This window comes from Aristolochia californica, unplaced genomic scaffold (assembly GCF_029961685.1).
Source record: "Aristolochia californica isolate CCGP_79_NKW_82.1479 unplaced genomic scaffold, dmAriCali1.0.hap1 SCAF_5, whole genome shotgun sequence".
In the NCBI taxonomy this organism is placed as follows: Eukaryota; Viridiplantae; Streptophyta; class Magnoliopsida; order Piperales; family Aristolochiaceae; genus Aristolochia; species Aristolochia californica.
Window position 1 is genome coordinate 9,623,492 of NW_027182214.1, and position 72,089 is coordinate 9,695,580.

At 39.6% G+C, this 72,089-nt stretch overlaps 3 protein-coding genes across 3 annotated transcripts; all 3 read left to right on the top strand.

Annotated features, from left to right (window-relative positions):
• The first annotated feature begins 17,776 nt into the window (after window positions 1-17,776).
• LOC137966076 (fasciclin-like arabinogalactan protein 4) lies at window positions 17,777-20,123 on the top strand. Its single transcript, XM_068812548.1, has one exon. It carries the CDS (start codon window positions 17,794-17,796, stop codon window positions 19,024-19,026), a length of 1,233 nt encoding a protein of 410 aa, XP_068668649.1. The 5' UTR covers window positions 17,777-17,793; the 3' UTR covers window positions 19,027-20,123.
• A 4,157-nt stretch (window positions 20,124-24,280) lies between these two features.
• Window positions 24,281-27,798, top strand: LOC137965839 (probable protein phosphatase 2C 23). Its single transcript, XM_068812203.1, has 4 exons — window positions 24,281-26,027; window positions 26,138-26,251; window positions 27,007-27,271; window positions 27,387-27,798. The coding sequence occupies exons 1-4, from the start codon at window positions 24,345-24,347 to the stop codon at window positions 27,506-27,508; spliced, it is 2,184 nt and encodes a 727-aa protein (XP_068668304.1). The 5' UTR covers window positions 24,281-24,344; the 3' UTR covers window positions 27,509-27,798.
• A 15,697-nt stretch (window positions 27,799-43,495) lies between these two features.
• LOC137965226 (uncharacterized mitochondrial protein AtMg00820-like) lies at window positions 43,496-43,827 on the top strand. The gene is made up of 2 exons (XM_068811584.1): window positions 43,496-43,717; window positions 43,759-43,827. Exons 1-2 carry the CDS (start codon window positions 43,496-43,498, stop codon window positions 43,825-43,827), a joined length of 291 nt encoding a protein of 96 aa, XP_068667685.1.
• Window positions 43,828-72,089: the final 28,262 nt, after the last annotated feature.

Below are 72,089 nucleotides of genomic sequence, written 5' to 3' on the forward strand. Positions count from 1 at the left end.
TCAAGTGATCTTGACTCTTTGTGTCAAGAGAATGGTATTATCCATCAAACGCCTTGGGTCTATACCCCCAACTGAATGGTGTAGCAAAACGGAAGAACTGTCATCTTCTTGAAGTAGCTCACGGTTTATTGTATACCATGAAAGTACCATACTTTTATTGGCCACATGACATCCTTATAACATGCTTTCTTATAAAGAGGTTATCCTCTTCCATTCTCGGTCATAAATCCCCATATTCATTATTGTTTCAACATGGTGATCCTTTTTTTATTCCCTTGAAAGTATTCGGGTGTACATGCTTTGTTCATATTACATCCCCACAACATAGTAAACTTGATCCAAAATCTATCAAGTGTATCTTCTTAGGATGTTCTCGCATGTAGAAGGGTTATGTTTGCTACAATCCTACTCCCCAAAGGTTACTCCCCATATTTTATCAATTCATAACTGTTAGGTTTTGTTGGCGTGAGCTGTTTGAGCTTCCTTTCAGAAGAGGAAATCTTCCGTAGAATCAAAACGAAAAATTCTATGAGATTGATTGTAGGAAACGGATTGTTTCTTTTATTCCTTGATTTTAGGATCTAAATTGATCCTAAAATCAGTATGTAATGTATTATAAATAGCCTCCTAAACGGAGAAATATCATCGAAAAATTCTTTGAAATCTTTTGTTTTCTTACATGGTATCAGAGCGGGAGTCTGTTATGGGACACCCTGGTTATGGGCCTGGGTTAAGTACCTATGTCTTCCGCTCCTTACAGGCCAGTCTTTTGGGTAGTATTAGCTAGGTGCTTAACATTTTGTATCAGAGCAGGCGCTACATCCCGACTTCGAGTCCCCGCCTGCGCAGGTGGACCGAACACCCTGGTGGGGCGCCGTATGGGAGTATGGGCTCCTGACCCGGTCCTCGTTGTTGTGTTAAGGCCGTCATGGTCATATACTCGAGAGGGCGGGGTGTATTGTTATTGTCCTGAGGTCAAGTACATATGTTTTCCGCTCTAAACAGGTCGGTCTTTTGGATAGTACTCTTTCTCGTCGCCGAAGAATAGACCAGAAACTCTGTTCCGTAGCTATCCGTCGTCCGAAGAACAGAGCAGAAGCTCTGTCTCGTAGCTTCCTGTCGTCGCCGATTATCTCCGTCGTCATCCCACTCCGGCGCAACCACCGACGATCGCACCACTGGCCCGGTTGTCGCTGCTAACCACCGCGTCGAAGGAAACCAATGTTGTCGTTGTTGAAGAAGAAAGAATTTTTTTTCTGCGAATCAGTGGACCAACGGTTTTCGCAACCAAAAAACGCCGCCATCTAAGCTGCTAACCACTGCCTCTGAAGTACGTTGTCGCACAATCACCGTCGCCGAAGATGACCTGTCATCACCGAAGAAGTTTTTGTTTTTGTGTTCATCGCCGTAACACCTAGCCACAGCCACCCAAAATCCGGCGGGACTCCCAAAAGACGACGAACTGCCGGCGAATCATCCCGCTGAATCTGTCGCCGAACCACCAACGTTGACGGAGAAGATGAAGGTACTCCTTTAATTTTTTGTTAACTTAGGAACATTGTTCCTTTATTTATCTGCGGGTCAATCCAGCTGATAACGAGCCCAGCGGATCCGAACCGGACCCGACCATAACCGGACCAGAACCGAACCGTACCCGTACCCATACCGAACCGGACCAGAACCTACCCAGACCGGCGGGTCAACTCAATGGATCCAAACCGGACCCAATTCGGTCTAGAATCGGACCAAAACCAAATCGCGAATACTAGCTGTAGGAATGTTTCTAGGAACCTGAAAATGACCTTGTTTTTTTCCCGGTAACGATGATCTTGTCTTCCTGGAGATAGACGTTCACTTTGATGGCTATAAAGGGACAAACGAAGAGAAGACCACGAAGGAGATTGTGTCGGTTGGGGCGTTGAAGTGGCAAAAGCTCCGAGTCATGAGTGAAACGCCAAAATACTTCGAGAATGTGTGGATGCAAGCTGACGAACGCCTGCTCGCGGTGCAGTGCCGAACCTACCTGAGCGTGGTAGACACAATCGGCCAGATGGCGAAATCAAAGAGGTTGTGAAGCTTCTGGCGAGGTCTAGGTTTTGTCGTTCACTGTTTGGCCGAGGGGGAAGACGACCCACCATTGCCAAAGAAGAAGAAGAAGAAGAATATTGTCGTTAAGCCGAGGTCTGTTTTACCGAATATGACGTCGTTGTTGCCGGAGACGATGACACTGCTAAATTTTGTCGTTCCTCCTGTTGTCAGAAACAGGGATCGTCACCATGGGGAAGAAGGAGACTTACCTTTTTCTTGGTGATGATTCCGTTTTGGTTTTGGTTTAAGGAATCTTTGTCTGGAAAGTTGTTGTCACCGAAGTTGCCTTTGCCGAAGAAGTCGGGAAGAAGCACTGTTTCCCGATTAAAGATTGTCTTGATTTAAGAAATTTTATTATTTCAGCGCCGGATTCAGTGCACCAAACTCTACGCGCCTAAGTCAACTTGGACCAGCGAGCTAGTGTACTAGCAACTGCGATACTATTTCTGCACCAGCGAGCTAGTGTACTAGCAACCCGAGGTACTGTTTCTGCACGAGCCAGACCAAGTCAACCTAGATAAACTCGATTTGGACCAACCCGGTCCGATCAACTCGGGTCCGAGTCAACCTGACTCGGGCCACCCATTTTCTCTCTGCGTCGTCACCCTAACCGAAGACGCTATGTCGTCACCACATTATCGAAGACGCTCTGTCGTCACCAAAGACGCTCTGTCATCACCTACCAAAGACGCTCTGTCGTCACCACATTACTGAAGACACTCTATCGTCACCGAAGACTCTCTGTCGTCACCATATTACCGAACACGCTCTGTCGTGACCACAAAATCGAAGACGCTTTATCGTCACCTGTCATCGAAGACTGTCTCGAATTAATCTTTGGTTCGCCTTGAGAGCACGGTTCAGAAGTGCTCTCGACGAAGAAAACGACGAGACCAGATTTGACTCATACCAGACTTAACTGAACCGAACGTCCGAATCGGATCGCACAAATAGACTTCTGCTGATCGCACCCGATGGAGCCATCAAGAAGAACGAATATATGACATATTTTGTGTCAAACCAAACGTATTATGCAACAAGAACTTATACAACTCACTTGGCAAGTTGGCATCAGATATTTGTACGCACGAACTTGAGGGGGAGTGTTGGTGTGAGTTGTCTGAGCTTCCTTTCAGAAGAGGAAATCTTCCGTAGTATCAAAACGAAAAAGTCTATTAGCGTGATTTTAGGAAACGGATTGTTTCTTTTATCCCTTTATTTTAGGATCTAAATTGATCCTAAATCAGTATGTAATGTATTATAAATAGCCTCCTAAACGGATAAATATCATCAAAAAATTCTTTGAAATCCTTCATTTTCTTACAGGTTTCTAGTAATGCTCTTTAAAATTGAGTTAAAAGGGGCATAAAGAATCATGATCACATTTCTAGGAATTGTTTTAACATTTCAAACGGCTAATAAGGAATTGTCATGTGGAAGCCTCACATTTGTTACATGTTAAGCCCCTTATGTCATTTTTTTCTATCTTTTAACATAAGCAGTACTTTCTTAAAAAATAGCATACTTCCTAAAAATAGTACGTTTATTAATTGGACATTCACGATAGCCAATAGAGCCATCACATCAAATAGTTATTTTTTAAAATTATGTATTCCAAAAATGGTATTTTTAAAAAATTATGACTTTATTAATTGAAGAGTCCGAACAGTCAATAAGGAACCATCACATCATAGCCTCACCTCCGGTACATATAACAACCCCTTAAGCCTTTTCTCTCTATGTTTTTTAATAGAAGCAATATTTTACTTTAAAAATTAGCGCTTCTCCTAAAAATGGTTACTATTTTAATAAAATAATGTTTTATTAAAAATAGTGATTTCCTAAAAAAGTAGTGTTTCTCCTAAAAAGCAATACTGCTCCAAATAGAGGAACTGCTTATCTAGAAGTACGCAAATAACATAAATTGTTGTCGCATGCACTTAACACAAAACCTAGACATAACAACCGCTTATTGGTTGTCCCGAAGGTCCGAATAATGCTTGTTTAAATATGATCCAACTCAAGTATAAGTACCCTTTATCTCCTAGAAAGGCATATTCCGTAGAAATTTATCCCTAGAACTTCGGGTCATTTTATATGGACATTTTTTTAGGCAATAGACACCTTACAAACTCTCCGTAAAAAAATATTATTGGGAAAGTTATCTTGTATTTGGGCCCAGGTGGCTTGGGAGGAGGGGGGTTGGGGGATGATAAAATTCACACACAATAAAAATGAATACCAAATGTTTTGTTATTGATGTTCCATTATTGCTATTTACCACCCAAGAACCCTTGCTTGGGAATTCTACTAATAATAACTCTATTAGCTTGGAATTACAAGAAAGAGATTTTGACTCTCCTTCAAGCCACATCTATACCCAAATACAAGATTACATATCAATTTCTCCAAGAGATTAACTAGATTCTTTCAAGCAGGCCATTCTATCTAAATTGGGCAAGGTTCTAAATGAACCTATAAAGAAATAAAAAATTTTAAAAGAAAGGTAAAAATTACAACCTTTGAGTTGTGGAGATATATCATTCTCCTTAAAGATTCAAGCTTCAAGCTTTTGATGCATAATGAGATAGATGGGAGTTTGATTAGAATGCATGCAATGAGTTGGAATTGAGAAAGGAATGGAAGATATTTGCCAAATATGGTTTTTCTTTCTCAAAAGGGACTTAGAAATGAAGAGGATAATAATGAATTACAGTAGGTGTGCCAATAAAAGTTCATTTACCTATCAAAATGACGTTTTGGTGGTGTATTTATGAGTTCCCCAAGCCAAACTAGTTATTTTTTCCCATTTAAAAAAAAAGTGATTTTAATAAAGTGATTGATGGCTCAATTGTGAATAACGGGAACATTTTTTTGTCAAAATGTGACTTATTGTTTGATGATACGATCGATCAATATCTTCACATTGGGTCTGACATTTTAAATTGATCGATCGTTGTCCATGGTATTATCTATCAATCAGAATTCCTATCGGTAGGGCATCACAGGAATGATCCATCAATGGTTTTCCTGTGATCGATCATATTTTATAGCCCTAGTTGAAAATTTTTTGTATGATTAATCAATCTCAGGAGGTTGATTGATCAACCAACATGATTTTATATTTCCTGGACAATATTGATCGATCAGTCCACTTCGATTGATCATTCATGCTTTATAGCACAAATTGTCCAAGTTCTAGATGATCGATCAATCGATCCTAATTAATGGAACATGCTTTATATTATTGGCATGTTCACTTCATATTGATTTATCATTGGCAAATTTTGATCGATTAATTCAATGCCAATTCACTATGTGAATTTTAAAGCATGAATATTTGTGATCCTAAGGGATTCTAACATGTATGAAATGTTAGTATGCTTTGATAAAAACATGTTGGGATGCAAATAATGCCCTAAAGCTCCAAAATTGTGGAAGGATTGGGGATGCTTTCTAACATTGACTAAGTTATGAGATTTTTTCAAAACTTCCAAATCTCTAGTCTTCAAGTCTCTACTTCTTCTTTATAAGGGTGCTTCTTCAATAACACTTTGACATGCTATGGAGCTCGAGGTCTTTGAGAATCTTGTACCAGTTCATTGCATAGACCTTCGAGTTTTGTCTCTTGAAGCAAATGCATATGAAATACTTGAATTTTAATTGTTAGATAAATAAGTTTTTTTTATCATCAAAATCAAGAAAGGAGTCAACATTCAATCAACAATCTCTTCCTTTTTTTATGTTGACAAAACCTAATTTTGAAAAAATTAAAAATTCATCATCCGTAAGAGTTGGAGTTAAGTGAATATGACAATTTGAGGGAAATAGCTGCCCCTTAATCTATGCTCATCAAACTTCAAGTTTTAATTTTTTATTTTACTATTTTAGTACTTGTTTGGATATTTTCTACCTTTTTTTTGTCATACTCAAAAAGATATTGCAATTTTAAATTTGAGATAAATGGTTGGCTCAAAGGCCTTTCATATATATATATATGAAAATGTGTTTTCAAAAAGGAATGTAAATACAAGTGCTAATACTAAATACAATGAAAAAAACGTAAATGTAGATACGAGGGAGGCTAGGTGAAAAAAATAGGAAGGAGGGGCAACTATTGAGGTGGCAGTGGCGGAGTAGAGCGGTTGCAAGGAGTTCCAACATGGACGGAATCCTCCGCTAACTCTCTCTGAGCTCATCTTGACCCATCTTGAGCTATTCTTGAGTGGCAAGGATAGTAGCTTGGGTCGCCCTTACGTCGTTTATAGCCTCTTCAAGTTCCTTGAACCGATTCAAGGATGAGGATGCATCATCAATCCTTTTCTTCTTAGCCAATTCAAATTGCTTGGCTTGTGGTTTTGGGCTCACCTCATCACCGGAACCAACTTTATGTGGTGCCTCCTTACTAATAGTATCCTTGTGAACCCATTGGCCTCTCCACTTGGTGAAGCCAAACTTACTCACTTTCATCTCACCGATAATAATTTTCCTTGTCATATTTACCCATTAATCATCAGTGAGGTTAACCCCAGATTATCGAAGGATGGTTGTGATTTTTTGAATGAATGGGAGTCCATAGGCCCAGGTGCTCCGGCTGGCCATAAAATATCAAAAATTAAGATGAAGTCTCTATGTGATGGTCCATAAGCAAAAGATGCCAATCATGGCAAGTCTAGATAATGTCCCTTTCCTCGTATTGATGACTCTGATGACAATCTCCATAATGATCAGTTGCTCCATGCTAATGTCCTTAATCTTTACTTCATAGGAGCTTCCCGCTACAAGCCCAAAAATCTATTGACTGTAAGTTGACTCCCACATTGCTTTTGAAGATAACAAAACTTAATTGAATTAATAACTTGGAAATCTAAGTATTTTAGATACTTCACCTCCAAGAGCACCTCAAGGTCTAAATCGTCAAAACCAAAATCAAGACCTCAAGCATAATGGAAGAGTATCTCTTGAAGAAGTACCCACAAGGAAGAAGGCAACGAGAAAACTCGAGTTCAAGCTTTATATAAAAACATCTAAACTCAATTTATTTTTGTAAGAGATCATTCCAAACTTCTTATTCCTTAAGTACATATAAGAAATCAAATATTTAGGTCATAAATTACTTATAAACATGTTTAAGATCATCATAAACATCAGTAAGAAACATGTTAGAGGACTTAGAGAAAAATTCTCATCATTTTAAAATTCTGCATTTTTAAACAGAAATTAGAATGATCAATCAACCACTAGTAATGATCGATCATCCAGAACTATGTAGGAAAAAATATAAAGCATGATCGATCAACTATAGTCGATTGATCAATCATCCAGGCCATGACCATTTCTTTCTATAACACATGTTCAATCATCCCACTTAGATTGATTGAACTTTACTATCCAGGAAAGCAAATTTCACTCGGAATGATCGATCGTCCCACTTGATTGGTCGATTAGTCAAAACCTTCGCAATAAGGGACATAAAGCATAATCGATAATAGTAAAATACACTGATAGATCGTACTTGTATTGTACAACAAGTGGGAATCTCAATTAATCAATCATCTATTATAATGATCAATCAACTTAACTTTTCTGGACCAACAGTAACATATTGATTGATCAACCCATCGATCAATAAGTCACTATCTAACAAAAAAGTAGTCATTATGATTGATTGATCAATCAATTACTTTACAGTGATTAATCGATCAAAGTACTAATTGTCACAAACGGGAAAATAACAACTAGTTTGAGTTGGGTAAGATAAAAATACCCCAACAAACCATGAGTAAAGTAGATAATGAGCATTTATTGGCATATTTTAAAGCTACAAACCTTTAACCTTGCAAATTCCCACCATAAGTGCTTTAGAGAGAAAGAGAGAGAGACACACACTTGGAAAACCTTCATTCTCTTTCAATCATCCTTGCATTCATACAAGCTCCTTGATCATTTCACAATGTGCTACAAAAGAGGAGGCAGCTTGAATCTCTCAAGGAGAACAATCTCCCCAAGGGTGTAATTTTTCCCTTTATTTTTCTATATATGTGAAATATTCATCTAGAACCTATTAATCTAGATAGAAAGGCCTACCTAGAGCTAGAATCTAGCAACAATCTCTTAGGGAGATTGGGTTTGTGTAAAATTGTGTATTGAGCTACACGTGCTCAAAGAAAGCCGAAATATCTTTTGTAATTTTCCAACTATTAGAGCTTAATAGTGGAATTTTCCCAAGGAAGGGTTATTGAGCGGTGATTACCACTAGGAGAACATCGTTTAAAAAAATATCTATTTGTCCATGTGGTGTGTGAATATCGTTCTTTACTTTGAATTGCTTTTATGCATGACTTTGTAATCATACGTACAAGTAAAATTTAATTTGAATATCTCAAGTCTCCCCCCTTTTGAGAAGGAACTTGGGCCAACAATTGGTATCAGAGCAGGCCAAAAACTTAATTGAACTCAACATCTCCTAGATTTTGGAAAAAGATAAATGGCATCTAAAGATAAATTGCTCTTTCCCAAAGGACAATCTGCCAATCGTCCACCTTTATTCAATGGAATAAATTATGAATATTATAAGGTAGGAATAGAATTCTTCATTCAATCCATGGATTGGGACATTTGGAATCTAACAAAGAATGGCCATATTGAGCTTCAAAAGCTTGAAAATGGCATTCCAATTACAAAAGAATTTAGGGAGCTAACTAGGGAAGACAAGGAGAAGCTAAAAAAAAACTACAAGGCCATAAACCTCTTGTTATATGACTTAGGACCAAACAAGTTCGATAGGGTCTCCACATGTAAGACCACTAAATAAATTTGCGAAAAATTTGTGGTGACAATGAAGGAACCACGAGAGTTAAAGACTCTATAATCAGTTTATTGATAGCCCAATATGATGACTTCAAAATGAAACTGGGTGATTCAATTACTGAAATGAACTCAAGGTTAACTCATATAATAAATGAGTTGAATATCTTAGGAGAAGAAATTTCTTTGTATAGGAAAAACGATAAGTTTCTCAATGCACTTTCAAGGTCATGGGACATGAGGAAGACAATCATTCATGAAAAAAGCTAATTTTAAAACCATAAGCTCGGAAGAGCTACTAGGAATCCTTCTCACATATAGATGGAACCAAAAGATGTAGAGGAAGAACAACCTAAGAAGAAGAACATTGCTCTTATGGCCAAAATATGTGTTAAAATTAACACTAGTGAAGAGACCTCAGAAGAAGTAAGTTTCATCACTAAACACCTTCAAAAAAAAAAAAATTAGAAACAAGAAGAACTTTAGAAAAAGGCCAATTTAGAACTCAAGATGACAAACTTCAAAAGAAAACTGATATTTGTTTTGAGTGTTGTAAATTAGGAACTTTAGAAAAAGGCCAATTTAGAACTCAAAATGACAAACTTCAAAAGAAAACTGATATTTGTTTTGAGTGTGGTAAATTAGGACATAGAAGGAATAAATATTCATAAGTTAGAAGAAGAACGCCATCCTCAAGCAAAGATCCCAAGACCAAGAAGAAGAATTTTTTTATCTCGGCTTGGGATGCAATGGAAGAAGAATCTACGCACTCGAAAGATGAAGAAAGTGATGTTGGACACAAGGCTTTTGAGGAAATTCATAATGACTACAAATTCCAAATAGGTGAGTGACTCGGACTATGAACATGAACTTGAATTCCTTTTGGAAAAATCCATTCATAGTCTAAATAAGTATAAAAGGTGCAATGCTTAATTATACGAGATTGCAAAGCTCAAAGAAGAGCTAATTGTCTTGAAGGAGGCACATGAAAGCCACATAACAAATGCCTCAAGACAAAGTGGATTGATAGGCAACCTATCATGTGATAGACTTGCTTTTGAGATGAAGAGCTTAGACTTAAAACAACAAGTCAAACTTCTTTCTATCAAATCCACACCTAAGAGGAAAGTTGGGAAGAACAAAAAATAAAAATAAAAGTTCTCTCCCATTCCTCATATTAGATACCACTATCGCAATGAATTAGGTCATTATGCCCATATTTACAAAGTAAAGAATGAAAATCACGTCAAACAAACTTGGGTACCCAAATCAACCAAAAATGTTGTGGTAACCCAAAAGAACTTGGACAAAAAAATTTGGAACCCAAATCACCTAACACATCAAATGTCATTTCAAATGGAACCAACCTTTAATGGGTCTCTAAGGGTTAAATCCCTTAAAGTGTAGGTATGTCTGCGAGCCAAGGCACCAAAAAATGTTTGGATTTTGGATAACGGTTACTCAAGGCACGTGAGCGGTGACAAGAAGAAGTTTGTTGAACTCAATCCCAAAGATGGAGGTCATGTAACTTTTGGAGACAATAGCAAAGGTATTTACGTAGAAGGGTTAACGCATGATTTACTTAGCATTAGTCAATTCTGTGACAAAGGAAATAAGGTTTTATTTTAAAATAATAAATTCTTAGTAAGGAATGAGAATGATGAACTAGTTCTAGAGGGACATAGAAATAAGAATCTCTATGTAGCTAACATAGTCAATTTACCCTCAACTAGTATCATCTATTTGGGAGAAAAAATTGATGAATCTTGGTTATGGCATAAGAGATTAGGAAATATAGGAATAGATTCTGTTGGATTTAGGATCCCATGACAAGGTCCTCGACCAAGATGGCGAAATAGGAGAGTAAGAAAAAGAGGAGAAGAAAAGAGAGGAAGAAAGGAGAAAAGATAAAGAAGAGAGAGACGACTAAAGAGAGATGGAACGAGAGAGAGCTTGGGAGAAGAGAAAAGTCTAGGGACGAATTTGAGAGAGAAGAGGGGAGACTTAATGCTCTACCCCATGCCTTGAGTTCTATTTATAGTTGTGGAAGGAAGTTATAATGACTAAAATGCCCTTAGAGCTACAAACTTTGTAAAAGAAAAGACATAAGTAGACATACATCATATCACTTAATTACACCCTTGTGCCATCTTTATGAGAAGACCTCTTAATTACCTTCTTTACCATCTCTTGATGTGGGAGAGTATTTACATTTGTGCCACTTTGAGTTGTGTCATTGGTGAGAGAAAACGTCATCATAGATGCCCAACTTGTTGCATATAGTGACCAATATTTTGGATGTGACCGGCTTGGTGAGAATATTAGTCATCTGTCCTTGAGATGAAACATGTTTGAGTGATAGAATACCAGCTTGTATGACATGGCAATCTACCTCAATGTGTTTCATCCTTACATGAAAGACCGGATTTCAAGCAATATGAATGGTTTGTCTGGTTGTCACAATACAATTTCATAGGGTCATAGCTCTATAATCTACTTTTTCATTAGATCTCACAACAATATTTTGCTTTTTACTTCTCCATGGAACCAGGTTACCAGCTAATAAGATACAATACCCAAAAGCGAACTTCATGTTATCAAGTGGTCATGTCCAATTTGCATCCATAAAACCTTCAATTTTGAAGTGCCATGATTCTTATAGATAAGCCCTTTCCCTGAAACTCCTTTTAAATATCTCAATATCCTCTCCAAAACTTGTCAATGGATAAGTTGTGGTTTGTGCATATACTGACTCACAATATTTACTGCATATGATATATTCGGTCTAGTCACTCTGAGATAAATAAGTTTTCCCACAAACCTTTAATATTTACTGATATCAACATCTTATCTAGAGCTTTGCATTGGCATCCATAGGAGTGTCCATTGGTTGACACCCCATCATCCATGTGTCCTCAAGTAGATCTAAAGCATGCTTCCTCTGAGATAATACAATCATGTGCTTTGATTGGAATACCTTAATACCCAGAAAATATTTTAGAAGTCCAAGATCCTTCGTTTTAAATTTTTTGCATATCTTTTTTTTTACTTCATTTATGTTGTCTGGATCGCTGCCAGTTAAGATGATATCATCCACATAAAATACCAGTAATACTCTTCCCTTTAAGTTATTTTTGACAAAGGCAAAATGATCTACTGAGCACCGGCTGAATCCAAAACATAACATTGTTTGGCTAAATTTATCAAACCAAGCCCGATAAGACTATTTAAGCCTATATAAAGACTTCCTCAATTTTCATTCCTAATCCCCCTCAACCAAAAACTAGGTGGTCGATGCATATATATTTCTTCTTTAATGTCCCCATTCGATAAGATATTCTTCACATCCAATTGATATACGGGTTAAGAGGAATTAGCTGCAAGGGATAATAGGATGTGTAACAAGTTTAATTTAGCCATTGGGGAGAATGTTTCCACATATTCTACTCAATAACACTGAGTATACCCCTTTGCAATGAGTCAGACCTTGATTCAAGCAACAAAACCATCTGAATTGTGCTTGATGGTGAAAACCTATTTACAACACACGAGTTTCTTTCCAAGAGGAATAAGAACTAGAGCCAAAGTTTGATTCTCATATAATGCATGCATTTCTTCATCCATTGCCACCTTCTATCCTAGATGTCTCAGAGCCTCCTGATATGATTATGGAACATAGGTGGAAGAAATAGATGCAAGAAATTGACAAAAAGGCAAGAAGACTATAACCGATGATGATTATGAATTATTGCAGAAGTTGAAAACTCTGATGGTATCCTCTTCTACATCTTCTACTATTGCTGCTACCACCACTGCTTCAGGTATTATTTCTGTGACATCCACCTCTTCATCCTGGATCATTGACTCATACTGGTAATAAGAAGTTGTTACATTCATTGTCAACATGTTTACCAAACAAATTAGTTACCATAGTCGATGGATCCCAAACCAAAGTTCTTGGGAAGGGATCCTCCTCTATTAAACTCTCACTTCCGCTTAATGATATCTTATTTGTCCCTCAAGTTTCCTTAAATTTGTTGTCTATTAGCCAGTTGACAAAACGGTTTAATTGCTCCATCACCTTCTCACATTCTTCTTGTGTTTTCCAGGATCTAACAACGAAGCAGGTGATTAGTGAAGGCCATTAACAGGGGGGCTTTATTATTTGTGTTTGTCTTCGGTGACTGTGGTTTCCACTTCTCAAACAAAGGCAAGATTATGGCACAATCGATTGGGAAGCACTTCACGTTAATAGTGGTAGACGACTATTCAAGGTTGACATGGGTAGATTTCTTAGCCCAAAAGGATGATGTTTTTCCAGCGTTCGTTAAATTATGTGAAAAAGTTCAAGAGGAGCAAGGCTATAGCATTATAAAAATTAGGAGTGACTATGGAGAGAATTTGAAATGTCATATTTCAAGGAATATTGCACAAAGCATGGTATAGACCATACATTCTCAGTTCCTCAAACTCCTCAACAAAATGGTGTTTGAGAGCTATGATTTATGCATACAACATGTCACATAGTTTTGAGTTGAAGCTGTAAACACTGCATGTTATATCATTAATCGAGTAAGCATAAGGCCACCTCTCAACAAAAATCCATATGAGTTGTATATGGGCACCCTTCCCAATATTACTCATTTTAGAACATTTGGATGCAACATTTGACTGTAGAGTTGATATAGGAATTTTCTTGGGTTATTCTACTCATAGAAAAGCTTATAGAGTTTATAACAAGACATCTATGAGAGTAGAGGAGTCGGTTCATGTTGAGTTTGACGAATCTGATTCACCAAATCCAATTCCAACACCGATTTCTGATGACGAAGAGGAAAACCCCTTCGATTCATCTCTGTGATCTCAACCTCAAGACCAAAATGTTGAAGAGAACCCAATTGACCCAAATAACCAAGAAGAGACACCTATGGATCCAAATAACTATAAGGTCATGGCTGATCATCCTCTAGAACAAATTATTGGTAACCCTCAAGGTAAGATTGCAACTAGAAGAGCAATTCATGAGACTATGGCAAATAGTGTCTTCGTTTCACATATAGATCCCACAAGCTTTCTCAAGGTAAAAAAAAATGACTTTTGGATTATGGCAATGCAAGAAGAAATGAACCAATTTGAAAGAAACAAAGTTTGGACTCTAGTATCAAGACCCCAAAATCAACAATTTATTGGTACGAAATGGATCTTTAGGAACAAAGCAAGAAAATCAAGTAGTGAGAAACAAAGACAGGTCAGTTGCTAAAGGAAATAACCTAGAAGAAGGTATAGATTTGGAAGAAACCTATGCACCCGTGGCAAGACTAAAGGCAATTTAAATCCTCCTAGCCTTTGGTCAAATAGATGTAAAGAGTTCTTTTTTAAATGGGTACATCCAAGAAGAGGTGTATGTTGAACAACTTGAAGGATTTGAAGATGTGAGTAAGCTTAACCATGTATACAAATTATATAAAGTATTGTATGAGTGAAAGCAAGCTCCATGAGCATGGTGTGAAAGATTAAGCGAATTCTTAGAAAATAATGACTATAATAGAGGAAGCGTAGATAAGATTCTATTGACTAAGAACCATGATCAAGACTTGATTACCGGTCAAATGTATATGGTTGATATCATATTTAGTTCTACAAACCCTTCTCAATGTCAAGAATTTGTTAGTTTAATGAAGAATGAGTTTGAAATGAGTTTAATGGGTGAACTCACATTCTTTCATGGACTTCCAGTAACTCAAACCGAAAAATGGCACATTCATAAATCAGTCCATATACACTAAAGGATTGCTTAAGAAATTTAACATAAAAAATCTTAAGTCAATTAACACACCTATGAGTTCGTCCTTAAAACTTGACTCGGACAACAATAGTAGAGCCATAAATCAAAAACTTTATAGAAACATGATATGATCCATACTATACGTTTCAGTCACTAGAACAGATATAATGTTCTCAGTTAGTAATATACCCAACCTGCTCCTACCCCGTTTTATATCCTCTCGCAAACTACATGGCATGCATTTGAATGTTAGCCACATCACGACCTTGGTAATCATCCTTGAATTATGGTTCCCCCCATGTAGCTAGTGGTGGGCATGGGACGAATCGGGTTCTGCTTATCCCAAACCTAAAAAATCAAAAATATCAAACCCGACCCCAACCCAATCACCACCCTTGCAACCCCTTCCGTGCCTCTCGTACCTATAAACCTGATTTAAACCCAACCCATCCTCGGCCCAACCCGTCCTCAATCTGAAACTCAAACCCAGAAGTCGAGTAGGGTTCCCTGTGAAACCCAACCCAATGCCTACTCCTACATGTAGCCATTAGAATCAGCCAAAATCACATCTGAATAGACACAACAGGCTCTTGACTGTTCTATGGGTTTTAGACTGTAAAGTTTCAGTTTCAGAATGGACAATCCTCACACTCGTTGTTTCTACTTTACGTTAAACTCATCCATGATGAACCAACAAAAGAATGGAGACCGTTTTGAAGATTGTCCAAGACATCTGGTCCAGTAAAGGATTCAGTTGGGTTAGTAATCATGACAACCGAGGCATTAACTGTTCTTTCAATGCATGAATTGCTTTACCATCCTTGTCTGGTCCAACAACAAATGTTCCCACTCAATTAAAGAGACTCTCTAAATGTTTTTCAGGTCCAAATGCGAGTTAATGAGATATTCATTGTCACTCAGACCTCCTCTCTGTAATGACAAAGTCATTACTTCCCAAGAAGTTTCATAAATGGGAAGATAAGAGAAGAATAAACTGGTGAACAGTTTTCTCCCCCTCTCCCTGCGCTTCGTTGATCCAACGGAATGTGTCTCATTTTTTCTCTGGTTGGAAACATTCCAAGCGGAAGAAGCCACATTTATCTGGATAATGGAAGAAGCTACAAAGACATGGAAGAAGCTGGTGAGGCTGGTGAACAGTTCTTCCTGTTCGGAAAGAAGAAAAAGAAAAGAACAATAAATGGAGTAAAAGTCTGAAGAAAACTTTTGCAGGGCATCTACAACGTACTGGCGAGCCAATATATCCAAGTGGACAACTTGTCTACCTTTGTCCCTGCCATCATTATAAAAGCTAGAGAGTCTCTAATAAAGATTAAGGGTGGGAATATCAAAGATGGTCCCGTACTAATAAAGTGTTTAATTAGCCAGAAACAGTGAGAAAACAGATGAAAGAGGGAGAATGTGCAGCAGTAAGGCAAAGGACAAATTCTGGTGGGGTAGTGAGAGAGTTCAGTGTGGGAAGGAGAATAAAAGCAAAGAGGGAGAAGGTGCCAGGTTTGGTGCATGAGACAAAATGATTAGTGACAGAAAGCAGAAGTCGAGAAGAAGAGTGGGTATAACATGGCTTCATGGGCAGCTTAATTAATTCAGGTTTCTAATGTATTATACTCTTCAACTGGTTGGGCAATGGCCAGATTAATCTAATCACTCGATTTAAGCACCTTTTCAGAGGCTTCAGACATTTGAACATCGGCCTCGATCAGACATCTTTTTTCTATTATTCTTCAGCCAGACGCCAGAGGGATGTTTGTTTGCTGATCCAACCTAAAAAAAAAAAAAAATCATTTGGTGTAAAACATACAAAAAGGGTATCTCAGATAATCGCCGTTGATGATAATTAAATGGCTGATATAGTTGTTGATCAGGCTGAGGAGATATCTTCATTTCAAAATGTAGCAATAAATGCTCTCTTTTGGGCACTGTGGCAGTGGTATCCATTCGCATTAGCTCCAGCGAGTTTATTTGACTGAAACTGAAAATAAAATAAATAAAAACCGTAAGCCACTTGTATGATGGGGAAAGTGTAAAGAAAGGTAAGGTGTCGTGGTGGTGCAGAAATTGAATCAAACGCGATTTCGGAGAAAAAAAAATCATCAAAAGGTCTACGTCCAGACAGCTTGATGACGTGAAAGGCAGCTGTCGCCCTTAACAGGTCCCCCTCCCCTTCGTTTCGCCACGTTAACGTCAGCAAATGTTCTCTCCCGAAAACTTTGCCGCTTCTTTATTACCCAAAAGGCCCTTATCCATTTCTCCAAATTTCCGCTCCCTTTAAACTCCTATGACTTCTGTCTTCCTTCGTCCTTCCGTTCCCACGGTAACGGGCGATGCGATTAAGTCTTGTCAAAACATAAATAATTTGTTTTATCAATTCCAAAAATAATAATCTTTTTTGTCCTTCGCATCTTTCATATCAAATAGCGCAAATATATATATATATATATATATATATTAATATTTGTATATCCAACTCTTAAGGAAGATATATCAACGTTTGTTAGTTGATCACCTCATGAGGATGTGGGCCCCATTAGAGACCCTAGCATGTCCATGGCCGGGTCCGACCGACCGGCCAGGTCGGCTCACTTTCTCTTTTTTTCTTTTTTAAATATAATGTAAATACACTAGAAACGATAAAAATGACGACGGACAGGACGATTCAATCTAGCAGTTCAATTTTGGATGGATGGAACCAGGAGTATGGAGCTCCAGCTGTATACGTGTCATTCTCTTATTCGCTGAGTACCACAGACTCCCATCTCTGACGGTGCTCTTTGTCTTCTTTTCCCGTCCAAAGTTTAAACCCCCACGAGATACCCCGGACACAACAAACGAGTACCACAGCGGTAGCTCAAAGGTACTCGCGCGGACGCTTCTTATGTGATATTCAGATTAGACGATCGATTGGAAAATCTAATCCATGAGCATGAATAGCGTCCCTTTTACTTGTGCTTCTCACTTGTTTCTCATAATAGTGAATGCACAGAATAGGATCTAATATTAAAATATTGATATGTTTTTTTTTAAAAGTAAATAATATTCTCATCATCTCTTCTTGCACTCTTCCCTTAGTTGCCTCCCCCAACTCTGCACCAGAAATGGCGTTCTTTCGTCATTCCCATTTTACCCTCGTGATTCTCACCGGGCTCCTCTTCCCGTCGCTGGCTTTCTGCATCGATGTCACTACTCTCTTGTCCAGCTTTCCCGACCTCTCCGACTTCTCGCGCCTCCTTTCCGACTGCGCCGTTCCCGATGATCTGACGCACCGTTCCTCCATTACTCTCCTTGCCGTCCCTAACTCTCTCCTCCAGTCCGCCCTTGCATCCGATGATCTGACACACCGGCCTTCTATCCTTTCCGACGTCCTCCGCTACCATGTTCTCCTTCAGTATCTCTCCTGGCCCAACCTCCGCGAGATCCCTCCTTCTGGCAAGCTCGTCACCACCCTTTTTCAGACGACCGGCAGGGCGCATTCTGACCTGGGCGCCGTCAATGTCACCCTCAATGCCCGTGGTAACATCACCGTGTGTTCTCTCTCTCCCTTCCCTTCTTCCAATGCCACCTTTCTTTCCCTTGTCAAGACCCTGCCGTACAACATCTCCATCTTCACAGTCGACTCCTTGCTTCTCCCTTACGGCTTCGACCTCGCCGCCTCCGAGGACGCGCCGCAGACGCGTCTCAACATTACCCGAATTCTCTCCGACGGCAAGAACTTCAATGTTGCGGCCGCGATGTTACTTGCTTCCGGTTTGATAGAGGAATTCGAGGACGATGAGCACGGCGCTGGAATTACCATCTTCGCCCCCACCGACACCGCCTTCTCGGACCTCCCGCCTGCGGAGAATCTGCAATCCCTGTCGGCCAACACCAAATCAGTGGTACTGAAATTTCACGTGCTGAATTCCTACTATCCCCTTGGCTCCTTGGAGTCGATCGTGAATCCGGTGCAGCCCACGCTGGCCACCGAAGACATGGGCGCGGGCAGATACACACTAAATATTACAAGAGTGAATGGGTCAGTCGCCATTGACACGGGAATTGTGCAGGCGGAAATTACACAGACGGTGTTCGATCAGAATCCGGTGGCGGTTTTTGCTGTTTCAAGGGTTTTATTGCCGAGGGAAGTTTTCGGGAGGGAAAATGGAAGGATGGGGATGGCGGCACCACCGGAAATTGGGCTACCACCGGAAAATTCTATTCAGAATCCGCCTGGGCATATGGAGACTCCACCAGGTTCCGGCGGGGATGTAAGATCCAACGGCGGCAATGGAGATATGGGTTCGTTGCTTCCTCTTTTTTGTATAGCATTTTATGTAAATGTATTGGTATGAGTTTATTCTTTTCGTTTTTCTTTGATTCCAGGGAATTGAATTTGGCTGCTAAGCGGCAATTTTTTGGGGTTTTGAGGGGAGAAATTGATTGGGTTTTTTTGGGAAAATAACTTTGGGCAGTTTCTAAGAGCAGAAAAATACATTCTTTTACGAATATATTGCTGTAAAAAGCTTAAACTTTTTCTCCTTTTTTTTTTTTTCTTTCTTTCTTCTGCCTGTGCTCATCATCTACCATGTTGTGGTTTGAAAATCGTTTCCTTTCTGTGAAAATGGATTTTTTTTTCCTCTCAAAACTATCTTGTCTCTGCATCCTTAAACAATCCCAGCTGCGTATCGCCTGAATTTCGCTCTTCTCCTCCGCGAACGAATCCACATTATGCAGAAATCTTCTTCATCCTTCTAGCCGTTTGTTTTGAGTATTGATCCCCGGTAATCGGGTTGATATCATGAGTTAATGGCTACCTGAAGAATTTGGCAAAAGTTAATCGGGATTTCAAGTGCTGTAAAGCGCCGGACGGTAAAAGTTTTAGGAAGGAGCGCCGGACAGCGCAGGTAAGGTAAATAAATGTTGGGGTATGGCGATTATTCTCCTCAGCGGGAGCAGTGAACGAGTATTAGTTGCTGTTTCATGGGCCCTTTTTTTCTTCTGGGCTCAGCAAAGTGACGAAGAAGGCAGGATAAGGCTACACATTTTTCTTCCTCTGCAAGTTGGGAGAGGCGAAGCAATGTAGAGGATGAAGATGGATTCCAGGAAGATGACTGCATGGCCTCTCTCTGAACAAAAGCTCTTTGCCTTTCTTCCTGGATCAGTTATTAATTATTATTCTCCTCAGACCAGAGACTTAGAGACCTCCCGAGAATTCCAGAACCTTTATATATTTCTTTGGCAGGAAAAAACTAAAAAATTAGCCTCCTTGTCACCACCGGCCGCTTCATTTGAAGAGAGCAAGCAAGTAATTAGCACCAGAGACGATTTGATGGAGTGGGGAAAAATTGAAAATTATTTGGTTATTTGGTAAAACTCATCTGAGAAGGAAAGCTGAAGGAACAATCGGGGATTCACGGGTGCCGAAACTATTGTGAAGCCAACAGAGCAAGAGGGGGCTGGGTCGGCACCCATTAAATCAGGATTCACGAGTGGACGTGGATGTGGTCAGTGGTCGGTGGTCAGCGGTGGGTGGAGGCCGTGGTCCAGCCCTCTGATACTTGTTGCCTCAGCGGCTGCCATGTCTTATATTCTCATCTTGGTTTGGGAAATGGTTGGTGTAGCACCACTGCGCTTGCGGCGACGGCTTTCATTCCAAATTCCAAAAAGACTCCCGATGAGAATATAACGCACCTCTAGTCTCTACTAGGACCGGATTCTGAAGACAAGGCTTCTTCACTACATTAGATTCATCTGAAAGCTTAACGCAGCACATTAGGTGTATGGGTTTGATCCGAATCCCATGAAAAGTAAAATAAAATAAAACTTTGATCATTATTATTTTTAAAAATAGTTAATGAAAAAAAAGAATTTGATCATTATCTTATTTTTACTAACAATTTTTAAGAATAATAATGACCAAATCTTTATTTTTTTTTTATTTTTTTTTTTTGTATTTCTTTTTGATGGGTTCCCTACATGCAGCCGGATTCTTTTAATGACCATTAAAAATTCATTGAAGCTGTTGTAGGTTCTTTACTTACATAGAAAAGCATGGATTATTTGTTCATATAGGTGAATCTCCCTCTAAACTCTCGCAAAAAATGCGATGATATGGCCCAACTAAGGGTGGCAAAGTTGATGGAGGTAATTAGGGTGCATGGTGCCAAGCTATTATATATGAGAAGGCCAAAGAAGGATTTGATGAAATTACTGTTAGATATTAAACTGAACCATTTTCACAATTGATTAAGGGTGGTATTTATACAATTTAGAATAGAAAAGATAAGTTTTATATGAGAAGATAATTATATCATGAGATAAATACAATGAGATCGAAGAAATTATATTAATCCCTTATCGATTACAATAGCCTCTTGACTCATTTTGTAGGTCATATGTTATAGAACTATTTGCACTCCCTCGATAAAGAAGATCAAGGGCATACACTGCTTAGGCAATGAAGTACAATAATTTTAGTTATAATAAAGATTTTTAAACTACAATTTTTTTTTCTAATAATCATAATTTTGAGATTAGTATAAGAATTTTACACATATAAAGTGATACCAATGTTGTGTACTACTACTATCAAGAGGTTGGGGGTTTAGGGTCAACTACCTCTTCCCATGGCACATCAAGCATTTTCTTTTCTGCATTAGAGCTTGAGGAGGATGTGAGGATTGGACTATTCTTATGATCATGAGTTACATATTCTACAAGCTTTTGCAGGATAAGATGCATGAGATCCTTCTATAGATGTATGCCTAGCAAAAAAGGAGGCTCCTCCCTGAGCCTCCACTTCTATAGTGTTACTGGTGTATCCTGTGCAGTAGGAGATAAAAAAGACCAGGCTGCCCAATTGGGTCAACAGGGTTTATGGGTCTTATAGATTCACTACCCGCATAATTGGCCAAGTCCGATTGAACACAGTTCAACCAAGCGGTCTAATCTAGGTTTTATAGTAAATATTTTAAAGTATTTCTTGTTATTATTCTATTTAAAGTTAATTCTATTTATATGGCATTAGCACCTCTACCGGGGTCTAATTTTGGTTGAACGGATTTTACGTTTATTATTTATTAAGTGGAATAAAAATAATATAATAATTTATACTTGATTAGAATTATAGCATTGGAGATGTGTCACCATGCAGTATGCAGACATCGTTGGTGGCACTGTCTACTGCCTTTGATTGCTTCAAAAGAGGAGGGCAAATGGAGGTCCAAAGGGATCTCATCCCACTCACTTTCTCGTCTTTACGTTTTGGGTATTTGAAGGCGACGGAAGAAATATTGATGGAAGATGAAAGAGGGCACATAGAAGGAAATTTGAAGTCAAATGCGTACTCATGCATGAGCTAGGGAGTGATCTCATTTCTCAGGGAGGGACAAATCAGATGTTTTACTTGTACCATCCCTTGGCTGAGAGTGATGCGAGTCATTATTCAACGGGGGTTTGAGTCAGAGACCTCTTCTACATTTTCTTTTTTCTTCATTCTTTCTTTTCTTTATTAACACCCGCTAACTTTATAAAGTCAAAGAGTTAATCTCTTTCTCCCTATGCCAACCCTCACGCGGAAGTGAGTATAAAAATTTTAAATTTATTAATTAAAAAAAAACCGTTTTATAAGTTTAGTCATTTCGGGATAGACCTTAGACCTAACTTAACGTGTAATAGGACATTGCAAGCACAAGTATCACAAAAATTCACTGTGTCATAGTTTTGTTAGGACAACCGTAATTTGTCAATAGTTGTAGTCTTTAGTCATGGAATGGGGTAAAACTGTCTTGGTGAATATTTAGTTCAAAGTAAAGGAGAGTTATTCAATGGAGTAATGATGAACCCTCCTTGCTTGGTCTTTGTTAATGTGAGCATTTGATAATTTTTTCATCCCATAATGTCAAACACAAAGCTAGGAGACAAAGTCACAAGGGTGATAATGAGAAATATTTATGAGAACCTCAAAACCTTTTAGTTGTCACACGAGTCATGAATATGAGGATCCAACCATTTTCCAATTTTTAAGTCAATCTTGATAATAATAAAATTTGTAACAAAAATGCATTTAAAAACCTGTCAAATCCGTCTCTGGATCCATATCTCGGGATTTGACAGAATCTTAGTATTATACACCTTCATAAGGTTTTTTTTAAAAACATTAAAAAAAAAAAAAAAAACTCTTATAGGAGAGAGTTGTTTTGGTGGGTTTGGCGTGTGCGGAGGTAATGAGCTGTTTGGGATGTGGGAGCGTTCTCCACTTGCGGGGACGCCAATGATGGCCCCTCTTGAATTCTTATTTCCCCGGTCTGGTGGTGCATTTAACATTTAACATTTAACATTTAACCCCTTTTCATTGGTTTATTAAAAGAAGTGGCTTTCCCTAACGAATATATCAACGTGGCCCCTCTCCACTATCGCCGGATGTTGGTTGCAATCATGCAGTCGCCCACCAATCTCATCTTCTCCCACCTGGCTCCTCTTACTGCTGCCACGTCTTCTTTTTATATGCTGACTTGGCCTTTTATATTTGTTCGTGTTAGTGTTACTCTACCCACTAAGATCCAATTGCGCTCTTATCTACTTATTTATTTATTGTTAGTGATGAATGATAACTACTCTTTAACATAATTAAGCAACACTAATCAAGGGGGTGTTTGTAAATTTCTGCCTTAATTTTATTTTCCTGAGGTTTATGAGAAGCCAAAGGAAATCGGTCAGGTCATGAGAATGATGCACGTGAGAAGGCATTGATACGTGTGTAGAGTAGCACATTTTTTGACCCATTTAGTAATTGCTCTTTAATCGCTTTGACTTTCTCCTACCATTCATACTTTGAATTATAGATTTACTCTTTAACAAAAATTTTTTTTTTAAAAAAAATTAGAATTTGGAGACGGCCGATTCATTACGAGTAAGTGGACCCAGGCTGCGTGAAAGGATCAACGGTCGTGAATATTAAAATTGTCAACGAAACTCTTTGCTTGGCTGCCCATGGGCACCTTCCCAATCTAGAAAGTCAACTAAATATCAATTCGATTAACGAAGTCGCAACCAATCCCAACCGGAAGGCCCCACTCTATTCAACTCAACCCACCATCCAAATGCTTCTTCACCAACGCAACCTCTTCTTTTCATTTTTCTATTTTATTTATTTATTTTATTTTTTAATTTAAAAAACAAAGCGAAGCATCGAACGCGTTGGAAATTGAGCGCTTTCTCGCGGCTGCTGCAGCGTAATCAACACGTGGTGGTCTTGCACTTTCGAGATGAAACCGATCGGACGGATCAGACTGCGCGATGGGACTCTGGGTGCTTTGACTTATTAAAACAGTAATTAACTTAAATCAAATCATTCTTTAAGGGGAGCGGATCCTGAAAAGAAGAAATTCCTTAACCCTGGTTACCTTTAAACCCTACCTGGGTCAACGCTCGCCGAATTAAAAATACGAATATGACTTTTATAAGTTCACTTCAACACCCCACAATACCCAAAAGTCAACGCCTCTCCCTCTCTCTCTCTCTCGTTCTTTCTTCTCCCTCGACGGGGGTCTCTCCTCTCGCTTTCTTTCTTTTATGTTTTTTTCGGTTTTCTGGTGAGTTCATGAACTGAGGATTTTGAGGGGTTCCGCTTTTTGAATTCTTGTGTGTGGGGGTTTGCGTTCGTGTTCCGATGGGGAACGGCATCGGGAAGCTCTGTTTCTGCTTCAACGGCGATTTCTCCCACCGCCGCCGGCGACATGATATCGCTCTGGTTATGTCTGACCCATTGGATGAAGGTTTGGGCCATTCCTTCTGCTATGTTCGACCTGATCCTGCCAAGATTTCGTCTTCCAAGGTTCACTCGGAGGAAACCACGACGACCTTCCGGACTATCTCTGGCGCATCGGTGAGTGCTAATACTTCTACCCCGCTATCTACTGCTTTGTCTGACCTCTACTCGTACGGGTGCTTCGACCGGGCGTCCGCCGCCTTTGAGAGCTCCACCTCCTTTGCTTCCATCCCTCTACAGCCCGTGCCGAGGATGAATTCCGGGCCTATTGGACCGGCTTACACCGGGATTCCTATGTCCGGACCTATCGAGCGAGGTTTCTTATCGGGTCCCATCGAGCGCGGATTCATGTCCGGTCCCCTCGATCGCAGCCTCATGTCCGGTCCCCTCGATCGCGGCCTCTTCTCCGGTCCCATCATGTCCGACAACGATCAGTTCCAGAGGAGCTTCTCTCACGGGGGATATCATTTTAGGCATAAATCCAGAAAAGAATCTCTGATACGCGTCCTTCGACAGGCGATTTCCAAGGCCAGGGTCCGGGGTGGCCATAGCTCGATCGTCGCGCCAGTTAAAGGTCCCGTTTTTGTTAAAGATTTGGATTGGGTTGGTGGGCCTGAAAGGATCGGTGCAGAGAATCTTACCATCAGCAGTACGACGAATTTGAGCTCGGATTTGAGCTTGGAGGATGACGATTCTTCGGAGAGCCAGAGTCTTCAGTGGGCCCAAGGTAAAGCAGGGGAGGATCGGGTTCATGTCGTTGTCTCTGAAGAACACGGATGGGTTTTTGTTGGAATTTACGACGGATTTAATGGTCCAGATGCGCCTGATTATCTTCTCTCTAATCTGTATCCGGCTGTTCATAAGGAGTTGAAAGGATTGTTGTGGGATGATAAGTTTGAGACTCTAGCAGATTCCAATTCAGTGGAGGTACCAGTACGGACCAGCGAGGCTGATCAGTCCACTGCCGATAAATCTGTGATTATTAATACTTCTCGGAGTGTTGAGACGGAGAGCTATCCATTGGAAAGCAATTCTTGTTCAACTTCAAATTCTGAGCCCAAGAGGAGCAAAGGCAAGAGATCAAAGAACAGGTTTAAGAATGCAGGAAAGAGATGGGAAGAAAATCAGAGGAGATGGAAGGGTGAGTGGGAGCGGGAAAGATTAGAGCTTGAGCGGAAATTAAAAGAACAGTTGAGCCGGTCCACTTCGAATCAAGGGGTTAACCATTCCGATGTCTTGAATGCTCTGTCACAGGCCTTAAGAAAGACAGAGGAGGCTTATTTGGATACCGCAGATAAGATGGTTACAGAAAATCCTGAATTGGCTCTAATGGGCTCGTGCGTTCTGGCGATGTTGATGAAGGGAGAGGACGTGTACTTGATGAATGTAGGGGATAGTAGGGCAGTTCTAGCTCGAAAGGCAGAGCCTGATGTGTGGGGATCCCTGGGAAAGGATCATCAGGACTTAGAACGGATCAAGGAAGAGACTTTGCATGATCTAGAATCTGATGTGGAGGTTTATGAGAGCTTGCCGAGTTTATGTGCCCTTCAGCTCTCCATGGATCACAGTACTAGTGTTGAGGAGGTGAGTCCTTGCTCCATTTCGTCTGTTTCAAGCTTCAGCCAAAGTTCAAAGTTGTTAGACTGTCTTTCTTAAGTATGATAAATGTTCTCAACTTGATTTACGCATTTCAGGAAGTTGAGAGAATTAGGAATGAACATCCAGATGATTCTTCTGCTTTGCTGAATGATCGAGTGAAGGGTACATTGAAGGTTACACGAGCATTTGGAGCAGGATTTCTTAAACAGGTAGTCCCTTGTTTTTTAAGCATTTTACGAGTATGGATGCTTGCCATAAACACTCTATCATGTTCTCGTCTGATTCTGAACAGCATACCTAATGTGAAAAGATCTGCCCTGAGGAAATTAATGCCTTTTATATGTTGGCGTTTGATCAATAATTTAATTGGAGATTGAACAGGAGGGCAGCTCATTAGCTTCTCCTGAAATTGAAAAATTCTACTTCAGGAGTCTGTTCACTGGAGCTGCATTTTGAGGCTCCCTCTTTTCTTTACTAAAATTCTTCTCTTTTAAATTGTCAAACACTCTGTGATAAGATCCACCACTGATAAATATCAACAGAAAGGGTAACAAAATTCTGGTGTGCTTTGATCTGTTGAAATCTTCAAACATAGACTTAAAAATCTCCATGACTAAATGAATAAGATTCAAACTTCTGGTATTGAAAATTAACTCTGTTGATTGCTTTTGAGAAAAATCTCTGGTTGTAGTTAAGGAAATGATCAAGCTGGCTTGGGAATTGATGAGTCACTCTTACATGACAGAGGGTCCTTTTGTGAACTTTGAATTTTTTTTTTTTTGGTTAGTGTGGAAGTACCTGTAGAAGCCTTTGAACAAAAAACTCTTTTAAGTATTTTCATTTTGGACACAAATTTCAGACCATCTACCTTCATTTGAATACAAGTATTGAAGTTGCACATAACAATAGCTTACCATGTTTTAACTCAACATTGTTGCCTAAACTTTGGTTTCATTTCTTACAGCCCAAATGGAATGATGCACTTCTAGAGATGTTCCAGATTGATTACATTGGATCTTCCCCTTACATCAACTGTTGTCCATCCCTTCGCCACCAAAAGCTTGATCCAAAAGATAGATTTTTAATTTTATCTTCTGATGGGCTATACCAATACTTCACCAATGAAGAGGCTGTTGCCCAAGTTGAGCTCTTCATTGACTCATCGCCTGATGGAGATCCAGCTCAACACCTTGTTGAAGAAGTCCTTTTCCGAGCAGCGAAGAAAGCTGGTAAATTTTGCCAAAAAGTTAAACTTCTTATAAGTATGAAGAGCTTTTGATAATGACAAAAGATCTGCAGCATTAATGTTCCTGATGATGATTATTTTTTTCTGATTTTTGTTAGGGATGGGTTTTCATGAGTTGCTAGAGATACCACATGGTGACAGGCGGCAATATCATGATGATGTTTCTATCATTGTAATCTCTTTGGAAGGAAGGATATGGAGATCATGTGTGGAAATATAAAAGCTCAAAGTGTTAGAAGATAATGTTGAGCCTTTTTTGTTGTCCTCCAGTGGCTTCTGTACCATAATCAGGTCAAGCTCTGGGAGAACGAGTTGGTTGCAAATGGATCACCATCCTAGTCATGGGGACATCAAAGCTGCGAACTCTGTGTTGACATTAAGGCTTGTCTTCGAGGGAGGAAGATGTAATTTTGTAATAAATCTCTTCTCTTGAGAGTTCAAAGGTAAAAAGTAACTACTTTAGTGACCCATTGGTCCCCATATTTTGTAAGTCCCTTTAAGGACCATAACATAAAATGCCTTCATTCTTGCTGTTAGAAGTTCTTTCTGCCACTCCTAGTTGCATTCTCAAATTTTATTACAGTTTGGGTCACAGTTGGGAAGGTATCAATCATCAAAGAGGATTGACCCACTTTAAACACTGCAGGACCCAGATGAGTAAGTAGTAGTAGTCTTGAGTTACTAAATTTTTGCCTATCATTTATTACATTCAACTGAGAACCTCCAGTCTTGAGAAGCTTTTATTATGACAAAGCACCTCAAGTATGTTTCCTCAAAACAGATATTCTGGGAGAAATGAAAAACTCACCACATAATGGTAGATAATAAATGCTTGGAAACCACCAAAACCTAACTGCTGGTAATAAAGAAAGTGCATCTACCACTGAATAACCAACTACTAAATAACAATACCCACAGTGACAACCAAATGGAACTGAAAATTCACCACATAAAGAGGCCTTTCCTGCTAAAGAATGAAGGCAAATAGTAAATGGATTATGGGTTAGGTTCAGCATTTTGAGTGCATTAGGTTCAATGAGCTCACCACACGGAAACAACCAAGCATTAGATACAAGTAGAATGGGAAAGGGTAAGGAGAGGCTGAAACAAGGAGATGATGTCAAATTAAATGTATCTTCTTGTACTTTTTTGAGGGTTTAGACTTGCCTGTTCAGAGCCTTTTTAGTTTAAATCTTCAAAGAGAGTAAAGATGACATCTTTTTTCAGTTTCACGCTTGGAATGGGTAGGTTTTCACCTTGATGGAGAATAATTAAGGTGTTTTAAGGGGTATGGAGTCTGCAGGCACTCAGTTCACAGCCAAATCTTCTTTAGTCTGTCCGTTATTCATGTCGCATTGTCTTGTAATTAAGTCTTAGCTATACTTGATATTTGTCTCTTTGGGTAATGATGATAATAAAGAGGTCTCTACCCACCTGCTTTGCCCACAAAACTAGAGTTCTTGCTGCTCCACTTTTAGGTTTATATTTTTGAAAATATTTTCTGCCTAATTCCTTCAACAATAATTAAAAATCACAATAAAGATAAACAAAAATAAGGAAAATATACAGTATTTTCCTTATATATAGCCTTGAAATTAGATGTTGTAAATTTAAATATGATTATTTAGTTGGCCAAATTCCAAATGATCCCAACATAATAATTAAGTTTAGAGGCAAATAGTTATTCAAAATTTAACAATAATTAAAAATTAAAAAATGTTATAATGAAAGAAGGGTCTTTTTTAATAATGATGTGAGGAAACATGGGGAACATTCCCCTTTACTCTCCTCCTTTGGCATGATTGGAGTTAAATAGGGGAGCTTGATTCACGTACAGGGTAAAGGAAAAAACCCTTCTAGATGAGAAATGGAAAAACCTGTCCCCACTCCAAACCCTACCAACAGGGTCTAATTACATAATCCTTCAAGTTTTAAGAAATGATAAATTTTTAACATAAAAAAGATTTTTTTTTATTATTATAAGTTACTTAACTAATATTATTTGGATTTTACATGAAAGTCTTAATATTTAATGATTTTAATATTTTATTTAGTTTTATTTAGAGAATAACTGAGTGAAATAACTAAAATGACATTGAAAATAATATAGCTCTATAAATACTAAAATAACATTGAAAATAATATAGCTCTATAAATAACTAAAATAACATTGAAAATAGAGGCGCACTCTGTACTGACCGTCACAGCGGACAGAGGCTTCCATCGGCGCCGAAAGAGAAAGGAAGCTTCCTTTCTCTTATTTCCGTAGCTGTCTTCTAGCTGTCTTCCTCGATTCAGTGCTACAAATCACCTATAAATAGAGGTGTTCTTTAGCAACAAATCGCATCCAAAAATATACATCTTCTCTGTTCGTTTTATTTTAGTTTCTTCTTCTGTAAGTCCAGAAGCCATTGAAGCTCTTCTAAGAGCGTGTGGTGGGACGAAATCAACTTTGTATTGAAATAAAGTTCAGTGTTGGCTTTCTTCTTGATTGTTGTTAAGATGTTCCTGACTTGAGCTTACTCTGTTTTACAGACCCACCATGATCACATGAGGTGACATGATGACTCTCACAATAAAAAGACTTACAAATAAAAATTATTATGGAATCAAGTCTCACAAAAGAGTTAAGTTTAAAGGTGTTTTAGTTATGTTAGTCTTCTATTTATGTTGAGTTATTTAATTATGCTAGGACTTATCTTTAAGTGTTACAGTTTGGGTGTAATTAGGACAAGGATAGTTTAATTATAATTGGACTCTACTACTTTCCTTTATTGTATAGGGGTTCATGTACTCTTATTATATCAAGTCAATTAAGCTCTCCACTTCTCAACTCGTGAAGAATCTCTCTCTAGACCAAACTCTTTTTCTCTCTTTTCTCTTCTCTCCTCTCTACCCAACTTCCCTCTCTCTCTTTTCTCTTTTTCTTCTCCTTCTCTCATCTTGCTCGAGGTTTCAATCATGGGGTTCTAAATTCAACATGGTATCAGAGCATCAAATTTAGGATCCCCACGTCAAAAGAATGCTAAAAAATGTTATGATCAAAGCTGCTCATAGAAGGCTCTTTGTGAAGCAAGATTAAAGTTTGTGAGATAAGTTTTTCATTCTTGTTATTATTACTTCATGCTCTTGGATTCCGGATCTTTAGAAGATGGTTCAGAGATGATTTTATTGTTGTATTCATCTTATGAAATTATTGATATTTATGCATCTCAGATTAGAAGAAGTTTACCAAGGAAGTTTTGTCAATTGGCAAGTTCTTGGTTGAAAATTTGTTTATGTTGGGATTTTCTTCATAAAAAGTTATAATTTTGTAGGAACAAGACTTTCCTAATGAAGAAAATTGTTCTTGAGCCTATTATGAGTGGTTTTTTATTCATTAGATTTCAGAAATCTAATTACTTAGGTTCTATGCTAAGCTTCTCCATTAACCGAATTATTTGAAGAACTCTACTAGGTTTTATGTTTTTTTGGAGAATTTTTTGAAAGGCACTGATTGATCTTGGAACTGAATATTACTGGTTTATCCCAAGCTGGAATCAAATATATTTTTTGAATGATCTAGAAAAGATCTAATTCGGAATTTCTACCTTACCTTACTTGATCTCATGTTTATTGAATGATTTTTGCTATTCTCTACAAAGAAGACTAGAGAATTAATTATATAAATTTTTGGCCAGAAAGTTGACTGGCCTAAGAGGGTTCCCTCCTTGTCTAAAGACTTGACAAGCTTGAGTTCTCCCCCTATCTACTCGAACTAGCCTTGGATGGTCTTGAATCTCCAAGCAACTTACTTAGGCGACTTCAAATTTGAGTACATTATTACCCTTGGATTGCCTCTTATGGCTGAAAAATACATGGGTAACAAGAATGATATTCTCAAGATTACTACCATACCCTTGCAAGGGATATCAAAATTCTTGATCTGGTCCACATCGGTTTGATGGTTCCTTATAATAAGGGATCTACTTGGTCACCTCACCAAACTTGCCCCACCCATTGATTAAGAAGATATTGCTTATGCTAAGTAGTTAAAAAATGACACTTTGGTAATTAGTTGGCTCATCAACAACATGGAAAAACCTGTCTCCAATAATGTTATTTATCTCGACACCGCCAAACAAATTTGGGAGACATGTGCTAAGTTGTACTTTATCTCTGACAACTTACACAAGCCATATGATATTCTCCAAATAATGTTCAACACTAAACAAGAAGAAAATATCCATGAATATTTGGCTCGTTTTAGAGGCCTTCTTCAAGAATGGAAGCTAGCTCAGCCTACCTCCACCGATGTCTTTGTCCAAAACAAGCAGAAGGAAGCCTTAGCCACTGCCATTTGCCTAACAAACATTAAGCCATATCTCAAAGTTGCTTAAAGTCAACTCCTTAGTTCCTCTGTAATTCCAACCTTTGATGAAGTATGTGCCACATTACTCCGCATTCTAGACTATTCTTCTCCTCAAAGTTGCTTAAAGTCAACTCCTTAGTTCCTCTGTAATTCCAACATTTTATGAAGTATGTGCCACATTACTCCGCATTCTAGACTATTCTTCTCCTTCTCCTACTGAAGTGTCATCCGCTATGTACTTCGGGCATAGGGGAGCATTAGGGCTTGTCTTCGAGGGAGGAAGATGTAATTTTGTAATAAATCTCTTCTCTTGAGAGTTCAAAGGTAAAAGTAACTACTATAGTGACCCATTGGTCCCCATATTTTGTAAGTCCCTTTAAGGACCATAACATAAAATGCCTTCATTCTTGCTGTTAGAAGTTCTTTCTGCCACTCCCACTTGAATTCTCAAATTTTATTAGTTTGGGTCACAGTTGGGAAGGTATCAATCATCAAAGAGGATTGACCCACTTTAAACACAGCAGGACCCAGATGAGTAAGTAGTAGTCTTGAGTTTGGATCACTAAATTTTTGCCTATCATTTATTACATTCAACCGAGAACCTCCAGTCTTGAGAAGCTTTTATTATGACAAAGCACCTCAAGTATGTTTCCTCAAAACAGATATTCTGGGAGAAATGAAAAACTCACCACATAATGGTAGATAATAAATGCTTGGAAACCACCAAAACCTACTGCTGGTAATAAAGAAAGTGCATCTACCACTGAATAACTAACTACTAAATAACAATACCCACAGTGACAACCAAATGGAACTGAAAATTCACCACATAAAGAGGCCTTTCCTGCTAAAGAATGAAGGCAAATAGTAAATGGATTATGGGTTAGGTTCAGCATTTTGAGTGCATTAGGTTCAATGAGCTCACCACACGGAAACAACCAAGCATTAGATACAAGTAGAATGGGAAAGGGTAAGGAGAGGCTGAAACTAGGAGATGGATGTCAAATTAAATGTATCTTCTTGTACTTTTTTGAGGGTGTAGACTTGCCTGTTCAGAGCCTTTTTAGTTTAAATCTTCAAAGAGAGTAAAGATGACATCTTTTTTCAGTTTCACGCTTGGAATGGGTAGGTTTTCACCTTGATGGAGAATAATTAAGGTGTTTTAAGGGGTATGGAGTCTGCAGGCACTCAGTTCACAGCCAAATCTTCTTTAGTCTGTCCGTTATTCATGTCGCATTGTCTTGTAATTAAGTCTTAGCTATACTTGATATTTGTCTCTTTGGGTAATGATGATAATAAAGAGGTCTCTACCCACCTGCTTTGCCCACAAAACTAGAGTTCTTGCTGCTCCACTTTTAGGTTTATATTTTTGAAAATATTTTCTGCCTAATTCCTTCAACAATAATTAAAAATCACAATAAAGATAAACAAAAATAAGGAAAATATACAGTATTTTCCTTATATATAGCCTTGAAATTAGATGTTGTAAATTTAAATATGATTATTTAGTTGGCCAAATTCCAAATGATCCCAACATAATAATTAAGTTTAGAGGCAAATAGTTATTCAAAATTTAACAATAATTAAAAATTAAAAAATGTTATAATGAAAGAAGGGTCTTTTTTAATAATGATGTGAGGAAACATGGGGAACATTCCCCTTTACTCTCCTCCTTTGGCATGATTGGAGTTAAATAGGGGAGCTTGATTCACGTACAAGGTAAAGGAAAAAACCCTTCTAGATGAGAAATGGAAAAACCTGTCCCCACTCCAAACCCTACCAACAGGGTCTAATTACATAATCCTTCAAGTTTTAAGAAATGATAAATTTTTAACATAAAAAAGATTTTTTTTTATTATTATAAGTTACTTAACTAATATTATTTGGATTTTACATGAAAGTCTTAATATTTAATGATTTTAATATTTTATTTAGTTTTATTTAGAGAATAACTGAATGAAATAACTAAAATGACATTGAAAATAATATAGCTCTATAAATACTAAAATAACATTGAAAATAATATAGCTCTATAAATAACTAAAATAACATTGAAAATAGAGGCGCACTCTGTACTGACCGTCACAGCGGACAGAGGCTTCCATCGGCGCCGAAAGAGAAAGGAAGCTTCCTTTCTCTTATTTCCGTAGCTGTCTTCTAGCTGTCTTCCTCGATTCAGTGCTACAAATCACCTATAAATAGAGGTGTTCTTTAGCAACAAATCGCATCCAAAAATATACATCTTCTCTGTTCGTTTTATTTTAGTTTCTTCTTCTGTAAGTCCAGAAGCCATTGAAGCTCTTCTAAGAGCGTGTGGTGGGACGAAATCAACTTTGTATTGAAATAAAGTTCAGTGTTGGCTTTCTTCTTGATTGTTGTTAAGATGTTCCTGAGTTGAGCTTACTCTGTTTTACAGACCCACCATGATCACATGAGGTGGACATGATGACTCTCACAATAAAAAGACTTACAAATAAAAATTATTATGGAATCAAGTCTCACAAAAGAGTTAAGTTTAAAGGTGTTTTAGTTATGTTAGTCTTCTATTTATGTTGAGTTATTTAATTATGCTAGGACTTATCTTTAAGTGTTACAGTTTGGGTGTAATTAGGACAAGGATAGTTTAATTATAATTGGACTCTACTACTTTCCTTTATTGTATAGGGGTTCATGTACTCTTATTATATCAAGTCAATTAAGCTCTCCACTTCTCAACTCGTGAAGAATCTCTCTCTAGACCAAACTCTTTTTCTCTCTTTTCTCTTCTCTCCTCTCTACCCAACTTCCCTCTCTCTCTTTTCTCTTTTTCTTCTCCTTCTCTCATCTTGCTCGAGGTTTCAATCATGGGGTTCTAAATTCAACATGGTATCAGAGCATCAAATTTAGGATCCCCACGTCAAAAGAATGCTAAAAAATGTTATGATCAAAGCTGCTCATAGAAGGCTCTTTGTGAAGCAAGATTAAAGTTTGTGAGATAAGTTTTTCATTCTTGTTATTATTACTTCATGCTCTTGGATTCCGGATCTTTAGAAGATGGTTCAGAGATGATTTTATTGTTGTATTCATCTTATGAAATTATTGATATTTATGCATCTCAGATTAGAAGAAGTTTACCAAGGAAGTTTTGTCAATTGGCAAGTTCTTGGTTGAAAATTTGTTTATGTTGGGATTTTCTTCATAAAAAGTTATAATTTTGTAGGAACAAGACTTTCCTAATGAAGAAAATTGTTCTTGAGCCTATTATGAGTGGTTTTTTATTCATTAGATTTCAGAAATCTAATTACTTAGGTTCTATGCTAAGCTTCTCCATTAACCGAATTATTTGAAGAACTCTACTAGGTTTTATGTTTTTTTGGAGAATTTTTTGAAAGGCACTGATTGATCTTGGAACTGAATATTACTGGTTTATCCCAAGCTGGAATCAAATATATTTTTTGAATGATCTAGAAAAGATCTAATTCGGAATTTCTACCTTACCTTACTTGATCTCATGTTTATTGAATGATTTTTGCTATTCTCTACAAAGAAGACTAGAGAATTAATTATATAAATTTTTGGCCAGAAAGTTGACTGGCCTAAGAGGGTTCCCTCCTTGTCTAAAGACTTGACAAGCTTGAGTTCTCCCCCTATCTACTCGAACTAGCCTTGGATGGTCTTGAATCTCCAAGCAACTTACTTAGGCGACTTCAAATTTGAGTACATTATTACCCTTGGATTGCCTCTTATGGCTGAAAAATACATGGGTAACAAGAATGATATTCTCAAGATTACTACCATACCCTTGCAAGGGATATCAAAATTCTTGATCTGGTCCACATCGGTTTGATGGTTCCTTATAATAAGGGATCTACTTGGTCACCTCACCAAACTTGCCCCACCCATGGATTAAGAAGATATTGCTTATGCTAAGTAGTTAAAAAATGACACTTTGGTAATTAGTTGGCTCATCAACAACATGGAAAAACCTGTCTCCAATAATGTTATTCATCTCGACACCGCCAAACAAATTTGGGAGACATGTGCTAAGTTGTACTTTATCTCTGACAACTTACACAAGCCATATGATATTCTCCAAATAATGTTCAACACTAAACAAGAAGAAAATATCCATGAATATTTGGCTCGTTTTAGAGGCCTTCTTCAAGAATGGAAGCTAGCTCAGCCTACCTCCACCGATGTCTTTGTCCAAAACAAGCAGAAGGAAGCCTTAGCCACTGCCATTTGCCTAACAAACATTAAGCCATATTTCAAAGTTGCTTAAAGTCAACTCCTTAGTTCCTCTGTAATTCCAACCTTTGATGAAGTATGTGCCACATTACTCCGCATTCTAGACTATTCTTCTCCTCAAAGTTGCTTAAAGTCAACTCCTTAGTTCCTCTGTAATTCCAACATTTTATGAAGTATGTGCCACATTACTCCGCATTCTAGACTATTCTTCTCCTTCTCCTACTGAAGTGTCATCCGCTATGTACTTCGGGCATAGGGGAGCATTAGGGCTTGTCTTCGAGGGAGGAAGATGTAATTTTGTAATAAATCTCTTCTCTTGAGAGTTCAAAGGTAAAAGTAACTACTATAGTGACCCATTGGTCCCCATATTTTGTAAGTCCCTTTAAGGACCATAACATAAAATGCCTTCATTCTTGCTGTTAGAAGTTCTTTCTGCCACTCCCACTTGAATTCTCAAATTTTATTAGTTTGGGTCACAGTTGGGAAGGTATCAATCATCAAAGAGGATTGACCCACTTTAAACACAGCAGGACCCAGATGAGTAAGTAGTAGTCTTGAGTTTGGATCACTAAATTTTTGCCTATCATTTATTACATTCAACCGAGAACCTCCAGTCTTGAGAAGCTTTTATTATGACAAAGCACCTCAAGTATGTTTCCTCAAAACAGATATTCTGGGAGAAATGAAAAACTCACCACATAATGGTAGATAATAAATGCTTGGAAACCACCAAAACCTACTGCTGGTAATAAAGAAAGTGCATCTACCACTGAATAACTAACTACTAAATAACAATACCCACAGTGACAACCAAATGGAACTGAAAATTCACCACATAAAGAGGCCTTTCCTGCTAAAGAATGAAGGCAAATAGTAAATGGATTATGGGTTAGGTTCAGCATTTTGAGTGCATTAGGTTCAATGAGCTCACCACACGGAAACAACCAAGCATTAGATACAAGTAGAATGGGAAAGGGTAAGGAGAGGCTGAAACTAGGAGATGGATGTCAAATTAAATGTATCTTCTTGTACTTTTTTGAGGGTGTAGACTTGCCTGTTCAGAGCCTTTTTAGTTTAAATCTTCAAAGAGAGTAAAGATGACATCTTTTTTCAGTTTCACGCTTGGAATGGGTAGGTTTTCACCTTGATGGAGAATAATTAAGGTGTTTTAAGGGGTATGGAGTCTGCAGGCACTCAGTTCACATCCAAATCTTCTTTAGTCTGTCCGTTATTCATGTCGCATTGTCTTGTAATTAAGTCTTAGCTATACTTGATATTTGTCTCTTTGGGTAATGATGATAATAAAGAGGTCTCTACCCACCTGCTTTGCCCACAAAACTAGAGTTCTTGCTGCTCCACTTTTAGGTTTATATTTTTGAAAATATTTTCTGCCTAATTCCTTCAATAATAATTAAAAATCACAATAAAGATAAACAAAAATAAGGAAAATATACAGTATTTTCTAAATATAGCCTTGAAATTAGATGTCGTAAATTTAAATATGGTTATTTAGTTGAACAAATTCCAAATGATCCCAACATAATAATTAAGTTTAGAGGTAAATAGTTATTCAAAATTTAACAATAATTAAAAAATTAAAAAATGTTATAATGAAAGAAGGTCTTTTTTTAATAATGATGTGAGGAAACATGGGGAACATTCCCCTTTACTCTCCTCCCTTGGCATGATTGGAGTTTAATAGGGGAGCTTGATTCATAGACAGGGTAAAAGAAAAAACCCTTCGAGATGGGAATGGAAAAACCTGTTCCCACTCCATACCCTACCAACAGGGTCTAATTACATAATCCTTCAAGTTTTAAGAAATGATATATGTTTAACATAAAAATAATTTTTTTGTTATTATAAGCTACTTAACCAGTATTATTTGGATTTTACATGAAAGTCTTAATATTTAATGATTTTAATATTTTATTTAGTTTTATTTAGAGAATAACTAAATGAAATAACTAAAACGACATTGAAAATAATAAAGCTCTATAAATACTAAAATAACATTGAAAATAATATAGCATAATCGATCAACCTACATGGGTAATAGAAACCTCTATAAGATCCTATCTTTTTCAACTTTCAAGAAAGGAATTATATCTAGAATTTGTGTGTGAAAGGGGTGCTTTGATGGGATGATGAAGAGGCTTATTAGAGTGGGCAAGGGGCTCTTGAGGGGCAAGAGGGACCACATGAGGATATTGGAAGAAGGAATCAAGAAAGCTTCTAGACAAGGGGGAGAGAGAAGGGCAAAGGAAGAGAGGGAGAGAGGCAAAGAGGAAGAAAAAAGGAAGGAGAACAAAATTTAGGAGAGAGAGAGGAGAGAAAGAGGTTTGGGAATAAGCTTGATTGATTTTTCCTTTCACCAAGACCCCTATTTATACTTTTTTCATTACATGGTCAAGGAAACTCCTCAATCTAATAAGCTTCCTAATTACATCAAATCAAAGGAGATAATCTAAGAAACTTCTAAATAAACTACAATCTTATCTCTAGAGATTCTGAAGAAAGAAAACCAGACATTCTAGGGAATCCAAAAAAAAGAGAAAGGTAGGACTCCCACTTCCACCCTTACTTTTGGCCTTATTTTCACATTTTGCCCTTGAGTGGCATTTTTCCTATTTTTTTCCTTGAGCTCCTACTGTGCCATGCATGTGCATGGGTTCACATGTGTGCCATATTTTCTCTTCCTTCTTCTTCCTTCTTCCTTGACGCTTTTGAGGATTTTAGGGTTGTTATCATTCCACCTCTTCTAAAGGTCAACTCGTTAAATTGTGGAGCCTAATTAATGCTTGTCCGATCTACGATATATTGACTATTGTTTCATTAAGGGTACTTTGGAAATTTTACTCTTGGACTGTAATTGCCCTAATTTTCTCTTTATAATTTGAGGGGCACTGCTATTAGGGTTTTATGATCTTAATCCGACGAGCATCTCGAGTTGTAGCTCAAGAGGTTAAAGAGAAACATCTGTAAGTGTGCGATTTCTCTTGTAAACTATTCCATCTTCATAGTGAATTACTACAGTGGTGGAAGACAGGACGTAGTCTCACCTTGAGGCAAACCTGTATAAATCTTGTTGTTTGTTTTCATGTTTGTTTTTCTTTTCTTCCATGATTATTATTATTGTTCTCATTAGTTTAGAATTAGGGCATTTAATTCCTAACACAACCTTGCCCTCTAGGTTGAAAATCTAGACAGTGAAAAAGGAAGTCATTCTCACGTTCCCATGTGGCTACTTCCGGTGGGGTTTGATCCCATTGAATGATGACTTATTTATGTATGCAGGAGCCATGTCGTACTCGACCTTTCTTAAATATAGCTAGTGGGAGAATGATTGTTTTGGTTTCAATGGATGGTAGAGTGGTGGAAATGGTTTGTGCTTCTCTAAGCTTCAGTAGTTGGGAGACATGGATTACAACATTGGTGGATTCATCTAGAAGGTTAAAATAGTATGCCACTTTGCCTATTCTTTGGAGCACTTTAGATGGTCCAAAATTTTTGGAGCAAGTTTTTGATTCCATCTGGCAGCCAGTGATTATTTTTGATATGGTTGACACTTGAAGTAAACCCAATTGCCTATGAAAAACTCAATTTCCTTGTGTTTGTGATCTTGTTGACTCTTCATGCTTTGTTGTTGTTACAAGGTGGGACCCATAATGATCACACGAGCCGGTGGGACCCACCATGATCACATGAGGTGGCATGATGACTCTCACAATAAGAAGACTTACAAAGAAAAAATTATTATGGAATCAGGTCTCACAAAAGAGTTTCAGTTTAAAGGTGTTTTAGTTATGTTAGTCTTCTATTTATGTTGAGTTATTTAATTATACTATGACTTATCTTTAAGTGTTACAGTTTGGGTGTAATTGGGACAAGGGTAGTTTGATGTAATTGGACTCTACTACTTTCCTCTATTATAATAGGGGTTCATGTACTCTTATTATATCAAGTCAATGAAGCTCTCCACTTCTCAACTCTTGAAGAATCTCTCTCTAGCCTAAACTCCTTTTTTCTCTTTTCTCTTATCTCCTCTCTACCCGAGTTCTCTCTCTCTCTTTGCTCTTTTTCTTCTCCCTCTCTCATCTTGATCGAGGTTTCAATCATGGGGTTATAAATTCAACATGGTATCAGACCATTAAATTTAGGACCCCCACGTCAAAAGAATGCTAAAAAAAGTTATGATCAAAGCTACTCATAGAAGGCTCTTTGTGTAGCAAGATTAAAGTTTGTGAGATAAGTTTTTTATTCTTGTCATTATTACTTCATGATCTCGGTTTCCGGATCTTTAGAAGATGGTTCAGAGATGATTTTATTTTTGTCTTCATCTTATGAAATTATTGATATTTATGTATCTCGAATTAGAAGAAGTTTACCAAGGCAGTTTTGTCAGTTGGTAAGTTCTTGGCTGAAAATCGGTTTATGTTGAGATTTTATGCATAAAAAGTTATAATTTTGTGGGAACAAGACTTTCCTGATGAAGAAAATTGTTCTTGAGCCTATTATGAGTGGTTTTTTATCCATTGGATTTCAGAAATCTAATTACTTAGCTTCTATGCTAATCTTCTCCATTGACCGAGTTATTTGAAGAACTCTACTAGGTTTTCTGTTTTTTTTGTAGAATTTTTTGAAAGGCACGGGGTGGCTGATTGATCTTGGAACTGAATATTACTGGTTTATCCCAAGCTGGAGTCAAATATATTTTTGGAATGATCTAGGAAAGATCTAATTCGCAATTGCTACCTTAGCTTACTTGATCTCATGCTTATTGATTGATTTTTGCTATTCTCTACAAGGAAGACTAGGGAATTAATTCTATAAATTTTTTCCCAGCAAGTTGACTGGCCTAAGAGGGTTCCGTCCTTGTCTAAATACTTGATAAGCTTGGGTTCTCCCCCCATCTACCCGAGCTAGCCTTGGATGGTCTTGAATCTCCAAGCAGCTTAGGCGATTTCAAATTTGAGTACATTATTACCCTTGGATTGCCTCTTATCTCTGAAGAATACATGGGTAACAAGAATGATATTCTCAAGATTACTACCATATGCTTACAAGGGATATTAAAATTCTTGATCTGGTCCACATCGGTTCGACGGTTCCTTATAACAAGGGATCTACTTGGTCACCTCACCAAACTTGGGCCACCCATTGATGAAGAAGATATTGCTTATGCTAAGTAGTTAAAAAATGACACTGTGGTAATTAGTTGGCTCATCAAAAACATGGAAGGACCCATCTCCAATAATGTTATTCATCTCGACACTGCCAAACAAATTTGGGAGACATGTGCTAAGTTGTACTTTATCTCTGACAACTTATACAAGCCATATGATATTCTCCAAAGAATGTTTTCAACAAGGAGAAAATATCCATGAATATTTGGCTTGTTTTAGAGGCCTTCTTCAAGAATGGATGCTAGCACAGCCTACCTCCACCTATGTCTCTTTCCAAGACAAGCAGAAGGAAGCCTTAGCGACTGCCATTTGCCTCAAAAACATTAAGCCATTTCTCGAAGCTGCTTAAAGTCAACTCCATAACTCTCTACTATTCCAACCTTTGATGAAGTATGTACGACATTACTTTGCATTCTAGACTAATCTTCTCCTTCTCCTATTGAAGTGTCATCCGCTATGTACTTCGGGCATAGGTGAACATTAGCCGATTGCGACCGAGGTCATGGAAGAAATTATAGAGGAGGACGAGGAAGAAGTGGAAGAAATATTTTTGTCAAAACAGACGACAGGAAATTCGCCCATTGTGGGAAATATGGCCACACTATAGATCAGTGTTTTAAAATTCATGGCATACCAGATTGGGTTAAGGCTAATCAAGCCTCAGTATGTGATACAAAGGAGGAACAGTCTACCCCACCAACAAAAAAAAAAACCCTTACTGATGATGAGTATGACCTATTCCAGAAAATGAAAACACTGATGGTCTCTCCTCCGAGTTCCTCCTCACCTGTTGCTGCCACCACAGGTTCAGGTATGCTCTCTGCAACTTCCTCCACTTCATCCTAGATAATTGAGTCAGAGGCCTCTGAGCATCTCACAAGTAACAAAAATCTACTCCACTCAGTTTTTCCTTGTCTCTCGAATAAATTGGTTACCATAGTTGACAGCTCCCAAACTAAAGTTCTCGGGCAAGGATCCACCTCTGTTACACCATCACTTCCACTCACAGATATTCTTTTTGTTCCTACTTTCCCTTGAATCTTTTATCTGATTTTCAGTTAACATAATATTTTAATTGCTCAATTACCTTCTCACCCACTTCTTGTGTGTTTTAGGATATTACACCGAAGCAGGTGATTTGTGGAAGCCATGAACAAGGGGGGCTCTACTACCTGGATGTGCCTCAAATAAATTCCATCTCAACCAAGAAAACTAGGACAATTCTATGGTACATTCGGTTGGGACATCCACCTGCACAATCTCTTCATCTTCTTTTTCCTACCTTTAAGGATATGTCAAAGTTAAATAGTGAAGTGTGTCAACTAAGCAAACATCAGAGGACCACATACTCACCTCATCCGGAACTTAAAAGTGTTTCTCCTTTTTTGTTGATCCACACATATCTATGGGGACCCTTGAACATCTCAAACATTTCCCGAGTCATGTACTTTATATTACTTTTATTGATGATTTTACTTGTACCACATGGCTATTTGTTTTTAAAGAGTGATTTGAAATACCATCCATTTGTAAATCCTTTCATGCTATGGTTGTCACTCAATTTGGTTAGAAAATCAAAGTACTTAGGTATGCTAATGAAAAAGAATATACTTCCAAATATTTTGACTATTTTTTTCAAGAGAATGACATTATCCATCAAACATCTTGTGTCTACACCCTCCAATAAAATGGTGTAGCAGAACGAAAGAACCGACACTTCTTGAGGTAGCTCACAACTTATTGTATACCATGAAAGTCTCATACTTTTATTGGTCGCATGCCATCCTTACTACATGCTTTCTTATAAATATGCTACCCTCTTCCGTTCTTGATCATAAATCCACATATTCCGTATTGTTTCCACATGGTGATTCTTTTTCGCTTTCCTTGAAAATCTTCGGTTGTACATGTTTTGTTCATATTACCTCCCCACAACACAGTAAACTTGATCCAAAATATTTCAAGTGTATCTTCTTAGGATACTCTCACAACAGAAGAGTTATATTTGCTACAATTCCACTCTCCAAAGGTTACTTGTGTCCAGGGATGTAACGTTTTCATAGACTCTTCATACTACTCTGACAATGCTTCTCCAAGTCTCTCTTTTGTACTAGTCTCTCCTTGATCGGTTGTGTCATGTGCTACAGAAACAGTTCAACCCCCTAAAGCGCTGGCTAACAGCACACCTACGGAGTTTACGGATCCCATCGAGGTAAGTCCATCTTTTCCTTTTATTTTTGGACCACAATATGATACTCGACCCATTGCCTTAAGAAACGAACTTAGAACTTGCACTAGGCCCTCTACTTCTCACCCCATATCCAATTTTGTGTCTCACCAGCGTTTATCCTCTTCATGTTGTCAATTTCTTGCATCTATCACCTCCATCTCAGTCCCACAATCCTATCAGAAGGCTCTAAAACATCCAGGGTGGAAGGCGGCAATGGACGAAGAAATGCAGGCACTCAATGAGAATCAGACATGGGTTCTAGTTCTTCTTCCATCAGATGAAAAATTTGCCGGCTGTAAGTCGGTCTTTACTGTTAAACACAATCCGGATGTGTCAGTTTCTTGCTTTAAGGCCCGCCTCGTTGCTAAAGGCTATATGCAGTGTTATGGGATCAATTATGAGGAAACATTCTCTTTGGTGGCCAAAATGAACTCGGTACGTTTTTATTATCTATTGTTGCTAATTCTTCCTACCAGGTCTATCAATTTGATGTGAAAAAAGATTTTCTCATTGGGGATATAAAGGAGGAAATTTATATGCAATAACCACCTGGATTTGTGGTTGAGGGGGGAGTCTCTATGTCGATTAAACAAATCCCTTTATCGTCTGAAATAATCTCCTTGTGCATGGTTTGATAAATTTAGCCAAACACTCATACGGGCCGGATTTCATAGATGTTCCATAGATCACTCCGTATTTCTTAAAGACACACCTAAAGGCAAGGTATTTTGGCCGTATATGTTGATGATATTGTTTTAAGCGATAGTGATCCTATTATGGACTCCATAGCATCTAGAGTAGCAGGTAGACGTTGGGGGTAATTGATGTAATTTTTGGCATGTTTTATTTAGTGGCATTTTTGTAATTTCGTCAGACATTTGTGCTTTGCGTGATTGTGTCAGGGGGCATTCCTATTATTTATAGGGACATCATTTGAATGAAAGGGAAGCTTGAGTCATAGGTAAATGAGATTGGGTTCTCTCTCTCACTAGGCCTGAGATCGGATTCTCTCTCCCAACGAGGTCCAAGGTGCAAGCTTCCTTCGAAAGCTTGGTTATCCCTCACCGTCATCACCTTCTCTTCCGAGCTCCTTCCCCCATCAAGCCTATTCCTCTACATCCTCCCCAGATCTATCTTCCAGCCACGACCCTTCATATTCTCCTTGTCGAGTTTGCCATCACCATGACTGTTCATCTTCATCTCCATGTCTCCCTACGGGTTCAGTTGGTACCCTGCCTACGAGCCCTTGTATCCGATCAGGAATTACAAGAACTTCAACCCATCTTCTCACACGTATTCCAATCTAGAACCAAGAGAAGAGCGTCGGGTGAATCGATCCATGAAAATGGGGCAAACAACATGGTATCTGAGTAGACCACCTTGGACGATTTCTCCAGTGGATGGGCGTACAACCATTGAAGACCTTCGAACAGAGATCCAGAAGTTTCGGGAGACCATGTTCTAGCTTTTAAGCTCTTTGGGTTGACGGGAGGTTCCCCGTCCGGGCAGTGGCTCAAGCCTAGTGGAATACCCCAACCACCACCGCCCCCCGCCCCCCATGCCTCCTATGCACCCTGCTCAGACTCCTCAAATCCGTCTTTGGTTTGGAGCATCTATTGCTCGGATTTCTGGTAGTCCGTGTAGTGCCGCAAAAAACAAATTTGAGAAAGCCATGGAGCACGACATCAGAGAGCCCTCTGTCTCTCCAATGGTGGTGACCTCCACCATTGGAGACACAAATCCAAAATCGGACTCCAAATTTCCGAAATCAGACAGCACTGGAATCTGTACAGGAGAAATTCCGAATTCGTCGGCACAGGAAATTACCGAGCAGGGACGTCATGCGCCAACATCCCGAGCTAGGCAATGGGACCCAGAACTTCCGAAACCAAACCACCCTGCTCATGGCACGCCACACTCCGTCCCAAACTGGAGAAGGAAAATCTTCCAGCACCTGTTCCGACCAGGCGGCGAAGCCCCAAAGGGCTACTGTTTGCCATCGAACAGTGAAGAGGAGGCTCTGTTGGTACCGTCAGAAACAACTCCGGTGGGATTTGACTTCCGGCCACCACCTCTCACGCTCTCGGCAATCCAGCGGGGAACCCACTGCAACGTCATTTGGGGTAAATGATTCGATGTCATATTCTGACATGAGAACTAGGTTAATTATAATAGAATAACCTTTATAATTGTGTTATAGGTGGTTATTTATCGGTTTTCAAATGAAACGTGCATTTATTGAATTTGGCATTAATCATTGTCTATATTGCATATTTTTCTCTCCTGAATTATATTTCATTGTTTTTAAGGTTTATTTCTTCCTGAAATGCTTTTTATGGATTCAATTATGGAATTTCAGGAGAATTTTGGTGGAGAAGGAGATATTTCCCAAAATGCCCTTAGTGAAATGGAGGTATTTTTTAGGGCAAATAGTATTAAAAGAAAGGAAAAATCGTCTTAAAGGGAAGAGAGCATCAAGAGGAGGGGGGGGAGGGGGGGGGGGGGGGGGGAGATCTTCGACCGAAATAGAGGATCGTGGACCGAAACAGGGGAAGACCCGAGAGGATTTTGACACCGTCGTTCGCCGTGCTACCCTCGTCCACCGCTGTTCGGCAACCGAGAACAGACCCGAGGAGAGCTCGAGAGGCGAGTTTGACAGTGCCAGTTTCTATTCGCCAGGCCGAGAGGTGACTCGAGAGGGCTCCTTCGGTGCCAATTCCGCATTCCGACCATCCTTCGGCGTCGATTACCTATTTTTGACCATTCCCGGAGCTATTCCGACTCCGACTGAGACTCGAGTGAGCCGTTTAAAGGACTTCAACTCCATTTCGTTTCTTTGCCGGTTGTCACCTCCGTCCATCGGCTTCTATCCTTTTTTGTCGGCGTCTTTTCTACCTCCGACCACTCGCTCTTGCCACCTGAAGCCATCAATTTCAGGAAATTGCAGCACCCGTGAGAACGAGTCTGCTGCCCGAGCGAGAGGAAGGAGAAGGGGAGTAATTCGTCATTTTGGAATTTAAATTTTTCTATAGTTTGAACTTAGGTTTTGAATGTTTATTAAATGTGATTTGATAATTAATGTTTATTGAATATTTGTTTTCCGGATATTTGATTAAATTAGCTAGTTAGGGTACGATTATAATTTAGGTTGGATTTTGGTATTTTAATCCGATTTCTGTCTTTCACTCTATGCACCCAAGAGGGGCTAGATGCAAGGATTGAGAAATCGGAGCTGTGGTTACGTGGCGCTCGAGAGAGGCACGAATCACCGTAAAATTCAGAGTTGACGGTTCCTGTTGTTCAAGTAGTTAACCAGATGATTGCTTCATAATTTAGGATATAATTAGTGTTTAGTTAACCAGATGATTGCTTCATAATTCGTGTTTAGTTCATATTTGGTTAGACTAGTTGACCGAAGAATACACAAAATTCAGTCCTCCCTATGGATATGACCCTCGCTTCTCGCTAAATTACATGAATGATTCGTACGCTTGCGAGGTATAAAAATCGATGTAATTAAATTTTACATCAAGTTTTTGGCACCGCTACCTGGGAAAAATAAGTGCATGTGCAGTGAAGACGAATACAAAATGGTGGTAATACCAAAAGTATTATATGAAACAAAAAATTACGCTAGTAATAGCAAAAGTGCGTTGGTAATAGCGTAAAATGGTTTTAAATCTGGAAGCAATGAGTTTCCTTAACTTTGATGATGAATTGTAATTTGAAAGAAGTTGCAAGTCAAATTGAAATTGGTATATTTCTTTTGTGAGATTGTCAGACAACAGGCTTACTTTACTATTTTCTCTTAATTGTGATGTGACCAAGATTTTATTGTTATTTGTTGCCTCTTTGTTCTGTTGAAGTAATTGCTTATGGGTCACATTGGTTCAGGTGGAGTAACAATGAGTGTATTTGGATTGATAATATACTATATTTTACACAGGTTTTCAAATTGCGCACGATCTCATATGATATTCAGATATTTTACGATACTATGTGTTAGTCATATGCTAATGAAGAGTAAATTTTCTTCAATTTTCTTTTTATATTATTGATTTAGATGAATTTTGTGGGTAAATTCCATGCAAACCCTCACGAGACATAACTCATCCACTACCGCAAAGTAGGGGTTTAACGGCTTGTTGCATGCGCTAAATGCAATCGTGCTCCCTACGAAAGTGGCATTTTGTTTTCCTAGGCTTAATTTTGGTTCGATTGTTGTTTTGCTAGGGACTAGCAAAGATTTAGGTTTGGGGGTGTGATCCGATGCCATATTCTGACATGAGAACTAGGTTAATTATAATAGAATAAAATTTATAATTGTGTTATAGGTGGTTATTTATCGGTTTTCAAATGAAACGTGCATTTATTGAATTTGGCATTAATCACTGTCTATATTGCATATTTTTCCCTCCTGAATTATATTTCATTATTTTTAAGGTTTATTTCTTCCTGAAATGCTTTTTATGGATTCAATTATGGAATTTCAGGAGAATTTTGGTGGAGAAGGAGATATTACCAAAATGCCCTTAGTGAAATGGAGGTATTTTTTAGGGAAAATCAAGAAAGGAAAAAATCGTATTAAAGGGAAGAGAGCGTCGAGAGAAAGGGGGGGGGGGGGGGGGGGGGGAGGGGGGAGATCGTCGACCGAAACAGAGGATCGTGGACTGAAATAGGGGAAGACTCGAGAGGATTTTGCCACCGTCGTTCGCTGCGCCACCCTCGTCCACCGCCGTCTGGCAACCGAGAACAGACCCGAGGAGAGCTCGAGAGAGTCTCCGTCACGGCGAGTTCGACAGTTCCAGTTTCTATTCGCCAGGCCGAGAGGTGACCTGAGTGGGCTCCTCTGGTGCCAATTCCGCATTCCGACCATCCTCCGGCGTCGATTACCTATTTTCAACCATTCCCGGAGCTATTCCGACTCCAACCGAGACTCGAGAGAGCCGTTTAGAGGACTTCAACTCCGTTTCGTTCTTCGCCGGTCGTCACCTCCATCTGTCGGCTTCTATCTTTCTTCGCCGGCGTCGTCTCTACCTCCGGCCACTCGCTCATGCTACCCGAAGCCATCAATTTTTGGAAATTGCAGCACCCGTGAGAACGAGTTTGCTGCCCAAGCGAGAGGAAGGAGAAGGGGAGTAATTCGTCATTTTGGAATTTAATTTTTTCTATAGTTTGAACTTAGTTTTTGAATGTTTATTAAATGTCATTTGATAATTAGTGTTTATTGAATATTTGTTTTTCGGATATTTGATTAAATTAGCTAGTTAGGGTAGGATTATAATTTTAGGTTGGATTTTGGTATTTTAATCCGATTTTTGTCTTTCACTCTATGCGCCCGAGAGGGGCTAGACGCAAGGATTGAGAAATCAGAGCTGTGGTTACGTGACACTCGAGAGAGGCACGAATCACTGTAAAATCCAAAGTTGACGTTTCCTATTGTTCTAAGTAGTTAACCAGATGATTGCTTGATAATTTAGGATATAATTAGTGTTTAGTTCAGATTAATTCATCATATTTTGTTAGACTAGTTGACTGAAGAATACATAAAATTCAGTCCTCCCTGTGGATATGACCCTCGCTTCCCGCTAAATTACATGAACGATTCGTACACTTGCGAGGTATAAAAATGATGTAATTAAATTTTACATCAGTAAGCTTTTGCAACGCCAATGAATTTTATGTCTCAACGGTTTTTCCGTGAGGGTGAAGGGGTTTCAAGGGGCTGATCAACGCTGCTCAAATTTTTGGCCGGGAGGTTCTCTGTTCCGGGAGGCAGAGAAACCACATCGTTTTGGCGCCATTACGGACGGTGTGTATGCATTCTAAGAGGGATTTTTTCTGGGGACTTTACTTGCAATTGGTTATGATAAACACAATACCCAGTCGACAGGTAGAATCCCTGAAATTGTACTCTTTATCGCTGTGGTTGACGGCTACTGCAAGGCACCAACAATTGCAGATGAGAAAAGGGTTTTCAGGAACATGAAGACATATTCTGGATCTTCCTATGCTTTCAGCAATACAATTTTTGTTCCATGATTGTGTAAACGGCAGCAGCTAGGAGAGGTCATTGGGTTTTGCATTGTGAACGGCAGCAGCTGTTCATTTTCTCGGAGAACTCCCTTCTCGGACTGAAGTTACCATCCAATCACATGCTGGAAGGGAATGCTCTGCTTAAGATAGTTCAAAGACTTGTGAGCTAATTGCATTTTCATGCTTTGTCACTGCTGAGGACCCTGTGCAGGCCACACAAAGGGGGCATGTACCTGACATAAGTATGCTGGAGTGAGGGTGAGAACGTTTCAAATTGAAGTGTTAAAAAGAGCCTCTAAATGCGCAGAGCTAGTATCAAATTTTGAAGACAGCTTGGTAGATGTTATCTTGGAGTTGGACACCATGGACTTGGCTGATCAGTATATTGGTGAATATCCACCAACAAATGGAGATGTCACTACATCAAGAACTGAAATTGTACACACTGCTAAAAGTTCCAATACTTGTAATGCTCCTAGAGTCCCTTCTTCTGTAATTGATAAATTGGCTATGCGAGGTGTAGAAACTTGACGTGTTTTTTTGGAGACAAGGACTAGGAAAAGAAAGTGTCGAATGGAATCAGTTACGAGCAAACTTGTGTCTGTGGAACTCGAGTTTAATGTTGAAGGTGGTTCTAGTGGAGTCTTCCTGGGGTCAGAGGCCGACACTGTGGAAACTGTGCATGATCAGCATTTTGGGAAGCATCCGTCAGGGAATGAGTCTATAACTATGGGTGATGCAATTAGACCTTTTTCTGGACGATGTGCCATCAACAAGAAGCTTTGTCAATCTGGAAATCAGCATAAGTTAGTTTAGAGAGAATCCTTGATACAAAGATCAAAACTTTGTCTAAGTGGTCTGTTCCGTAGTCAGCTGCAAGTGTCTGATTTCTATAGAGACTCTCAGGGGACTTGCTGGTGGGCGTCAACAGTCTCCACTCCTCGTTTTGGTATTGGTTTAATACTTCTATTTATAAGTGGTAAACTCGCAATCAGGTCTCTTCCAAATTTCTCCTTACTAATGGACTCTTCATTGAGGGGCCTGACGGTTTCAAATTCAACATCCAACTCAAGTTTGGATTTATCTTTCTGCTGTGCCTCAGAAGGAGAACTCATTGTGGTGTAAAAAGATCCAGTAATCCTTTTCATCTCTCTTTTGGGCAGAAATGACATATACAACACTCTGGCATCCATTAGCCTACTTTCCAGGCACACTATTCCTATGCAAACTGCAGCCACCAGTTCAACCCCTAGCGGTCAGGAGAGGAAAAAGGGATTCTTTGGTTCAGTTATCACAGCTATAAAGGGCATTATGACACAACACAGCAAGCACAAAGTAGTAGATTTTGCAGCTAGTATTGCAGGAACTCTTACATCTACGTGGGAGATTTTTCGTCCTGTGTCCGGAGAGTGCCACTGCTGCAGCCTCATGGGAACCGTCACAGTCTTTCGGGCAGTCTATTGCTCCTCTGGTGGACTGCTCTACTTTTGTAGTCCAGAGGGCTGCCACTGCCATCGCCGTTGACACTTGTGCATGGATCCTGACATCGGTGCGGACAAGCACACCTACCTTCGAGCTTGAGGGCAAGCTCATTCTCCATGAGGGGAGTGACGTTATGGACTCCATAGCATCTAGAGTAGCAGGTAGACGTACGGGGTAATTGATGTAATTTTTGGAATGTTTTATTTAGTGGTATTTTTGTAATTTCATCAGACATTTGTGCTTTGCGTGATTGTGTAAGGGGGCATTCCTATTATTTATAGGGATGCCATTTGAATGAAAGGGAAGCTTGAGTCATAGGTAAATGAGATTGGGTTCTCTCTCTCACGAGGCCTAAGATCGGATTCTCTCTCTCAACGAGGTCCAAGGTGCAAGCTTCCTTCGAAAGCTTGGTTATCCCTCACCGTCATCACCTTCTCTTCCGAGCTCCTTCCCCCATCAGGCCTATTCCTCCACGTCCTCCCCAGATCTATCTTCCAGCCACGACCCTTCATATTCTCCATGTCAAGTTTGCCATCACCGTGATTGTTCATCTTCATCTCCATGTCTCCCTACGGGTTCAGTTGGTACCCTACCTACGAGCCCTTGTATTCGATCCGGAATCTGATCCGAAATTTCAAGAACTTCAACCCATCATCTCAAACGTATTCCAATTTGGAACCAAGAGAAGAGCGTCGGGTGAATCGATCCATGGAAATGGAGCATAATTGATCCTGAGGGCATTCAAGAAACCAAGAAAAAGATATGCAAAGAATTCAAGACAAAAGATCTTGGACTACTTAAATACTTTATGGGTATTGTAGTACTACAATCCAAACATGGATTATACTATCTCAAAGGAAGTATGTCCTTGATCTACTGGAGGAGATAAGAATGATGGGGTGTAGACCAGCCGAAACTCCTATGAATTCCAATACAAAATTATCTGTATGCATTGGAGAAGATGTGAATATCGGAAAATATTAAAATTTTGTGGAAACTCATTTATATTTGTGTAACAAGATCGGTTATATCATATGCAGTAAGTGTGGTGAGTCCATACATGCACAAACCACAACTTACTCACTGGCAAGTATTAGAAAGAATATTGCGATATTTGAAAGGAGCTCCAGGAAGAGGGCTGCTCTATAAGAACCACGGTCACTTCAACATAGAAGGGTTCTCAGATGTAGACTGGGCCAGATCCTCGTATGATAGAAAATCTACTTCGGGATATTGTACAGTGGTTGGAGGGAACTTGGTTACACAGAGAAGCAAGAAGTAGAATGTAGTTGCAAGGTCTAGCGCAGAAGAAGAATATAAGGCCATGGCACACACAGTTACTGGGATTCTATGGATTAGATCCCTTCTCACTAAACTAGGATTCTATAAAGAAGCCCCTATGGATCCACTTTAAGATAATCAAGTTGCAATACATATCACCTCAAATCCAGTCTTCCATGAGAGAACAAAACAAATTGAGGTAGACTACGAGAGAAATTCCAAGTTGACATATTATCTCTCAAACATATCTCAACATAAGGGCAAATTGTAAACATTCTCACCAAACCAGTCACTCATAAGATCTTGTCCACCATCTACAGCAAATTGGATATTTAGGATATTTTCTCACCCCCAACTTGAGGGGGAGTGTTACAAGGTGGGACCCACCATGATCACACGAGCTGGTGATACCCACCATGATCACATGAGGTGGCATGTTGACTCTCACAATACGAAGTGTCACAAAGCCAAAATTATTATGGAAGCAAGACTCACAGAAGAGTTATATTTTAAAGGTATTTTAGTTATGTTAGTCTTCTATTTATGTTGAGTTATTTAATTATGCTAGGGCTTATCTTTAAGTGTTAGAGTTTGGGTATAAATGAGACATTTAATTATAATTGGACTCTACTACTTTCCTCTGTTATAAATAGGGGTTCATGTACTCTGATTATATCAAGTCAATGAAGCTCTCCACTTCTCAACTCGTGAAGAATTTCTCTCTAGCCTAAACTCTTTTGCCCTCTTTTCTCTTCGCATTACGAAAGGCAACACATTCGTGTACTACGTCTCATCCAATTGCCAGTTTTATGTCTTCTCATCACGTATCTTCTGAGTGTGTTCAGTTTCTTGCTTCTCTTTTGTCTATTTCCCTACCACAGTCCTATCAGGAGGCCCTGAAGCATTCAGGATGGAAGGCGGATATGGATGAAGAAATGCATGCACTATATGAAAATTAAACCTAGACATTGGCATCACTCCCAAAAGGGAAAAGACCGTTTGGTTGTAGATGGTTTTTTTTGGTGAAACACAACCCGATGGGTCGGTTGCTCGCCTTAAAGCACGACTAGTTAAAAAAGGTTATACTCAATGCTATGGGATAGATTAAGAAGAGATTTTCTCTCTAGTTGTAAAACTGAACTCGGTATGTATCATCCTTTCTATTGCTACCAACTCATCATGGCCAGTTTATCAGCTCGATGTAAAAAAATGTATTTTTAAATGGTGATATACATGAAGAAATTTATATGGTCCAACCACCAGTATATGTGGTTGAGGGGGAGTCCGTATGCCAGTTAAAGAGATCTTTATATGGGCTTAAACAGTCCCCTGGGGCCTGGTTTGATAAATTCAGTCAAGCGCTTCTATAATATGGCTTTCATAGGTGCTCTGTTGATCACTCAGTATATGTTAAAAATACTATCAAAGAGAAAATATTATTGGCCGTGTATGTAGATGATATTATCTTGACTGGGAATGATGCTCATAGTATACAAGAAGTGAAGAATATGATATGTTAAGAGTTCAAGACTAAAGATTTGGGTAAGCACAAATGTTTTCTAGGTATAGAAGTCCTTCAGTCAAAACATGGGATAATATTGTCTCAAAAAAAATATGTCTTGGATCTCCTTGAAGAAACATGAATGAAGGGTTGTAGACCAGTTGAAACACCTATGGATGCGAATGAAATATTGTGAGCTACAACTGGAGAAGATATTGACACTGGAAAATATCAAAGACTCGTGGGAGAATTGATCTATCTCATGGTAACCAAGCCAAATATATCATATGTTGTGATCATGGTAAGTCAATTCATGTACAAACCACAAATTACTCACTAGCAAGCTTTGGAGAGAATACTACAATACTTGAAAGGTGCTCCAAGAATGAGGATTGCTATATAAAAAACATGGGCACTTCAATATAGAAGGTTTCTCAGATGCAGATTTGGCTGGATCACCTGATGATAGAAAATCTACGTCTGGGTATTGTACCCTTTTTGGGGGGAACTTGGTCACATGGAAAAGCAAAAGCAAAATGTGGTTGCAAGATCTAGTGTTGAAGCAGAATACCGAGCTATGACCCACACTGTAGGTCAACTTTTATGGATAAAGTCTCTTCTTTCCGAATTGGGATTTTATAAAGGAGGCTCCATGTGTCTACATTGTGATAATCAAGGAGCTATTCACATTACATCAAATCCAGTCTTCCATGAAAGAGCTAAACATATTGAAATGGATTGTCATTTTATACTAGAAAAATTTCAAGTAGAAATAATTTCTCTTAAATATATTTCATCTCAAGAGAAAGTAGCTGATATCCTCACCAAACTGGTTACATCCAAAATTCTATCTTATATAGGTGGCAAGTTGGGTATTTATGATGTATTTTCTCCTCCAGCTTGAGGGGGAGTGTTGGAATATGGGCTCAAGCGCATAAACTCAAGGCTAGAAGCTCACACATCAAAGGAGTGGCAAAGTGGTTATTTATGGTATGTTCCATAAGGATGGCATGAAGATGTAAAAATGTTGTCTTATTATGTCTTTTAATCTATTGAGTTATAATCCTAATGGTTTTGTAACACTATAAATAAGAACATTGGCTAAAAGGTAAGGCATTCTAACCTTCTCCTCTCTTTGAAAAATCATCTAGCCACCCTCTCTTCTCCCTTGACGCATTCTCTTCTTCCCTTAATCCAAACTCTCAACTCTCATGTCCTTCTCCTTTCTCCTCTTCTCTCTCTTCTTTCCTTCTTCTTCTACGTTCATGGGGTCCTAACTTCTACAATTTGCACACCATTTTCTCATTTCCTTGTACTTTGAAACCCTGTGGCTGCATGTTATGCACGCAATAATATTATTATTTTAATTTTTTTCTTTAATTTAATTTATTTTATTTCAATTAAAAAATTAATAGGCCACATGGGTATTTTTGAAATATTTCATTTATAGGGGTATTTTTGTCATATTTTATCTTAAACCTTGTAAGGGTAAACCCTATTTAAGGGGTAAGAGTAATGAGAAAGTCAAGCATTGATTTAGGTTAAACAGGGCTCAGGGGTGTGCGTTCTTGTTGTGGTCCTGGGTTAAGTACCTATGCCTTCCGATCCTAACAGCCGATCTTTTGGGTAGTATTGGCTAGGTGCTTAACATTTGGTATCAGAGCTAGCGCTACGTCCCAAGTTCGATTCCCAACGGACGTGGGTGATCACGAACCCCAGAATACAAGGTTTCCCGGTTAGGCTAGGTCCCTCGTCGCTATGTGTTAAGCCGCCGTGGTCGTCGGCTCTTAAGGAGGGGTGTGATGTTGTGGTCCTGGGTTAAGTACCTATGCCTTTCGCTCCTAACAGGCCGGTCTTTTGGGTAGTATTGGCTAGGTGCTTAATAGTTCTCCTTAACGAACCTAGGGTTTTCAAGCTTTCCTTTGGCTTGATTTTCATCTTTCTCTTCTTCTTCCCTACGAATCCATGTGTTAGATCTAGGACCATAACAACTGGAATCAGAGCGGGAACACAATGAGCTATTCTATATCCCCAGAAAAATGGATTGCTATATGCTAGGAATTGGAAGAAATACGCGCATGGTGTTCATCTTCCATTAAAATTTATGAGGAAAAGAACATCATATGACCTAAATTCTCCGAGCACAAAAAATTCACAGACCGAGAGGTGGCAGACGCTGTCTTGGACAGGCAGAAGGGCCAAGGGCCAGAAAATTTCACCGTCTCTAAGCACGAAATAAGCATTGAACGAGAGGTAGCAGACGCTGTCTCGGACGGGCAGAAGGGCCAAGGGCAAGAAAATTTCAATATTTCTAAGCAGGGAAGTCCAGATCATGGAAATCGGACGGCTGTGACCCAGATTTTGGGAAATCAGAAGGGTATTCTACCAAAAACTCATCGGTAATGGTAGACTTGGGTGTGACCTCAAATCTGAAGTCAGAGTGTTTGCGGTAGAGGAACCAAGAGGCCTGTTCGTTGTCCCACCTCAAGGTTCTTCAAACAAGCCCTATTCTAAATTTCAGCCACGATGTCCTGCTATTCACCATGAGAAAAAAGTGAGACCATGATTTGCTGCTATTCACCACCGAAAACTGAGGAGGCTCCGTCGGCGCCGTCGAAAACAAATCTGGTGGGCTTTGGCTTCTGGATTCTCACTCTCAGTCTCAATCTCGCTCTCGGTAGTCCAGTGGGGAACCATCTTCAACGTATTTGGGGGTAAGCTTTTGAAACACCCTCGATTTTTAGGTGAAATCGGTTGTTCCATGGGATTGATGGGGCTCCAAGGGTTTGAGTAGCAGCAATGCTGCTCGAAAATTGGGGACGGAGCTTCTCTGTTCCGTGAAGTAGAGAACCAATGCCCAATTGCTGGAATTCCGGATTGGGTGTATGAATTTCGAGATGAATTTTTTTGGGGGATGCCGGGATTCATAGAAAAACTTTTATGGGGACTGCTGAAATTTTTTTTGGGAGGCTTTGTTTTTCTGTTGATGCGAACAGTACCTGTGCGTATGTTCGTTGTCAAATTGAAAATGTGGGGTTTATTTTTTTGGGTTCCATATTTGCTGCTCGGGCACTTCTAGTGGAAATGTTTTATTTCAGTGGGAGTTCATGTTGTGGACTCAATAGCACACCGAGTCACACAACGAAGAAGACAACAACAACTCACTCAATAGGATTTAATTCTTATATTTCTTTGAGTAGGATTTATTTCTTATATTGTTTTAAGTAGGAGTTATTTCTAATTACTTTATATGTAAGGGCATTATGGAGAATTATTGTAACCCTAACCCTAAAACTCCTTGACGTGACCTATTTAAGGGAAAGGTATGAATGAAATAGGTAAACTTTGAGATTTTAGAATAACCTAGTCTAAACAGGTTGAGATCACCTTTTGATCTCGAGTTTAGGGTTTACTCCAAAAATCCAACCTATCCTTCACCCTCCATTGCCATCCATCTTCACCCAAATTCATCCCTCATCATCCATACTAAGAAAGTGGGGCTTCCTACCCCTTTTCCGAGCCCAAAGAGAGGATCTTCTCTCATCACCAGCGTCAATAAGAAGTTGGGTTCAATCCCCTCTTGACGAGTAGCAAAAGAGGAGTAATTCTGGTTCTTTCACGTGAGGGATTAGAGAAACTCTTCTTGCTGGGAATTCATCATGAAAATAGAGCAAGGACAGCCATCAACATGAGCCAAGGTTGCCCCATCAAGCTAGGTCTTCAAGTCCTAGAACGAGCTGCATCAACTCAGGGTTGAAACCCTGATTAATGTGAGCAAAACAGGTATTTCTCCATTCTTTCTCCACCTGAATTACTTTCATTCTAACTGTAACTTGAGCACTAGAATGAGATCATAAAAAGGGAGACTGATCACTGGTGGAAGAGTACCCAAAGAAGGGACCTTTAACCCTCCTTAGCGAATCCAGCAACTCAGTACTAGTGCTGGATTCACAACTCCCACGCCGTGTTACTCGATCCATGACCCGGGACCGTAACAACTTGGTATCAGAGCCAGGTTAACATGGGGGATAATATCAGCAATGAAGAAATCCAAATCAAGATACAAAAGATAGACGATAGCCTTGAAACAGCACAACCAGTGTTGGGAAAGGTTTGTGGTTTGGAAGAAGAGATGAGCCGAATCATTAGCATGCTACAGGAGTCTAGGACAGAGAGACATCAAAGTCCAGAAGTGAGAGAGGTTGCTCAGCCATATCACAGAAGAGGGGACCAATGGCTTGGGCGCATTGCTGTCCAAGGACCTCAGCATGGAGGCACAATCCCAAGGTACACCAAGTTAGAGTTTTCCTCTTTCAAAGGTTCTATGGATCCCATAATTTGGTTGCATAGATGTGAATTTTTTTTTTTAACCAAGGGACTACTGAATGGGATAAGGTGCAACTAACCTCTTTCCATATGACAGATGAAGCCATGTTATGGGTGACTCAAGTAGAGAAAGAGAGACCGGGAATGACTTGAGGAGAATTTAAAAATCTATGGACAGTTAGATTTGGGCCTCCCGCCAACAGCAACCCCCTGGGAGAGTTAGTTCTATTGAGACAAACGGGTTCGGTGGAACAATATAAAAAAATATTTCAGGAAAAGTTGGTTCGTGCTGGTGAGAGGGTATTGGTTGACCAGCAGGTCTCCTTATTCACAACAGGTCTCAATGAGTATTTACGGCTAGAGGTAGAACTCCTTAGGCCCACGGATCTAGCTCATGCCATGAATATGGCCCAAGTAATGGAACAACGACAACAACTGCAACAACGTAAGTCGGGTTGGTCGAGTGAGGAACACTTCCTCCACATGGCAAGGGCGTTGCTATAATTCATCTCAGGGAGCATCTACAGCTGCACCATCCAGACACACTCCGACTATGACTCGGGTAGCTGATCCTCGCCCTGGTAATTCCCTACCGAGCTTTATAAAAAAATTGACGAGTGCAGAGATGGCAGAAAGGCTGTCCAAAAATCTATGTTATAACTGCGATGAGCAGTATCAGGTTGGGCACCAATGTAAATGATTGTTTTGGGTCGAGGTGGAGGAGTCAGAGGAGCCAGAGGATATTATCGAGGAGGAACCACCAGAGATATCCTTGCATGCTATTATGGGGCAGAAATCGCCTACTACAATGCAAGTCCAAGCTCATGTCATCGACCGAGAACTGGTGGGACTAGTTGACTCGGGGAGTACACACAATTTTCTGAGTTTGACGGCCGTACAGCATCTCCAGCTCTAGATACACACTCATCCGACAGCCACCGTCTCAGTGGCCAATGGCGAGAAAGTCTTAAGCTATGGGATTAGTAAGGCGGTAACTTTTTCTATTGGATTTAATTCATTTAATGCGGAATTTTTTGTTATTCCCCTGGCGGGATTTGATATGGTATTAGGCATTAAATGGTTACAAACGTTGGGGCCCATTCTGTGGGACTTCTCGGCTTTAACCATGAGCTTTGATTGGGCCGGAAGTCGGGTGCTCTTACAGGGCTATCAGGTGGACAGGGCCCACCGCATGCACACTTTACAGACACAGGATCAGCCTGAAAGTACTAGTGATGGGCTGGTTGAGGAGTTCTCTGACCTCTTCTAGGAGCCTTCGGGGTTGCCTCCCATGAGGCACTGTGACCACAAGATCTGTCTGAAACCAGGTTCTAAGGTAGTGGTCATGCGACCATACCGTTACCCACACCTTCAGAAGGACAAGATAGAGCGTCAGTGCCATGAGATTTTGAAACAGGGTCTTATTCGTCCTAGTCACTCCCCATTCTCTTCACCCGTCTTACCTGTGAAGAAACATGATGGGACATGGAGGTTCTGCATGGATTATCGGGAGTTGAACGTGCAGACAGTAAAAGATAAGTTCCCGATTCCGGTAGTGGATGAGCTTCTGGATGAGTTACATGGGTCGTGGTTATTTACTAAACTCGACCTCCGTTCGGGATACCATTAGGTTTGGATGCACCCCTCTGATGTTGAGAGGACGGCGTTCCGCACGCACCATGGCCACTTTGAGTTCATCGTCATGCCGTTCGGGTTATCCAAGGCACCCTCTACTTTTCAAGCTTTGATGAACGAGGTATTTAGCCCCTATCTTCGAAAATTTGTTCTTGTATTTTTCGATGATATTTTGATATATAGCAAGTCAGTTGAGGAGCACTTGGCACACTTGAGGATTTTTTTCGACTTGTTAAGAGCACATCAGCTCTATTTGAAACATTCCAAGTGTTATTTTGCGGCTTCACGTGGGGTATCTGGGACACATTATCTCACATGAGGGGGTTACGGTGGATCCCGAGAAGATGCGAGCTATTCACGAGTGGCCACAGCCACAGTCGTGCTCCGCATTATGAGGTTTTCTGGGTCTTGCGGGCTACTACCGCAAATTTATTCAGAACTATGGGCCAGTGGCAACACCATTGACAAACGTACTCAAGAAAAATTCCTTTATTTGGAATGAGGGGGCCACCACATCGTTTGTGGCACTCAAAGCTGCCCTCGCATCCGCGTCAGTATTACAACTTCCCAACTTTGACGAATTGTTCGTGGTAGAGTGCGACGCTTCGGGCGTGGGCATTGGGGCCGTTTTACAACAACTGAGCCATCCTATTGCGTATTTTAGCAAACAGTTGGCAATCCGTCATCACAAGCTGGCAGCCTATGAACGCGAATTGATTGGGTTGGCCAAAGTGGTCCAACATTGGAGGCCTTATCTCTGGGGCCAGGCTTTTCTCATATGCACGGATCACTACAACCTCAAATTCCTACTAGAACAGCGTTTGACGACATCGCCACAACAAGACTGGATCAGTAAGTTGTTGGGGTTTGACTTCTTGGTGGAGTATCGTGTGGGGAGATTAAATAAGGTGGCAGATGCCTTGTCACGGTGTTTTGAAGATCATCAGTCGGTCTATTCTAACAGCCAGCCGAGATTTCTCATTCTGGACTTGGTGCAAAAGGCACATGGCACTAACCCTGCACTGCAGGAACTGCATCAGAAGATCTCGGAAGGGACAATAAATTTGAAGTGGTCCATCCAGGATTCACTTATTTATTACAAGCAGCAGATTTTCCTTCCACCTGAGTCCGAGTTGATTCCAGCTATTCTTTGGGCCTACCATGACAGTACACACGAGGGGATCCAGAAGACCTTGCATAGAATTCGAGCTGATTTTTACTGGCAAGCCATGAAACCCTCTATTGCGACTTATGTGGGTGACTGTCAGGTATGCCAGCGCAACAAAGCCGAGCACTTGAGTCCAGCCGGTCTTCTCCAGCCTTTGGCCCTTCCTACGCAGGTTTGGGCCGACATTTCAATGGATTTTTGGGAAGGCCTCCCCCTGTCCGCCGACAAATCCGTACTTTTCGTAGTGGTTGATAGATTCTCTAAGTATGGGCATTTTATACCGATGTCTCATCTGTATACAACAACATGGGTTGCTTAGAATTTCCTGGAGCAGATAGTCAGCTTACATGGCATTCCAAAATCCATTGTGAGTGATAGAGATGCAGTTTTTACGAGCACCTTTTGGCGGGAACTGTTTCGCTTGAGTGGGACAAAATTGAAGTTCTCCTCCTCCTATCATCCACAGACAGATGGGCAGACTGAGGTGGTGAACCGCACCATCGAGATGTATCTACGGTGCTTGGTGGGGGATCGTCCGTGGCAATGGGTTCAATGGCTTCTGTGCGCCAAATACTGTTACAACACTTCGTTCCACTCTGCATTGCAATCCACTCCTTTTCGAGTTATATATGGCCGGGATCCACCTCGCCTTCTCTCGTACAACTCAGGGTCTACCCGCATGGACACGATTGATCAGGCACTCATAGACCGGGATCTGCTGCTACAGAATATCACAAAACGGCTACGACGCGCCCAAGCTCGGATGAAGGATGTATACGACAGAGGCCACCGTGAGGTCTCTTTTGAGGTTGGAGAGTATGTGTGGCTACGGCTCCAGCCCTACCGTCAGCAGTCTCTTGTGGGACCTCCATGTCATAAGCTCTCACCCCAATTTTTTGGGCCATTTCCCATTCTTCGATGCGTGGGACTAGTCGCCTATCAACTCAAATTACCAGACACAACCAGAATTCACGATGTGTTTCATGTCTCTCTTTTGAAGCCGCATTCCGGAGCACAACCTACATCCACTCCATTCCTACCACCGGTTGATAATGGCAAGGTTATTCTTAACCCAGCTGCGGTGTTATGCGCATGGCTGACCAATGACCATTGGGAGATTCTCGTTCAGTGGACGGACACTGACCCCGACGCTGCAACATGGGAACGTTTGGACATCTTCAAACAAGTCTACCCAGCTTTTGAGCTTGAGGACAAGCTCTTTCTCCATGGGGAGGCAGATGTTGTGGACTCAATAGCACACCGAGTCACACAACGAAGAAGACAACAACAACTCACTCAATAGGATTTAATTCTTATATTTCTTTGAGTAGGATTTATTTCTTATATTTTTTTAAGTAGGAGTTATTTCTAATTACTTTATATGTAAGGGCATTATGGAGAATTATTGTAACCCTAACCCTAAAACTCCTTGACGTGACCTATTTAAGGGAAAGGTATGAATGAAATAGGTAAACTTTGATATTTTAGAATAACCTAGTCTAAACAGGTTGAGATCACCTCTTGATCTCGAGTTTAGGGTTTACTCCAAAAATCCAACCTATCCTTCACCCTCCATTGCCATCCATCTTCACCCAAATTCATCCCTCATCATCCATACTAAGAAAAGGGGTTTCCTACCCTTTTTCCGAGCCCAAAGAGAGGATCTTCTCTCATCACCAGCGTCAACAAGAAGTTGGGTTCAATCCCCTCTTGACGAGCAGCAAAAGAGGAGTAATTCTGGTTCTTTCACGTGAGGGATTAGAGCAACTCTTCTTGTTGGGAATTCATCATGGAAATAGAGCAAGGACAGCCATCAACGTGAGCCAAGGCTGCCCCATCAAGCTAGGTCTTCTAGTCCTAGAACGAGCTGCATCAAATCAGGGTTGAAACCCTGATTAACGTGAGCAAAACAGGTATTTCTCCATTCTTTCTCCACCTGAATTACTTCCATTCTAGCTGTAACTTTAGCACTAGAATGAGATCATAAAAAGGGAGACTGATCACTGGTGGAAGAGTACCCAAAGAAGGGACCTTTAACCCTCCTTACTGAATCCAGCAACTCAGTACTAGTGCTGGATTCACAACTCCCACGCCGTGTTACTCGATCCATGACCCGGGACCGTAACAGTTCAGCATTTGTGAAGGGAGCCAACGTGTTAAGAAATAGAGATAATATTTTTTTTGGGGGTAGTGAAGACGCTTGGTTGGTTATATCAACTAGAAGACAAAGTTTCGGAAGAATCTCATGGTGACTCTATAAAAGATGCCCATGACATGTCTTTAAGGCTCTCTGTGGATGCTAATTCTTCATTGAATGGGTCAGGATTTGCTCTTTCTACTGCAATGCCAATGTTAGAAACAAATAATTTTTTACAGGTATTTGTAGTAGTGGGAATAAAGTGTATTATCCAGGTATTAATCAGCCTAAAGATGATGGTGGAACTTTTTCCTCAGACCATGTTTATGCTTCTGATATTGTTTACCATTGCGCCTGTGATGGGTTGAAGAAAAATATTTACCCGTTACTGAGTACACAGGATAGAATACTGGATAAATCTGAGGACACTTCACATGCCATTGAGGAAGATGCAACCTCAAATCCTAGGCATTGTATTTCATACTTCATAAAAAAATCTCCTAAGACAGAGAAAGTGGATGACTTGATGTATGATTTTTTTGTGGCTGGGTTGAACAGTTGGACGAAGTGTCCACTAGTTGCTGCAATTACATGGCAGAAATGGGCTCCAGTAGATAGTCAGGTAGGAGCTAATTCAGAGGTGATAAGAAAATTGGAAGATGACGGGCAGTGGTATGGTGATATGCCTAGCACACAGGGCAATTACTTCAATTTACTGCTTGGCAATTTGGGTTTTCTGGAATTGGTCATAGAGGCTATAGATGATGAGAAATTGAATGAATTGTTTTCTGAGTTTGGTATAATTACTTCTTGTAAGATTATTCGGGCTCCAAGTGGCATAATTGTGGAGAAAATATCATTGGCTGACAGAAGGGAACCTGTATCTAATGATAAGGATGCATTAGTGCTGCATGATTCTGCTATTAGTGTTGAAACTACTGATGGGTCTGCTGAGAAAGGTGAATTAGTGTTGAATGATTTTGCTATTGGTGTTGAAATGGATTCTGTCCACTTGATTATTAATAGGATGAAGAAAGAAACTTCCATTAATGAGATTGATGAAAAGATACATGGCATAGCGCTTAAGATACAACATGGGACCATGCATTTGAAAGAAGAGAAACAACTCATTCGTGAGATCAAAAACTGACATAGGCCAGCGAGCAGCTTTGTGCAAGTATGGGCACACAAGCTGAAGTTCAAGGGGCATGGAAACACTTGCAGGAATTCTTAATTAGCAGGTGCTGAAGTTGATCAATTTGTGATTGGCATAGTGCAAAATGACATAGTCAAGCTTTTTGACAGTATTGAAAGTTATGATGATGACCATGCAGAACTAGAGGTGAAGCTATCCAGGACCTTAAAATATGACTTTGTGAGTCCGAATAGTAAAGGTGCACTTTGCTATGCTGTTGAGATTGATTCTGATATTGAAATTGCTCAAGGTAGTTCACCAGAAAAACAGAGTACGATTGAGACTACTGTAAAATTACAGAAGGTGTGTCAATTCAAGCAAGCTAAAGTTGAAGTGGTAGGATGTGATAGGAAAATTTTAATGTCTGGTGTTGCTGATCTTTTGATATTCGATGCATCTACTACACCTGAAGCTTGTAGGGTGCAAAATCAGCAAATGGTGGAACATGAACCTGTGAATTTTTTCTGCTTTCCAGCAAGAATTCATGATTCCATCAGTCGTTTATGCTTTTCTATATCACCTACAACATTTTTTCTAGTTAACACTCTAGCTGCAAAGAAGTTGTACTCTCTAGCTGGTGACTGGGCTGATCTTGGTCGAAATACATTGTTTTTTTATGTGTGCTGCGGTATTGGAACCATTGGTCTTAGGTTGGCACATCGTGTTGGCATGGTAGGGGGCATCGTACTGAATGCATCTGCAGTGTTAGATGCTCAAAGGTATGCAGAGATCAAGGGCATAAAATACTACAAGTTCCTCCGTGCCAAGGCAGTAGATGTCATGAGTTTTCTACTTAAATATATAGTTGCGCCACTGCAGGAAGAGAGTGCAAAAATATCAGAGATATATATAATGTGTGCTACTGAGTCTTCTCAATCCCAGGGGGCTGGTCAGGAAGTGTTGCTGCCATGCTGGAAGAGTGTGGGCAGGGCAACCTTGCCAATGGGGGGCCACCGTGAGGGGCTGTTTCACACTAGTCCAGGACTAATGGAGGGCATAGATGCTACTTGGGGAGATATGGCGACGTTTGACATGCATCCCTACATTCGACCTTGAAAAAAAATTGCTACTAGGGGGAATGCTGCAGTTTTGGGCGGCCAGAGGGCGGACATAGCTACTGCGGATGCTACTTGGGAACAGGTAGAGACGTCGGCATACAAACCCTACCTTCAAGCTTGAGGACAAACTCTTTCTCTCAGGGGGTGTAATGTTATGCACGTAATAATATTATTATTTTAACTATTTTTATTTAATTTAATTTATTTTATTTCAGTTAAAGAATTAATAGGCCACAAGGGTATTTTTGGAATATTTTATTTATAGGGTATTTTTGTAATATTTTATCGTAAACCTTGTAAGGGGGAACCCTATTTAAGGGGTAAGAGTAATGAGAAAGTCAAGCATTGATTTAGAGTAAACAAGGTTTTGAGTTTTCCTCAACGAGCTCAAGGGTGTGCGTTCTCCATAATGAACCTAGGGTTTTCAAGCTTCCCTTTGGCTTGATTTTCATCTTTGTCTTCTTCCTCCCTATGAATCCATGTGTCAGATTCGGGACCATAACACTTCATCATGTAAATTTTTTCCTCCAAATCACCATGAAAATGTTATCTTTACATCCAGCTGCTCAAAGTGCAACTCTTCATTTGCTACTAGTCCAAGCATTGTTCTAATAGTAGTCAATTTCACTACTAGAGAGAAAATCTAAGTGTAGTCAATGTTTCTTTTTGTTCAAGCCTTTTACCACCAATCTTGCCTTGTACCGCTTGCTGCCATCATGTTCGCCTTTTATTTGGTACACCGATTTATTCTGCTAGGCCTTCTTCTCTTTTGGTAACTTTTTCAACTGCCATGTGTGACTGGATAGCAGTGAATGCATCTCACCGTTCATGGCCAACTCCCTCGTGGTTGATTCATCAACTTCCATGACTTCCTCATAACTCTCTGGTTCACCTTTATTAGTCAAAAGAATACAATTCAGTGCAGGGGAGTACCTCTGTGGTGCTCTGCTAGTTCTGGCATATCTCTTGATCTCAATCACAGGAGTGTTCTAATTTACTTATGGGGGTATGTTTTCCCGATCTTCCTAAGTAATATTCTCCATCTCAATAACTGGAAGATCTCTCAACTGAATCACTTCAGACTTCTTAGCTTCATTGCTTGTGATCTCAGAATCTGTTCTCGACCTGTTTTTATACAAGACACCTTCATTGAAGATCACGTCCTTGATCCTAATAACCTTTCAACTTTGGTCATCCCAGAAGTGATAACCAAACTCGGTACCACCATAGCCAATAAAGAAACATATTTTAGCTTTATCATAAAATTTACTTCCAGCAAAATAATCGATATGAATATAAGAAACACAACCAAACACTTTCAAGAAAGAAAGGTTTACCTCTTTGTCGCACAAGACCTCTTCTGGTATTTTTCAATCCAATGGTGTTGAGGGACCTATGTTGATCAAAGAGGCAGCGGTGCTTATAGCCTCAGACCAGAACATCTTTGGCAATCCCGCATGTAATCTCATGCTCATAGCACGCTCATTCAAAGTTATGTTCATCCTCTCAGCCACACCATTCTCTTGAGGTTTTTTAGGTATGGTCTTCTTCATCTTGATTTGTGAGCAACTCAGCGTAAGGTGTTAATTAGGCTCTATAACTTAATAATCTCCCACTTGGAGAATAATCCATCATCAATATCTCCTCAACAGAGGCAAAAAATTCTCAATCCTCAGAGAGAAGTTCCACTAAAGTTGCACACAACTTCAGTTTCTCGATCGTAATTGTCTTTTTCAACATATCAGTCAGATTCTGACTCCCTTGAATCTTCTCAAGTGCTAAGACTCCATTATCCAGAACCGATCTGATGAAGTGATAACTCACCTGTATGTGTTATGTTTTGGCATGATAAATATGATTCTTTGCTAAATGAATAGCATTCTGACTGTCACAATACAACACATTCTTCCAATGCTTGAGACCTAATTCTTCCCAGAAAGACTGCAGTCATACCATCTCTTTGCTGACTTCGATAACAATGACACATTCTGCCTCAGTGGCGGAAAGAGCAACTATCTTCTGCAACTTAGAAACCCAGCTAACTCTTGTACCACCCAATGTGTATACATATCAAGTGGTACTCTTTCTACCATCAATGTCTCTAGCCATGTCAGCATCTACAAAGCCCTGTAATCCCAAGTCTGAATTTATTAAACAAAAGGTTGAGTCTGTAGTGCCTCTCAAATACCTAAGAATCTACTTCACTGCTTCCCAATGTTGTTTACCTGAATTACTCATATATCTACTCACAAATCCCACTTCATGAGCTATGTTTGGTCTAGTACACACCATCACATACATGAGACTGCCAATAGCAGAAGCATAAGGCCCAATGGCTATGTTGGCTCGCTCCTGATCTGTAGAAGGTGACTGATCCTTAGATAGCCTAAAATGAATAGCGTAAGGAGTACTCATTGGTTTTGCACCATTCATGTTGAATCTGCTCAACACCTTCTTCACATATTCTTCTTGTGATAGTTTCAATACGTCAGTATCTCTAGTAATCATCATCCCAAGGATTTGTTTTGCAGTACTCGAATCCTTCATTGCTAACTTTTTTGACAACTCCCTTTTCAAATTACCTATTTCCTGTTCGCAAGCACCTGCTATCAACATGTCATCAACATGTAGCAGTAGAATGATATAGGACTCATCAAGCTTCTTCACATAATAGCAATGATCTGCCTGACACCTCAAGAAACCATTACTACTCAAAAAAAGTGTCAAATTTCTTATACCATTGTCTTGGAGCTTGTTTAAGACCATACATGCTCTTTTGAAGTTTTCACACAATTTTCTTCTTTCCTTGTGCTTTGAAAACTTATGGCTGCATCATGTAAATTTCTTCCTCAAAATCACCATGAAGAAAGACTGTTTTTACATCCAACTATAAGTGCAAATCTTCATTCGCCACTAGTCCAAGCACCATTCTAATAGTAGTCAATTTCACTACTTAGAGAAAATCTCAATGTAGTCAATGCCTTTTTTTTGTTGAAAGCCCTTTACCACCAGTCTTGCTTTGTACCGCTTGTTGCCATCTTGTTCGTCTTTTATTCAGTACACCCAATTATTATGCAAAACCTTCTTTCCTTTTGGTAGCTCGATCAACTACCATATTAGATTGGATAACAATGAATCCATCTTATCCCGCTTGGCCAACTCTAATAAGCACCTAGCCAATACTACCCAAAAGACCGGCCTGTTAGGAGCGGAAGACATAGGTACTTAACCCAGGACCATAACATCACACCCACCATCGCGAGGCCGACGCCCACGACAGCCTACACTGGAAATGACCCACTTCTGACGACGGCCCACTCTAGCGACAGCCCTGAGGTACGGGAACACACTTGGGTCACCCCTTTCGCTTATAGTGATGGCCCATGGTGTGGGAACACACTCTGGTCGCCCCCTCCACCCAAGGCTACACACCTCCACATGCCACTTGCAGCACACAGGAATCGAACCCATGACATAGCGCTAGCTTTGATACCAAATGTTAAGCACCTAGCCAATACTACCCAAAAGACCGGCCTGTTAGGAGCGGAAGACATAGGTACTTAACCCAGGACCATAACAAACTCCCACTTGGTTGATTCATCAACTTGCAGGACTTCCTCATAATTCTCTTGTTCACCTTTATCAGTTAACAAAATATGATTAAGTATAGGGGAGTACCTCTATTGTGGTTTGATATTTCTAGAAGATCTCCTGAGTTCAGTCATAGGAATGTTTCGATTTACTTCTGGGGGTATGTTCTCTTGGTCTTTTGGAGCAATATTCTTCATCACAATAGCTGGAATATCTCTCAACTAAATCACTTCAAACTTCTTGACTTCGTCACTTGTGCTCTTAGAATTTGTTCTCAAGTTGTCTCTATACAAAACTCGGTACCACCAAAGCCAATAAAGAAAAATAATTTAGATTTGGCATCAAGTTTACTTCTAGCAGCAAAGTCAATGTGAATATAAGAAGCACAACCAAATACTTTCAATAAAGAAAAATTTACCTCTTTTTCGCTCCAAACCTCTTCTGGTATTTATTAATCTAATGGTGTTGAGGGATCTCTGTTGATCAAATAGGCAGCAGTGCTAATAGCCTCAGACCCGAACATCTTTCGCAATCTTACATGTAATCTCATGTTCCTAGCACGATGGTTCAAATATTTTTTCGTCCTCTCTGCCACACCATTATATTAAGGTTTTCTTGGAATGATCTTGATTCCATTATCGGCACAGTACCTCTTGAAATCACATCTACATATTCTCCCCCATTATCTGACTACAAGCACTTCACCTTCAAATTTGTCTCATTCTCAACCATTGTACCTTTCCATTTGCATCATCAATATATGTCACATAGTTGTTGGAACTACCAAGGGAAGTAAAAGTTGAAGCCCCTGGCACATATGTGTGAACTAACTCCAATTTTGTTGTCTTTTACTCCTTTCCAACCTAATAAAAAGCTAACCCTTTTCTTCTTGCCAAAAAGACAACCTTCACACAAACTATTATTTATAATTTTCAACCTTGGTAGCTTCCCTTTGGATTGAAGCACTTTCATTCCTTTCTCACTCATGTGATCAAGCCTATAATACCATAAGTCAGAATCAGTAACTGTATCAGTAATTGCAACCGTGTCTCTACAACTAGAAGTGATGTAAAGATTTTCAGTTTTAACTCCACATTCAACAACCATGGATCCCTTTGTGACTTTCGAGGCAGCACCATTAAAAGTCACATTATGACCTTCATCATCAAGTTGCGTTAATGAGATCAGATGACATATAAGTTTAGGTATATGTCTCACCTTGTGAATTTTTTACTTTGTCCTGTTTGACATCTTCAAACTGACATTACCAATACCGACAATATCCAAAGGTTCTCCATCAACAAGATACACCTTCCCATGATCTCTAACAACATAATTCTTCATGATCTCATGATATGCGGTAGTGTGAAAGGAAGCTCCAGAATATAACACCCAAGAGTCCATAGGAATATCAACTGACCAGAGTCAATAGGATATCAACCGATAATATGATCTCATGATCTTGTACCTCTTAAGTCACCACATTTGCAACATCTTTTTTCTTTTCATCATTCTTCGGTGCTCTGTAGTTCTTCTTTATGTTACCAGATTTGCCACAATTCTAGCATTTCACCTTCCTTCTGAATTTGGACTTGCTTCTACCTTCCCTCTACCATTACCCTTGTTGGAATTTCTCTCGAAGTTTCTGCCCCTAGTATCGACACTTAGGGCAGAATTAGATGTCGACGATTCTCTAGAGTCCTTTCTACGAACTTCCTTTTCGAGAATGGTATCCCAAACATCATTAAAGATCAACTTCCTGTTACCTACAAAGTTGTTGACCACAACCCTCATAGGCTCCCAATAGTTTGGCAAAGATGCCAAAAGAATTAAAGCACAAACCTAATCATCAAGTTTAATTTGAACGGATGTCAATTGATTGAAAATCGTGCTAAACTCATACAAATGAGATGCAACTGATGTTTTTTCTATCATCTTTAAATTGAAGAGTTTTTTCATGAGATGTACCTTATTATTTGCGGAAGGCTTCTTATATATGTAAGATAGAATCTTCATCATCCCCGTTGTGGTTTTCTCCGATGCCACGTTGTGAGCAACGTTAACTGGACTACTCCCAACACTTGTCTATCAAGGAGATTTCACTCATTATCTTTCATACCTTCCAGTTTCATATCCAGAAATGGTGCGTGGAGCTTTTTGCTGTATAGATAATCTTCGATTTGTATCCTCCAGAACGCAAAATTCATACTATCAAACTTGTTGATCCCTAGTGTTGATCCTTCTCCGCTAGGCATTGCTCTCAATGATGAACCAAAGCTCTGATCCCATTTGTTAGGAATTAAATGGCCTAATTTCAAACTAAGAAGTACAATAATAATAAACATGGAAGAAGGAAAAAACAAGCACGAAAACAAACAAGAAGATTTATACAGGTTCGTCTTGATGAGACTACGTCCTGTCTTTTGCCGTTGTAGTAATGTACTATGAAGATGAAATATTTTACAAGATAAATCTCACACTTATAGGTGTTTCTCTCTTACCTCTCGGGGTGCAACTAGATGTTCCTTGGATTAAGATGATAAAACCCTAATAGTGGCGCCCCTCAATTATAAAAAGAAAATTAAGGCAACCACGATACAAGAGAAATTCCCAAACTGCCCTTAATGAAACAATAGTCAATATATCATGGATCAAACAGGGCTCCGCCCCCATACCCCTAGGAGGGGGGCTTCTTGTCCCCCTTCCAACCCCCGCGATGACTTTACCATGAAGGTCAATCCGCAACCAACTCAGCATAAGGCATTAATTGGGCTCCACAACTTAATAATTCCTAACAAGTCACTTCAATTTTTGTTCTTCAACTTTCCCCTTCAAGCTGGAGTTTATACCTTCAGCTTGCAATGAAAAGGATTCTAGGTCTTCAATTTTCTTTTGCTTAAAAAAATTCTTCACAAATGCAATTCTTCATAGATGAAAAACTGTTGAAAGATGGGCTCCAGCCCACACGACCAAGGAAGGCCCACATATCTAAGAGTATTATAAGACGGGCCTCACGACCAAGAAATGCCCACAAGATGGGCCCAAGCCCATGAGAAGTAGGACCCACCATGATTACCACGAGCTGGCATCCTTATCATATAAGTTAGAAGATCAAGAAAGACTCACAAAGAAATCTTTATCTTATGATCACGTCCTAGAAGAGTTCTAGTTTGAGTTATGTTTTTCTTTTATCTATATTGAGTTATTTAATTATGTTAGGACTTATCTTTAAGTGTTAAAGTTTGGGTGTAATTGGCACAAAGGTAGTTTTATTGTAATTGGACTCTACTACATTCTTCTATTATAAATAGAGGTTCATGTACTCCGACTAAAAAAATCAATGAAATATTTATCTTTTCTATAAATTCAACATAGTATTAGAGCTGGTTCTTTGAGT

Coding starts and splice junctions, on each gene's coding strand:
- LOC137966076 (XM_068812548.1), top strand. CDS start 17,794: ATGGCGTTCTTTCGTCATTCCCATTTTACCCTCGTGATTCTCACCGGG.
- LOC137965226 (XM_068811584.1), top strand. CDS start 43,496: ATGGACGAAGAAATGCAGGCACTCAATGAGAATCAGACATGGGTTCTA. Junction 43,718..43,758: donor TGGTGGCCAAAATGAACTCG/GTACGTTTTTAT, acceptor TCTTCCTACCAG/GTCTATCAATTTGATGTGAA.
- LOC137965839 (XM_068812203.1), top strand. CDS start 24,345: ATGGGGAACGGCATCGGGAAGCTCTGTTTCTGCTTCAACGGCGATTTC. Junction 26,252..27,006: donor GAGCAGGATTTCTTAAACAG/GTAGTCCCTTGT, acceptor CATTTCTTACAG/CCCAAATGGAATGATGCACT. Junction 27,272..27,386: donor CCGAGCAGCGAAGAAAGCTG/GTAAATTTTGCC, acceptor GATTTTTGTTAG/GGATGGGTTTTCATGAGTTG.